Source organism: Nesoenas mayeri (assembly GCF_963082525.1).
Source record: "Nesoenas mayeri genome assembly, chromosome: 3".
Lineage (NCBI taxonomy): Eukaryota > Metazoa > Chordata > Aves > Columbiformes > Columbidae > Nesoenas > Nesoenas mayeri.
Genome location: NC_137544.1, coordinates 17,903,398 through 17,975,486, shown reverse-complemented (window position 1 = coordinate 17,975,486; position 72,089 = coordinate 17,903,398). Strand labels below are relative to the sequence as shown.

Here is a 72,089-nt window from a genome sequence, read left to right as displayed (position 1 = left end):
CCATCGTAACCCAAGTAACACTGCTGCATAATATGTGACTTGAATTCACAGATTAATGGAGACAAGAAATAACCATAAACTCTAGTCATAAATCAATGCATATTGAACTCTCCAATCACTATCTCTAAATCAGCTTGATTCTGTCCCTATTTTATTTTTCATCTTCTTTCTCAAGGAAGGAAAAGGAAATAGTAAAATTCTGGTAATTTATTAACATAAGAACAAAAGTAGAGGTTGGCATAATATACATTAATCAAAAGACTGGTTTCCTTCCATGAATCAGAAAATACATTTCATGGGTTTGCTTTGCTTTGGTTTCAATCATAGACCATGCTATGGGCATTTGCAACAGTACTGCAATACTTTTATTTTAGTATCATATAGAAAACACCCTTATTACCCTTTTAAGAATTTTGGAAGAAAGCATTTTCAAGTGTTACAGAAGTATAAACAGCAATGCTGCATTCTGCAATCTGGAGGAGTTCAGAGCATGCTTTTGAATGCTATTTTTGCATGTAACCATCTTCCTAATTTTCATTTGAACAGCCAGGACTGCTCTTCCACATCAACATGAGCATCACATGAAGGAACACAAGCCCTTTATAGACAGCTATGGAAGGCTATTAGCTTCATTATAAACAAAACAAAACACCAACCAAACAAAAACAAACAAAGAACCAAAGGGTTTGGTGGCTTTAAGATCATTAAATTAAATTTTCTGCTTAACATCAGCTGCGGGATACTGCACTTTAGGACAGAAGTCCCACTGACTCATTTGTATTAACAAGTTTTTTAATGTGCTTAAGTGCTTAACTGTTTTGCTGTGACCCTGTGACTGACCAAAGAGAATCAGAACCTAAAACTCTGAACCTCTGGCCCTGCCGTGCTCAGCTGTGCTGGTCAGACACATCACAGATACCACTGCCATCGAACCGAGTGAGCACTCTAGCACCAGAGTGACTGCCAAGCCAGCACCCTAAGGAGTAACTTGTAATGCAATATTGTTCTTTTTTTCACACTTTCTTTTCTTTCCTTTCCTCTCCCCATCAGTGAACGTGCCCATCAGTCTGCAGCTTCAAGGTGTCAGAAATAAGCTTCTTGGTACTGAAGTAACCAATTAAGTTTTATTGCTTTATTGATGCCACAGATAAAAAATGACTATGTAGAGCATCTGTCATAAAACGCTTGCTTAAGAATCTGTTGTTGGAGACATCAGTACTCCAGTAGAAAGATGAAAGCAAGATTTAAAACGCGTGATGTGGATATGTGTTAGAAGCTAATTACATGCAGTGGGAACAGATACAAGGCTGGCTTGCCATGAGCTGTGGATTGCATCTAAGATGTGGTTATCAGTGCTAAAATGTTTTCATAAAACAATCTTATGTGCTGTCGAGCTAGTCATTTTTCTATCATGAATTGTTCCTCCTAGTGATTTTTTTTTTTAAGAAGGAAACTTGGTATTGGTTTGAGCTCCTATATTGTACAGAGTGGAGTTCTTTTATGGGGAATTCACTAGTACGCACAAAACATTAAATGCTGGTCCTGAAAGGGGAAGTCTATTGTCAAGAGCCATCTCTGATAATGATATTAATTCATAGAAATATAAAGAACAAATTCAGCATGAGGAATCTATGACCATATAAATCCATCATGGATCAGTTCAAATGAAGGCTGTTGAAATGAACTGAGCTGCCAGTATATTCCTGTAACTGCCTGTGTCAGAGAAAGTTTACAAAGGAAAAAAGAAATGCTAGCAATAGAAATGGAAAGGTGTCTTTTTTCGACCATATCCTTTCATCTTGATATATGCCCCGCTTCTGCATTTTTCATATGAAAGCTTAAGAGAGTATTGAAATTCTTTGAAAATAAAGGAAAAGGAGAGGCAGTGTATATTGCATATCAGATATAGTCAAGGAGGCAGTAGGCTCAGATATACAGATTAGTGAATCTTTTATGCCTTGGCAGCATTGGCCCTTGCACTGTTCTATGTAGCCCAAAGCAATATTATCTTCTTAATTTGTTATTTTATAAATACTTCGAGCACTGAAACCTTTAAAAAGCCCCAGAACAAAATAAAAAGCCCAAATATCACCACTATTATCAGTTTTTAAATGACAAACTGGTATTCCTAGCAGGTTTATTTGAAAAGATAAATTGTGTATGACAATCATGTGCATAGGGACACGTTATCAATTCTGAATGATTTTCAAGATGTAGTCTTGCCTGCTGCTAACACATTATACCGTGCTGCAAATCGGATGTACCCTTAAGAAAGGTCAGGAGAAAGATATTTTAAATGCCATGGGATTCTTCTTCTTTTTATACAAAAGGCCATGTTTTATTGAAGATGTTAGGAAAGCTGGTATCAGAAAATCCACAGTGCAGAACAATTTTGTGGCACTGAAATAGGCAGATACGTTATTTACTACATGTGTAAATATTAAATAACTGAAAACCTTTTCTAATGTAACATTAAAACACATTTTTCAGAGGTCCAGGCACATATCTAATAAATTCACCCTCTTATTTAGGAAAACAACAAGGTAGAAGTAAGTATTAAATCCTTGTACCAAACCTGAACAAATAAATATTCACTGATGTTTTTCATTCTTTATTTCTTTTTTTCCCCCCTCTTTTCCTTTCTGCCCCCTCTTCCATTTTCTGACTGTATAAATACTTCTTTTTTCAGGGTCAGGAAAGAAGTTTTGTGGCAAAAAGGAGAAAAGTCTCCTTTTTTTTTCTTTTTTCTTTTTTGAGGGGTGCTTCTTGGTTTGGTTTGGTTTGGTTCATTTTTTTTGGGGGGGGCATGTTTGTTTGTTTGTTTTCACATTTGTTTCACATAAATAGTTTAAAAATACACCTGAAATATTGAAATATTGAAAATTCAGCATTCAATATTTCATTCAATCAAGCTCATGGCTAAAATATTAATGAGAAAATATTTGTTTTGTTTTCTGATTTTACTTTTTTTTCATAATACAAAATGTTATTTTTACCGTTATATTTGACCATGCCCTAAAGCTCATTGTGAGATTAATAAATTCTTTCTGTCCATTTATAGGTCCTGACACAAAACTTCTCTCTTATTGTTGCAATGAGCTTTGTAACCATCACACTTCTTCTAAAGTGAGAAGAACGAAACCAAGGAACTTCATCTTTACAGAATGTATTTTCTGCCTTGACATTTCAAGAGAGTCAAATGCAGATGCTAAATATCTGCAGGTAATGTGGTTTACCCCCATCTTGTCAAATAAGATCAAGTAAGTCCAGATGTACCAGGGCTAGTCTTTGTAGCAATAACAGGAAAAAATAACTTTACTTAGGGAGAGTACTGTTCCCATTTAGCCCTGGGCAGTGGCTAAAACAGTGAACAGCCTCTCTCTCTTTCATTTTTTTTTCTCAGAAGGGAAGAGGAGGAAAGAGTCATGGATTTAAATGAAAACAGATTTAATTAAACAATAATAAAAGAGAAGTGAATAATAATAATAATGCAAATATCATAAAATATACCCAGCCATTCAGATATACAGAGCAATCTTAGCTACTGGAACATGGGCTCCCAGCAATGAATGCCAAAGGGCGGACACTGGGAGCAGAGCAAATCCAGCAAAACGCAGAGATCAGAATGGGCGTCAGGAGTGAGAATCGGAGCAGGAGCAAGAACAGGAGCTGGAGCCCTCCCAGAGCATCATCTTCATGGTATGAAATACTCCTGCTGGCCAGACTGGGTCAGCTGTCCTGGATCTGATCCTCTTCAATGTCATCTTGCACCTGCAGCTGGGCAGCTGAAAATCCTTTCAACCCCTTGGCAACATCCAAGATATCAATGAATTCTTACATTCTTTTCATGCCAAATCCCAAACACTGCAAAGCTACTTGGAGGAAGCATTAACTTTGTCCCAGGGTGAAAAGTTTCTAATTGAATTAAGAAAATTAACTCCACTTCAGTGCACAGGAAGGCTGCAATGGATGTATCTGTGCAACTGTGCCCCATTCCAGCCAATGGTAGGACAAGGGATAATGGGTTCAAACTGGAACACAAGAGAAAAAACTTCTTCTCAGTGAGGGTAATAGAACACAGGAACAGGCTGCCCAGGGGGGTTGTAGAGTTTACTACTCTGGAGACATTCAAAACCTGTCTGGACACCTTCCTGTGTAACCTCATCTAGGTGTTCCTGCTCCAGCAGGGGATTGGACTAGATGATCTTTTGAGGTTCCTTCCAATCCCTAACATTCTGTGATTCTCCCCTGCCCACCGAGACAGCATCAGTCCCCATTATCAGATGTGTCTCTGTGTGTACTCTCCCCGTGGTTACATTTACTCAGAGAGCAAAATATAGTTAAATATGAACCACTGCTTGAAAACTCATGTCTGTTGAAATATCCAATTGTCTTGAATGTTCTTAAACAAATTTTGATTAGGTGTTCTCGTATAGTTGCAGCTATAGTACTATTTTTGTACTTTGGACATTATTTAAACTAAAATATTTTGTACAAACACACAGTCTTCTTTCATTAGCACTTTACACTCTGTCAATCATAAAATTAAAGTCACAACAGATCAATAGAGTGTATATTATAAACATTCCAGCTACGAAATTTCTGATCCTGAGATAACTTCTATCCAGACAGGACAAAACACGGATCTATCTAGACATTAAAGTTCATTACGCAGGTTGCATACATGTATGTTGAATTCCTGGGTCAAAGGAGGCACTGGAAACACCAGTTAATCTACTCTGTGCTGTAGTTCCTTCTCAAAAAAAAACATGAAAATTATTGCCTCTCCCAAAGGAGCATAGGAAATACAGATCTGTTAATGGTTGTGTAAACTTGGATACTACAATGTTGAGGACCATAGTGAGAGCTCTTTGTGTCTTTATATTTTATTGATTTCCTTCCAGCCTTTTTACATTCCTTAGTCCCACCACTCGGGAATTCCTACAAATATTCCTCTGTGTCATTTTGCCTCTTTGTTTGTACAATGCATGCTGATTCACCATGGCTGAATCCAGCAGTGACTGGGATCAGGCTGTAAAATTATGAAACTGGGAGAATAATCACATGGTTTTAATGGGGACCAACACCTCTCAAACCCTTCCTGTAACGGCAGTCTCTCTTAAGATATGCATTAGTGAGGAAAATCAATTAAATTACTATCACTTAATGAACTATTGCTTGTTGGCCGAGTCAAGGTACCTGACTATGCTTACCACAATTAAAAAAATAAGCCATAAGGAAGATAAAATAGATATAATTCATTTCTGAGTGAAGCAGGCTGACATTTCACACATATGCTGAAAGCAGTGAAATGTATTGATTGGGTTTGTTTGTATTCAGTCTTCCCTCCTGGACAAACTACAAGACACAAACTACAGTCTGTAACCAAGCCCCTCCTTTGGCACCCCCTTGCAGTAGACTAGACCTAACCTTCTCCCATTGCTCTTCCTCTCCCTGAACTAGACATCTTGCTTTGGACTACACCTTAGTAGGAAATTCTTGACAGAATGTTTAGCATTCTCACTGCAGCACAGTTATGCATACAGGCACAATCAAACATTAATTCAGTTCAGGTTAAGCTACATAGCATTTTTCTCATATCATTAAGGATGTGCCAGTGTTTGTACTGCTACGAGGATTAGCATTTAGTTTGAAAACTTCCGGGCTTTTAAATGTATAGTTCCTAGTACACCTAAGGCATCAAACACTAAGAAATTTGTGATCATGCAGTTGTTAGTAGTTCACATTGCAATGTCAGCAGTGAGAATCTTGCATGGCTCTAAACAGGAAACGGCCATAAATGATCTGGACTAAATTTCCCCTTTTCCCTCAAGAGGACTTCCAAGTTCAGAGTTGAGGTCATTAACAAGACGGTGTGGAGAAACTCACACTGCAGCTATCTCTCGTGTTTGCAGCTCATGGATAAACAACAGACTTCATTCTAAAATGTTTCAGCTCATTAATCTTCACAAACACAAATATTTATAATGCAGTAAGAATGTATTAGCCTTGTACACAGTGCCTGCCTGGTTTGTTTCCCTTTGTGCAGTTCAGTAACTGTTTTAATACAGGCTTTAATTCCAAGGTGTGTTGTGTTCACTCTTCATCCATCTCTCCATGTATATCATGCACAGAATATCTAAGAATGTAGGGGTCATCTTCCTGCTTGTGGATTTTGTTATGCCGTTTAGGAGAACTAAATTGTTCCAACTCTATCCCATCCCTTCGAAGTTGACAAGGCCATGAGAAAGAAGGCACTTTCTCCAATTGCTTTGGGAGCACCTTCACAGAGTACAAAAAAAAAAAAAAAGCAATCCCATAAAAGTTGCTTTTTTTTTTACTTTGTTCCCAAACTGTGCCAAGCACTCTTCAAAAAAGGGTGTTGGTCCAGAAGAATAGTATTTTCATAACACATTTTCCTCTTTCATTACTTTCATTTGAACAAAAAATTGTGTCATTCTGCTCCATCAATGCAAACATTTGTCTATATAGCAATGTACTTACCACCTTACAACTGAGATCTGTATTTTGTCCACCTTTCAAACACAGGTTCAGCACTAACAGCTGTAAGGAATGATTTTTCATAATACAGAACAGTAATAACGATGCTGTTTCTCTTGTAGAGTTACTATGACTGACATAATACCATATTTAACTGGCCACTGTCAACAATGAAACTTCCATGAAAGACGATATTCAACACTGTCACTTTCTAGGCAATTAGTTTCACCATTTAAATTATTACATTTCCAGTAATATTATGGCAGTGACATATGCACATCAAGAAAACCTGTATGCTGGCAATTCTTCACCCATGTTAATTGCTTGCAGACCTGTGGAAAAGGCAATAGAAGACAAAAAAAAAGGAGAGAGGAGAGAGGGCAAAACAACCCTGTCAAGTTATGAGTCCTTGATGGAAATGACTTAACAACATTAATAGTGCGCTATACGTATATCAATTTATAGAAACATAGGTGTTACTTGCATTGTTTTTACAAATACTTGCTTAGTTAGATCGCTAGTTTCCTAACATTAACTAATGGATCAAAATTATCTAGTACATCATTTTCTTTCTGATTTCAAACCTAGAAAAGTAGCTCTACTTACTCTCTCAGCTTGCTAACAGAAATCAGTCTCTTCTCTATACATAACTAAGATTTTTTATTTTGCTATGCCCAGTCACCAATGTAGGTCAGCAGCACCATGCAGCTTACACTTTAGTTCAGGATTTTCTAATAAATAGCTAGATTTTTGCTCCAGCCAGCTCTTTGAACTGGGCAGAACAGGAGTGTACTCTGGCACCATCTAGCAAAAGCACAAAGTAATTCTCATCATCCTCCTTTCTGAGTACAGACTAAAACAGGGACATAAAACAACTAAACTGTGTGAGAATTCAAAATACTGGCAATGGTCCCCCTTTTTGACACAGGTCAAAGAGTGGTCTAAGGATCTTTTGTGAATATGTACCCGCTGCTCAAATATGGTTTTGTACTGTAGTAGCAGAAACTGTTTTTTTTTTTTCTCTTTAAACACAAATGGAATAGAATATTTAATCTACAGTGATGATTTATGACTCTGCAGAGGGGGATTAAAAAGCAAACTCTCTTTTCTTAAGTGTAGGCTTCTGCTTTAATATTACTTGAAATCACCATCCAAGGTAAACACCAATTGTGTCCTGAGGACTGAAGTGAATTTAACAGTGGTTTGTTTACCGTCCATGGAAAAGCCACCTGACCCTGGTTTTCAGTATCTCCACATGTACAATGGAAAAATAAGATTTATTTTACAGGACTGTAGTGAAAACAATTCTTGCACACTTACTGTTTTTTCTGAAAGCATGACCAAATCTCAAGTAATTATTTCATTTCCTTTTATTAATAATAGTCTCATCAAACAGCTTTCAGAAAGAAGCTTAAACTTCTAAAGGGAAATGAGCATCTAAAACCTGGAGATGAGAAAGGACAACATGTTACTGTGCTAAAGAGAGCAGCTCTGCTGTTCTTGCTTTATCTCGGGTATAGTCGGTGAGCTCCTCAGCTGGTGTGAATTGCACTCCTTCCAGCTGGCTTCAAATGACACACGTTTACATTGACTGAAGGCCTTGCCTGTGTTTTCTAGCAACTCTGACCTTAGAAATCCCTTTGTTTGAAGATGTTTTATTGAAACCTTGCCTTCAAAACATTTATTTTTGAAAGACGGAGACTGTTGGAGAAGGTTTTTTCATCAAATAACAAATAATTGCTAACTTCTTTCAATAGGGCTTTTAAAAAGTTAAACACAATTAGCCAAACTTCATAAACCCTATTGTTGGGGATCATGCTTTAATTTTTTTCTCATTAAACGACTTGTTCCATAAATACTTCCTTTTCTTTCATCTCACCAATGTCATCTTGCTCACAATTTCTGAGAGTTGTTTGGGATCACACAGAATTACAAAATCACAGAATGTTAGGGATTGGAAGGGACCTCAAGAGATCATTTAGTCCACCCCCCTGCTGGAGCAGGAACACCTAGATGAGGCTACACAGGAATGTGTCCAGGCAGGATTTGAATGTCTCCAGAGTAGGAGACTCCACAACCCCCCTGGGCAGCCTGTTCCAGTGTTCTGTCACCCTCACTGAGAAGATGTTTCTTCTCAAATTTAAGTGGAACCTCTTGTGTTCCTGTTTGAACCCATTACCCCCTGTCTTACCACTGGCTTATAAAGAGTAGGGGTTCTTTAGAGCTGGTAATGTATCCAGTCTTTTTAAAGTATCTATAAACTTTAGGAAAATCAAAGGAAATATTGTTTAGCAAGAAGTTTGAATCTAAAAATGGGAAAACTATGTAAGATATTTCAGACATCAATCAGTAACTAAAATGCATAGGTATTTGTATGCACACAGTTTATCTTACAAGCTTACCTATGGACTTTTTCTTGCCTTTCTCCATTTACCTGAAAAAAAAGAATATATTTAAATCTCTATTTAAGCCTCAATCCATCCTTTCTCTTTCCACCTATTCTTGTTTCATTCCATCACATCCTTTATGAAAATGCTAACTTTTGGAAGATCTATTCTGAAGCCTGAGAGCATTCAAGTTGTCTTCAATACTTCATTAATTACTTTATATACCATTATATAATATATGTGAAATAATGACAGGAGAGAGGAAATTTCTGATTTTCTCACCTCTCCAAGGGACACAGGCAGTTTCCAGGTCTGAGGGATTTTCTCTTCGTGGCTTTTCCTAGTCCCTGTAGTGCATATTCAGGCTACGAAGAGATAAATGCTTCTATCTGCAGTGTGTAACCCTAAGATATGTTGTAGATATCTCAGTTGTTTTCTGGACCAACACGTAACTTGACAGAGACATAGGAGAGCACATTGGGTTATTAGTGAGGAATCCACATCCATACCTTGCCTCCCATGGCCTACTCATGCACAGCAGTTGCTGACACACCAGACTTTTAGCAGGGCTCTGTTCAGTACCAGGCTCTTCTCACAGGTGGGATGTCCCCACGATCACCATCTCCCCCAGGGGCCTTGAGTCCAGCCATAGCTACTTGAATCCTAGTTCCAAGTCATGCTGCAGTAGAGAAGGAGTCATGTGGAGACTGCAGCAAATGACTACACTAATAAACTGCCGCAGAAGGGAACCAGTGTAACTTATGTAACTGGTCTGTGTTCCTGACACTGTTTCATGGATGGATGGGAGAACTTGGCCTAAGATCTCATGGAGATCCATAACACCGGTTCATTATAGGTGCATAGGTTTTACTCAAGTGCATTTTTAAGAACAATGTTTAGAAACATTTTTAATTCTGATTGCATGTTATTTAGCCACCTGCATTAGCTATTCCATGCATAAGACAAACTTTTGTTGGCTCTTGACATGAGTTTAAAATATATTTGTTAAAGTAGCTATATGGGAAATGATTTGAAACTGGACGTTCTCTGATTCTGCTGGAACAATCCCTTTGGCTTCAGGGTGAACCAAATGGAAGATATTTTATTTAAGATCTGGCAAGTCACCATGCTCCAATTTTTCACAAAGTCATGAAACACATATGCCAAAAAAGTTGACATATCTGAAGTCTTTATGCAGCACAAACGTCACACTAATAATAAAACAAATGGACTACGGTTTAGGCCTAGGCTTTTAGTACCATGCCAAGTTCCCCTTTAGGATGAACACCAGAGAAATTCTCTCTGGAAAAACAGACTGATTATACTTAGTTTCATTAATAAGCTGTTGGTGGCTCCCTCTAAAGGGAACAAATATGGGCCTTCATATATTTAGATTTTCTCTATCACCCCAAGACTGTCCTAGCTCACGGCAGCTGTGTCCTTTCCAAGCTGTCAGACTCACATATTAACTGATATTTCATCAATTTGGCGTGAGCTGTATTTGTAACTGAGCCCCAAGGGGAAAAGCTAATGCATTAAACACAGAACATTAGCCTCTTGGAAGTCATATTTCCTTCAGAAGGAAAGAAGCTTTCCTCAGTCAAGCTGTACAAACCAGAAGCACCGCGATAGCATGGAGAAACTCATATTGTTCCTCTTGAATTTTTCATGAGTGTTTCTGCCCATGCATCTCTAGCATCCAGCCGTACTTTACTGACCTTTACTTATCCTCATCCCCACAGTAAAGATGGGAAAGGTAAAAATGATCTAGTCCTGTCCATCCTTGGGGATAATTGCTACATAAGGAGAACAAAGATGCTTCTTTTCTGTGTAAAAGGAAATGAGGGTAGCAGGGTGGAGTATTTGGAGCTGGAGGTGGGAATTAGGATGGATGGATGTTAGTTGGATAGTCCATAGCCCAGTCTCTACAGAATCATGCAGTGCCGGAGGTAGTTGGTTTGTAGCTGCACAGATGGTCATGGATGGTAAGATTTGCCTCAGGCAGGAGAGCTGTTCTTGCTTATTCTACTGAAATGCAGCCTTAGATATCTGTAGCTAAATTGCTTTGATTTTTTTTATTTTAAACTCCTCGAGTTAAAAGGGTGAAGCTCAATTTAGGAACAAGATGTCAGAAGGCGAAGTATAAAATGCAAGGATCTCTTACCCTAGCTTAAACACAAATTTCAGAAACAATTTCATTTGAAATACATTTAACTTGCAGGCTTACCAACCACATCATTTCCCATGCAGTTCAAATCAAGACTCGGCAGAACTTTCTCATTAATGCATCAAATAATGCAGATGTCCTTTTTTTGCCCCCTTTGAAGTGACATATGCTTCAATTTATTTTTAATCTTCTAAGTGATGTTGTAAGTAAAGCCGCCCTGTGTGACATATGAAGTTACTATTTTCTTCATTGCTATGGGTCTGGAGAACTCCGGCAGTAGTGGCTAAGCCCAGATTGAATCAGGCTGTTTAACCTAAACTCCAAGGAATGAAAGCCAGTACTTAATTGTGAGGACATACACAAAGGCAAATGCAATGAATTTGCCCCTTGCACTAAGACATAGAATACACTAAACACTTAAAACCTCACATCTGCACTTTTCTTTTACAAGGCACATTTTCACTGCCAGATGAAGCCTTTCAGTTATAGCTGTGTGGAACAACAGTGTCATCCAGTGGTTAGTTGGCTAACCACACACTGTTCTTCCCTCCACGTTTTCCAAAGTGTGCAGCCCAAGGTTGCCAATTTGCTTGAGAGTTGGCAGCTTGAAAATGAGCTGGCATGAATGACTTGCCCTCTGCGTCACATCTTTAAGCAATATTTCAGGTAACAGAGTGTCTTTATGCAGGGTCAATGCCAGGGCAAGGAGAATGGGGTCCATGAAGAACCTGTCAATCTTCTGGGGACAAACTGCAAACAAGCAACCATTTCACTTTGGGCTGATGGAAACAAGGAGAACTTGCAGGTCTTAGAAAGTTGTGGCCAGGGCCATTTCAACAGATGTCTTTAGTTTTTAAGTCTGGAAAAACCTTTAAGAAGACTGCCCAGAAGTCCAGCTAGCCCAAGGAAGGCCAGGCAAAGAGGCCCTCACGCTGCTACATAGAGACCTCCTTCAGCCTCCAGCATTCGCAACCCAGGGCCTTTCTGAACCAGAGGCAACACCTCCACGTTCAGCAGCCTGTCACACATTTTCACCCTGTAGTTTGTCCAGTTGCTCAGTAAAATTTTAACCCTTCCACATGCAAAGAGCTTTGTGGCTTATATGTACTTGTGCATGGAAACAGCTTCTCTCATCTGTTTGACTTCACCACCAGACCTTTCTGTTTCTTATGCTGGAAGAGGAAATTAATAACCTATTCTGATGCACTTTTTCTAGGCCATCACGGTGCCGGATCTCCCCTCATCCACCTCTTTCCAGCCACCAGACCTGTACTTGATCATAGCACCCACTCCACATCTTTGAGCTTCTTTGACCTTCTCTGACCATTACCAGCTCTACAAGATCCCTTTTGACACAGAGATACATGACCGCAGATAATATTCAAGACTCAAAATGGCATTTTTGGCAAAGCTGGAACTTACTTTCACTTTCAACAAAGACATAATTAATAATACAGTTTTGTTTCATTTAAATAACATAAAGATCTTCACTAGTATTAAATAAATTGATTCGACTTTATTGCTTTTCTGCATTTTTGTCTGACCTAAGGATTAAATATTAATGTTACTCTCTATATAACATATCTCCTGTATTTAATATTTTATACTGTGATTTGCCATGATCTAAATGAAATCCTTTAATATTACTGAACTGAAACTTTCTGACATTTTCAAAATAAAATGCAATAAATTCTCTGATGTTTCCAAACTTAGGGACATTAAAAAAAAAAAAAGTCCAGTCTGTCATATAATTCAAAATTTCCATTCTAGTTTGGCATATGGTCATTTAAAAAAATTCCATGGAAAAACATTCTATCCTCTCAAGCCTAGTTGCAAGAGTTTTCCAGATGGGAAATGATGCAGGTCCTCATGGGAATATAATGTCTTCCATATATTTTGTTAAAGGAGTGCATATGATCACTTTGGAAAATATACATTAACTTCAAGATTTATGTTTTGTTTGCAAGAAAAAGATGCTGCCAGGGAAAATAAAACTAAAGGACAGCCTAGGAGAAGCCATCCTTATGACTAATGAATTTTTTTATCCTTTGTTAGAGACACAATCCTTTTTCAAGGTTTAATTTTCCTTTCTCTTGAATGGAACCTTTAAAATAAATTCAAGAGTCTTAATGTCCAAGACCCCTCTCTCTCTTTTTGTCCATGCAACATCTCTATTTTACTGCAGGAGAGCACTGGAGATAAGGAATTTTACAAAATAACATCAGTGATTTAGGCACAATTAGATATATGCTTTTAAATCTGCTAGGTGCATTTAAAAGTCTCCCTAGACAGGTTATGGCCACTTATATCCTCATTTATATGGCCTGCCAGGACTACTTCTTTAAATTAGCTTGAAGCAGGCCAGATAAACCTAGAAGGAAATCAGTTGTCTTTTCTTTTGGCATATAGATAGCCATTGCTTCTGCTTTCAAGGCTAACAACAAACAAGATGAGGGTAGAGATAAAGAGGACAAGGACTAAACCATCTTTTTCCTTAAGAGCTCACCATGCAAGCAGCAAAATGTCAAGATGAATTGGATGAAATAGTAGAGTAAACTCCAATAGGAACAATACATCTTTTGAAAAGAGAGGCTTGCAGATAGCCTGAAAATGTTCCTTGGCTAGATTACCTCTTCCCTAGAAAAGCTCATGAAATCATCATGCTAAGCAATCACAGATAAAATGATGGGATAATTATGAAGGTTTTAGCCGTAATACTTGAACTTGGCAAAAAAGCAAGATAAAGGCTCTCTGTTCATTAGTGATATTAGGTTTCAGTTTCTGCTGAAAACCTATGATATTTTAAGGAGCCTGGAAGCATAACTCAGCTTGAAGCATAAATTCTGCCAGAGAATACAATGAAAGGAGAGGAGAGCATGTGTGATAGCATCTCTGCCAATTGAACTGGAACTAGGTGCTGGGGGGCTGGGAGGAGGCCAGAGGCAGTTTTATAATGCTCCTCAAAATGTAACACTGCTAAGAAAGTCTAAGGGAATGTGTGTTGAGAATCTGGAGGAAGAAGGCAGGTTTTATATGATGGTGACCTTCAGAAACACATAAGCAGAATATTATTGCTGACCTCTGCCTACAGCAGGAAGAGAAAGCTGTGTGTTCCTTGGGGGAGTGGGGTCACAGCTACAGATCCAGGTGCTGCCCATATGTCTTTGTATTCTGATTTTAAAGAAACTAAATAACACTGATGCCTTATTTTTAACACACTGCTTTTTCTGGTGCTTTTTGTTGTTTTGTTGTTGTTGTTGTTACTGGGTTTAAGTTTTTTTGTTCTTTGATGTTTTTGGCTGGGTTTGCACAGGTGTGTATAGCTGCAGCTGTCACACTGCAGAATATGCACACACACATATGCTTTGATTTCATATGAATAAGTTTTCCAGCCTCCAAGGAGAAAGAAGCAGGGGAAGGGTGTTCATGACTTCATGCAGTAAAGTCTTTAGCCATCCAAAGAGTAGCACACAGAAAGTTCATGTTATGAGATGGGGAGAGAAATACTGAGTTCATTCACAGAGAGCGAGAGGCTGAAACAGGCAAAAAGTGACCTCAGCTGCAAGTAGTCTTAAAAAAGATGATGGACAATATAAAAGTGGGCACACAAAGGGTTAAACTCAACATCCAAGGCAATACAATGAATTTAGCATCCCATTCCTAAAGCAAAGTTCCTCTAAAGGTGACTCTCTCTGCAGTTGTTGAAAGCCAGCACTTAACAACCAAACCACCCCTCGCCCAGGCTGCAGGCTAGTGGGGTGGAAATCCCCTAATTCACTTGGGTTTACAAAACCTGGGAGACACTTCCACTAACATAGAGGTCCAACAGACATCCTCTCCCTAATCTCTCCACACTGCTCAGGACAGTTCAATAAGAACTTGTCTCTGAAGCATAACAGCAGAGAGACAGCAGAGTGCTAGTATTGCCCCATCCTGCAGCAAGTGAAATACTCCAGACCTTCACAATTGCAGCTGTAATTCCATTGAAGGTTTCTGGTGACATTAGCCAATCCCTCAAGTCTTTCTCTTGATGGAATTAGAGACCTGCTATGGTCTGTGGTATAGATATCGATGCTGATGTCATTAGCATTAGCTCTGGCTCTGCCTGAAAAGGCTAAAGCACTAAAAAGCAGCTTCTAAAAGTACGGGCTATTTGAAATAATGTTTTAATGGAAAGACAAAGAGCTCACACAGCATAGCTCAGATATAGCTGTCAAGACAATAGTAGCTGAAAGATATCATAATATACAGAGAAATCAAATATGTTGTTTACATTATTTGTTGTAACACGGTATCTCCTTGCTTTTCTCCTTTTCTCCTTGGTTTGCACCAATATCAACTAAAATAGCATCACTGAAGGCAATGGGATCACGTTGCATAAACCCATCGGATGTGAAGGCAGGATCAAGCTTTAAATATAAATATATTATTAATTCTAGGACAGCTACCAGAAAATGGTGGAAATTCTCATTACCTAAGGGGCAGTTTTGTGCCTGGACCTCTGTTGGCGCAGGGCTTTGTCTTCCATAGAAGGCTGCCTAACTGGTTTCTGCACTTTGTCATCTTAAGTGGCCTAAAAATATGCTGACAATAAAAGCTTTTTTTGACAGTTGTGTAGAGGCCTCTAGTGGAGAGATAAACAGAGGATGGAGGTTATTCATCCTTTTCCCTCCCCCACCCAGGCTAATACTCCACCCAAGTCAGCAGAGCCAAAAATGTGTCCACTGCAGAAGCTTTCTCTTATTTTTGAAAGTTAATCTTCTCCAGAACTGGATTACCACTGGCTAATCCCTTTAACCGCAGGCACATAATGTTGGAAATGGATAACTTGCTTAGAAACCTGCTCAGAGCACATGCGTTTCAGGCACACACGCGGCCTTTCGGCTGCTCAGCATCACGCCTGTTAGAGCAAACACTGCCCGCTGCTATTTTCTGGCTCCTGCCTTGCTTGAGAGGCCTGTCGTACCCTTCCTATACACATTACGGGGGGGAGTTACTGAGCTGTTGTGTGCTACCCTGCACATTATGCTGGAGCTCTGCTATTCCACCTCCTGCCTTCTCAGAATGTGTTTTATATTTTAGTTGGAGAGCTGTAGTGAAGATTTTAAATGAGCGGCTTCTGCTCATTACACAAGCCTGCCGTCCTATTGAACAGATAGATGTTGCGCTTCTCATTGTGCCAGAGCCTTCTGCAGCAGTTTGAGTACTGTGTGGCACACTACACTGCTTCTTATTTACATTTCAAAACACCTGTCTTGCACTGTGAGTGCTGCACAAAAATTAAAATTACAACATAGTGTGAGAAATATGCTAAATATTTCTACCTCATTTATACTGCACTGGAATGGGGGGGGGGGGGGGGAGAGAGAAGGAAGAAAAAGCGTTATTATTTCACTCAGAAAGAATATAAAGAACCAGAGCTTTTTGATTAGTAGCGTGAAACACAAAGGTGAGTTATGATACAGGAGTAATAACACATCTTGGTTGATGAGTCAGCACTGAGCAGGGAGGCAGTGACATTGTTTTTTACTCTGAGCATCACTGGTATTTGTTCCGCAATCAGACAGCACCTGAGATATTGATTAAGTATAGATAACAATATTTGTTATAGTCTAATCATGTAACTGGAAGCAGCTTCTGAACATATAATTACTTACACGGAAAATCACCCATGCTTTGTGCTGAATTATCATATAAAGAGGAATATTACTAATATTCTGTAACAGAGTAGAAGGTCATGATGAGACAGTGTGTTCTGAGTTTCACATTAAAGACTAATCCAACCCTACATTGTGATACAGAGTGTGAAGTTAGAGCCAGCCAAATGCAGTCCTACCCATCTCATAGCCTTGGATGTGGATACCTGCTTAATATAAGATGGAGGTGGCATTTTACATTTTTCAGCATAGACAAACCTCAAACTTACAGATTCCTCTTATACAATGGTCACTGTATTTGCCTGCAGGCTCCCTACAGTTTAAGTTTCTAATCAGAAGTGTATTTTCGATATATAAAGCCTAAAATGTCATTCTGAGTTTCCTATGACTAGAAAATTTTAAGCCAGCACAAAGAGACATTGTCATGAAATCAGACTCTGTTTAAAAATCACTGATAATGGAGAGGGAAGGCTTTTTTTTTTTTTTTTTTTTGATAATTTTAATAGTTACCAGAATGGCATAATCAATTAAGAGGAGTTGTTAAATTCAGATTTCTACTACATTGGAAATACAGGAGTGACAGTATGCCAGTATGCCATATGTGCACCACTTCTGTCTCCTAGGCATAGCAGGAAAACAATTTATCACTATAGTGCACCCAACATGTCCCCATCTATCAGCCAGTCCCTTTATCATATGCTTGTGCCTCCATTTCAACAGCAGGTACCAAATGTCACACTTGTATTTACTACTGCATGCTTCTGCTGAGGCAGCTCATCAAAAACCTTTTTACTATAAAATCCAATTTTCACCAGAAAAGACTTTAAAAAAAAATGCACAAAGGCTGTGCCAAGGTAGGTGTCTGCATCGGATTGGCTGTTGTGGGCAGAAACCCAAGGTCTAGGTAAACTGTTTTGGAAATGGTTCAGATACTTGGGCAATGTCTAGTCTACAACCAGCATGTGAGCTTCACATGCCGCCACAAGATATCCAAGGAGACAGCTGGCAAGTGAGGAAGTCCATCAGCCCACCCAGGCTGAGAGATGTTGATGCTGTCCTTATGCATGCAACAGCCAAAGCAGCCTGAGGATGCTCTTTGTGTCCAGGGAGCAACTACCTGCAACCATGAAGCTGTTTCACTCGTGTCAAACTGAAAAGTTTCTGAGAACTGAGAACTGTTTTCCCTACACTGAACATTTTTTGGTTTATTTATGATGCTGTGATGGATTACTGTAAGGAAATGGTACAATATGGGCTGTAGTCTCATTGGAGGAGAAAGCGGAAATTATCTTCATTTATTAAGATGAAGACTTTAAGTATTCTAATTCCTTAAAATAATTCTTGAATGAGGTAACTGAATTTACAAAAGACATCTGCTTCCAGTCTGTGAAATGGGGCTGGCTTTCAACGCTGCAGTGACTAGGAAGTAGCCAGATATCTCTGATGACAGAGACTTCATGGATGTTTCAATTGAATCATGTACAGAATAATCTTACAGGTTTTAGTTCAAGTGCCCCTTCATTTCCCATGAAATTCAAGGGTGTTTTCATTAACTGAAAGACCTGACAGTGATGTAAGAGTTATAAACCTGGATTTTGAATTAGGTAATTTAGATTATGTGGGATAATCCAACGCACCTTCTTATTTTGACTGCCAGAGGCTTTGTGTCCCAAAATGCTGAATTCAGATGTTTTTCGTTGGCCTCTTAGGAAGACACCTTAGGCAGAGATTGCTACCCCAGAATAGGCTACAGGTCTCAGCTACATGTGCATGTTCAGCTGCGCACTGGTGCTGGCTCACCTGTACTGTTAAATTGCTAGCACTTTCCTGAGAACGTTTAATGAACTAATGCAGATGTCTCTGTTTCCACAACGAGAGGCAGATGACTCAAGGAGCTGTAGAGACCATACCTTCTGGCTGTCATCAGTCACCATTTACCACCCAGAAAACAGCTTTTGATATTTTCAACTTGTAACTCAGGGGATTTGTAAAGGTTCCTAGACTGTGATTGTTTGAAATGGTACAAGTTATAGCCAGATTTTTCAACCACTACAATACCCAAATGCAATCTCTGCCTCAGTTCCTCCAATAGTTGTGCATGTTCTCTGCAAGCGGGCCTCAATCAGCTGGGACATCATGTATCTTCTTGTGCAAAGTTTCACCCAGAGAAACGCTCCTGAAACTCCTGCTTAACAAGGCACAAACAATTTTCCCAGTTTGACTACAAATCTTAGCACTAGTAAGAGCTGTTCAAACATTGGTGGTCCATGCATTGAAGCCAGGTATAATGGCATCTTGCACTTACCTTCATAAGACCAGAAAAAATGAAGCAAGAGCTTAATTACAGGTGTTAAGTACGAGGACTTCATAATTTTAAATTCAGGAATTGCAAATAAAGAGACCTATAATAGGTGAGGAACCCGAACGTAAGTGCCAAGGAGTTTTTTTCTCCATTATATTCTCACATTAATAAATCAAAATAATTTAAAGCTACTTTGGTGTCACAATAAGAACTGGTTGACTGTAGAAGTGAAGATACCACTGCTTTAGAAACAGTAGTTGCCTCACAGTAGTAGGTGAAATCTGTCTCATTCACTGATTTTGGCCATTTTTGGGGGGGTTGATGGAAGAGAAAAGGATGTACAGTTGGGAAAAGACCTTTTTTTTCTTATTGTTGTTATTTAAATCTTGTACTTTGAATGGTGATTGTGCCACCAGCATAGAGGGGAGCATCTGGATGAAGTTCAATCTGGCCAACATTTTCTTTTAAATGAAAGAAGTAAGAGGCTATAAAAGTAAATGCAAGAGCAGAAGGATTACAAGGTGCACTTTTTCTGTTTCACTGCTTCCAAAATACACGTGCACCAGAGACTACCAGGCACTGCATGATTAGTTGTGTGCTGACACATCACCTGTTTCAGGAGATTTGTAACAAAAGGACTGTCCAGTTCTCAGGCCACTTCAGCGACATTTCTCAAAATACGTGAACTTCCTTGAGGCCAAATTGTGGTGCAACTTCTAGAGACAGACAAGGAAAGAACAGGACTCCAGCACCCCATAAACAATTATACTTTGAGTGGCTGCTAGAGCAGGGTGCTCGGTAACTCAGCATGCCTTGGAATCTGCTGCTAGGGCAATGTAACATTATCCAACCCTTTGCATGGGTCTCACAGCAAACCCACAGTTTGGCCTTTAAGGGATAAATTTCCATTGCTATATTATGCCTGAATTGTCAGCATTAACAGGCCAATGGTTAGTTTTGGAAGTTACATGGTGTTGCTGGTTAACGTAATGGCTAAGAACATGTAAAGTAGAAATTCTGGATATTGCAGCAGGATATTTATAACTTAACATATGGGTTTCTTCTGGCAAAATTCAGCATTGCTGTTGGTGGCAAAGTGGTCACAGAGTCTGTGTTGGAGCTGGACAGGGAAGAATTGGAAAAGGGAACAGGAAGTTTGAAGGGGTCAAAAGTTCCAAAGAAGGGATCTTAGGTAAGAAGATGTTGAAGGAAAAAGTGTGGCAGAAAGGAAAAGCAGCAGAGAGCTACAGATAGAAATGTTTTCCGTTCCTGATACTGCTGGGGTGGGAATAGGGGCAGCAGTTTTATCTGAGTGGGAGCAGTGCATACCTTGAAGTAGTAACAATCCCCTATACTCCTGAGTGGAGGCTGGAACTGGGGAGTATTTAAGGTGGAATAGACTGCTTCAGGGCAGCTGCCTTCTCTGACTCTGCCTTGAGCAATTTTGAGATGTCCTGCTTCAGATTTCAAAGGGCACAAACAGCTGGAACTCCACTGACTTTGGAGTGCCATCTCTCTCCTTTCCTCTATCAACCCCAGCAGCAAGAGGGACAAAGGCACGTTGGACATGTAGCATGGTGCCAAGGGGAACAGCCGCTGGTGAGTTTTGAAAACACAAGCTCATTGCAAAATTCACATCTTGTGTAATGGCTGTGCTCACCGTGCTCACAGCATTTGCTGTGCAGCATTCACATGGGAGCAGGAAAGGGTTAAGAGCCCAGCCAGGGAGGATGCGCAGCTGCAGATTCAGATGAGCCCTTGCAGACATTGTGCCTCACTGTTTGTACAGGGCTCATTTTCTACCGCACTCCAGCACACTCGCAACCCCCACACCGCACAGGCACAAGCACACATATACACACACAAGTACCCCTCTAAGAAGATTACTGTAACCAGCAGTTATAATTTTACTTAAGCCTTTATGACGTTTTTAATTAAAAAGGCTTTAGTGCTTTTCTAGCATGACATTTGATTGCACTCTAGATAATGCATCCTTGCTGATTCTGGCAGCAGTAAAACGTTCAGAAAATAAATGAAATATTTTTATAAGGAATTTTGCCTGATCTGTCTCCAATGAAAGACACTATGATTTCAAACCATGTGTATTCTTTTGAATTAAAACAACAACATATGCTAGAGCAAGATAGCTGAAGAAAATTGCCCTGTCCAAACCACTGTCCATTCTAAACTGTGTTTTCATTCTTGCTGCCTAGCAAGATGTATGTTTCATATAAGAATTTATTCAAATTTGTTGTACGATTTTGAAGTACTGACTGAAATGAAACCTACTACAAGCTACTTCTTGCCTGTCTGCAAAATACCTTTGTCATCTGTACCATTTTAATTTATTTGATTTAATCCTGGTTTTCATCTCATGTGGAATCATAGATCCTCATTCCTCAGAAGCTCTCAGAAATATGCTTTATTGTTATTACTATTAATATTTATATTCCTTTGATTTATTTGCATGTATTCCTTTCTTTTGGTCAGCAGTAATCACACTTTGCTTAAACATGATACCTTGTTAATTTCTGACACTGAGCTGTAATACTATGATCTTTCCTGGATTTATGCAAATCTGAAAGCAGAAATGCTGTTACTAAGGAGTCACACATTTCAATGCCATGGATGCATTTCCAAGATCAAAGAACAAAATCCTAGCACCACTGAAGTCATCTGGAGGTAGCCATTGAAAAAAACAGCTCCCAGATCTTTCTCAAAATAATATATCTCTTAGAGAATTATTTGGTTGATGATTGTTAGGTTTGATTTTTTTCCTAATTAGGCTAAACTTCTGACATTTCAAACTGTTTCCACCTGAATTGAAGCAAAAAAACATATTTTTTAATAAATTGACTCCAAGGAAAAAAAATCCTGGCTATAGCAAATTTGCCCCTTTTGAACAAATTAAAATATATTTTTTTTTTGTTTGTAGCAAAAACTGTGTATATTTCATGCTGAAAAAAATATTGAGAAAGTTTAATTTTTGTCTTCTTTCAAAATAAAACTTCACTGGAATATCCCTGCAGAAAGCTTCAGTCATGGGAAACAAATTAATCATTTAATGATGGGTTTGTCTATGACCCTATCAGGATAGTGTGCAAATGCTTCCCAAATGGATTTGTCCTGATAGCACCCTGATGACATGAATAGTTCTCACCCTTTTCTTTCTAAGGATGAGAGAAAAGGCACAAATATTCACATCAAAACCTTCTCCTAGTGTTAAATCCCAGTTTGAAATGCCAGGCCCCAGATTTTTCAGACAATGTTGGTTTATGGTGCTTTATTCATCATAGGGTGTTTTATTTACTGTCAGCATGGTTCCCACTGAGTCCGGTTGTCATCCTGAAAGCTCAGTGTTGCTGCAGAGCAGACACCAGATGTCCCCTAGTAGGCACTACAATGAGGAACACACACATTTAGTTACCACCTGTGAAAAGCAAACAAAAAAAAAGTGATTTATGCCTCTTGCTCAGGGATATGGGGTGACCTGACCCTGCAAGAGCCCTGAGGCTCAGCTGGACCTGCAACAGCCATGGCCCATCTACCTGTGCAAAGGGAAGGATGGAGCCAAGGATGGACAAGCCACATGTTGCAGGAAGGAGGTGGCTCCTCAGGGGACAGCTCTGGGAACCAGCATTCTCCAGGTAGATTGTTCTGATTTTGGTATTGACTTGAAAAAAATCACCCCTTCATTGGATCTGCTGTTGGACTGTTTCTTTGGAGAGACTGGGGAGAAAATTGTTATCCCCCACCTGGGACTGCATATGGCTCCGCAGACAGAGAGGAGGATTATTGCTTCCTGCTTTCACAACCCATCCAGCCTCCCCATGGCTGCAAACCCTTCATTGCTTTCCATTTTTATAGTGAGAGGAGAGTCCTTTTCAATGAGGTTTTGCTAAATCCCCATCTTGATCCATTTCTTGAATCCCATCTATCTCATGTACTGCATGACACAGGTGTATAGAAGAAAACATTTTGTTGGACTGAACCCTGTGAGTCCCATCTCACTCACCAGCAGCCTGGGCCTCCAATGAGCTCTGCTCATTGGGTCCATATGGAGAGTGGTCATCCATTGGGCACATTACTTAGCTCCTTGTCTTTTGCTCATCTCAATTTTTTTAATCCTCAGGTAAGGAGGGGGTTTTGGTAAATAAAGACTTTGTTGATGAATTAGTCTGGCTCAAAGGAATCTCAAGGCCACTTTGAGAAGAAAGTCTGCTGTGAGAAAGAGGGGCGTTCCTCAATCACCGGGGTGCTGGTGTGGCATGAATCATCGGACGTATCATCAGTGAGACTCCAGCGCACGGACAGCCCACGATACTCATTTAACGAATCCATGCTTGGAGCGTGGACGCGTGATTAGAATATAGTTACGTATATAAGGAGACTTGTTTCTGTAATAAATGGCTTAGCGTGATTCACATTGAATCGACTTGTTTTGCTTAGTCCTTATCTCGCTCTTACACTCAGGCTGATATTACAGAGCTCTTCTTCTAACTGCCCAGCAGCCCCAGGGTGGGAAAGCCCGTGTGGGCAGCCCTGTGCCATCAGACATGTGCTTAGGGATATGGTTTAGTGGTGGACTTGGCAGTTATAGGTTAATGGTTAAAACTGATGATCTTAAAGGCCTTTTCCAATCTAAACAATTCTATGATTCTGTTGTGCCCAGTGCCTGATGCTGGGTGTGGGTAATGAGGCTGCGTCAAGAGCTCTGCTCAGCCCCATCAGACTGTGCTCAATGACAAGCCTCCTCTGAGCTGCAGTGAATTGAAAGGCTGCAGAAGCTTACAACTTGGCCAGAAGTTGATAGCTTTTTTCTGATGAATGAAACAAGCATGTTTGTGACACCCAGTCAGGAGTGGACCACAACTCAGGTTTCAGATGCATTGTAAACCATGAAGATGTTAAGGTGCTTCAGCAAAATGGTAGCTGCAACTTCCTAAAATGAGTGAAGCAGCTCATCTTTTCCTGCATGTCATAGGGAATTAGTGCACCATTTTTGCAATGTTTTTCCCGGATGTTTCGCTAACACTTTTCCAAAAGCATTCAGCCTGGGGCATGCTCTCTGCAGGGGCTGTTTCAACTCAGAAACATTGTCAAAGTAATGAGAAACTAAAAATAGAGTCTCAAAAGGACATATTTCAGGGAGCTTTCACTAGAAATACTACTACTTATACTGTTTAGGAGAGGCATGGACTTCTACAGTATATGTATTCTTTTAGGCACTGCAACCAATTTTTCAACAGTTAATTTTTCCACTGCTTTAAAATCAAAACCCAATACAACCTTAACTGTGGAACTAACATGCTACCTTCACAATTAAATTTTGTAATATCTTTAACACCAGTAACTCGTATGACTCCTGCCATTATTTGTGGCCTGAAAGTTATCATGAGAATGAGGGGGAGGAATTCCTACTGACTTGAAAGAGGTTTTTAGAGCCAGCGTATTATGGAGTGCAGCCCCCTTTTTCTTAATGGCCCAATTTGGTTCAAAGAATGCTTCAAGGCATTCAAAAATGCTTTAAAAGCAGCAGGTTCTCAACTACATACATCAACTTGCAGCCAAGAGTGAAATTTTATAGCTCATTGAAAAATAAGATCATATTATGAAAGTATCTGACACACCCTTAATTATTGCAGCCTGAACGAACCCATTACAATAAAGCAAACTGATAAAACTCAGGAGACACAAAAGACAGGTCTGTAATAGGAAGCCAGATCAATGTCATGCATGCCTTGCTGCAGAGCCCTGGAGATGTTGACTTTTTAATCAGAATAGCTGGCTTGTAGTTTCAGTGGCACCTCTTCTGCATGGCTGCATGGAAAACCAGTCCAGGATGCACTTCAACAAAAAATAGCATTCGTTAAAAAAAATCCAGTTATTTTATGGTAGTTGTAACAATCAAAGCCCCTGAGCCTCAGGTACCTGCGACATACAATCTTTGTACACTCTTTAGTGTATTGAGCATATTCAGTTTCTCTTTGAGCAGAAGAAGTTACAACACATTCAGCTCAGACATACAGAACCAATAGTGCATAGGAGAAACAGGACTACAGTATTACTTAAGTACTTCAGTTCTGCAGTTTTTCTGGGTATTAGTTACCTAATTAGCCCTGAGGATCTGGCTTTGGGTGATTTGCTCAGAGCCACACAGGAAAGCAGTGACAGAAAAGGCAAATCTTGCTTCAGCAGTGCGGTTATAAAGCTAAAGTATTATGTTTAAATTCTGTGCAACTGAGGGTCATATTCATCACCTTATTTAATATTCCCTTTTTCCCTGTCTCTTAAAGGGATGGTATAAAGGTACTTCTAAAAGCTACATCTTTATGCCAGTTGGCATTAAAAAAAAAACCCTACCACATATATCAAAATGGTTTTAAACTATCTTTTGGTTTTCCACCTTCTAATACAACCACTTACCTACTGAGCCAACCCTCTCTGTTCTTCCAGCTGTTTCTGTTTTATGTGTTTCTATCACTTTAAAGCTAATCTTACTTCTCCAGAGGTATAACCCTTTCTTAAAGCCCGAACTGCCTTATTTAGTACTCTCGCTCCCTCTCGTGGCTCTATATTATCTGTACACCGACTCTAAAGGATGGCTTGCAGAACTGCAAACAGCTTCAGAAGAGACAGCGTTAATCTAATGTGCTGCAGGTTTCCCTTCATGCACATGTATGTTTGATACACTGGCTAATAGAAGGAGTAAAAGAAAAGAAAACAGAAAAGGAACTGAAATCAAACAGATTTAGGCAAGCAAATGAAGCAATGTGTGTGGTTCGGAGCCTGCTGTCTGATCCACAGTGTTTCCACCTTTGATGGAATTTATGACACAGTGCATTTTGAAATCAGACTGCTCACATCGCCTGTGCCAGATCCGCTACCCATGTGGGGAAATCTGGGCAAGCAACAGGAAAGTCTGCGAAGTTCCCTCAATGAGGCTTCCAACAGATTGTTTTGTCAGATGTTGGCCACTCTGCAGATAAAGCTCCAGGGTCTGTAGATCTCTGAGGGAGCCTGCCAAAACCCAGAGTCACCTCCCTTGGGTCACTGGGGCTCTGCCCTCCCTTCACACCTCCTCCCAGTCTTAATGGAGGGGAGCTCAAACCCTTGCATCTCCCTTCGGGCCCCTGTGGTCCTGCAAGAGGAGGATTTCACGGTACAGGGGCCTGCCTTGGGACAAATCCACTCCTCAAATTCACACTAAAGATCCTTTTCCAGAGGTCAAAAAAGAGGATCTCAATGTCAAGCAGCAGTGCTCCCTTCTGTATGAGTCTCTGCAAAGATCACCAGGGACATCGATAGGTCATGTGTGCAGACAGACAGACAGTGATGCAAAAGGCATGCAATCCAAGATCCCTGCTTCTACTAGGATGGGCAGACAGCCCTTAAAAAAGAAGATGTTTGACATAAGAAATAAGAGAGGTTTGTCTAAAAGAAATTCTGTTCCTTCCATGTCTTTTTATGCTATAGAACAGATTATGGCTACAGGGAGGTCTTTTGAAATTCCTTTAAATATTTACCACACAATTCTGTTGCCTCAAATATTTGATTCTTCTTATTGAAGCACTTGAAAACAAGCATATTTTGAGGCTGTAAACCTCTTCCACTGCCTGAAACAGGGTGAGACATTTTCTCACCACTGACCAACATGCAGGACCTGTGAGCCTGAGCCTCAGCATGTGCACAGCTCCTGTTAAAGAGCAGGGGCTTAGTAATCAGGGCTTTCCACATCTGAATATTAGATTCCAAATCCACCATGTGGATCCTGTTAATTCCACACCGAGAAAGAATATCAGAGCTCAGAGTGATAATCCATAATGGACCTAACCCAAAATCCCCAGTCGAAGCAGCGATGACCTCTGAAGGAGTTCAGACCCAGATCCAGATTTTTGTGACTTACCCCAGCTCCACAGGCTGTGCATGCAACATTAACACTACCCCAGTCTCAGGAGACAAAAGCAAACCACAAGATTTGTTGATGCCCCAGCTGTGCTTGATTTACTGAAACCGGATTTGGGGCTTTCTCTATCACAACCAGCCATACCACTGGCATAACTGGAAGCAAAGGACAGGTTTTGCTTTTCTCCTGCAGTGTGCTAGTATGTTCCTGACTATTTTCTCCCTGATGCTGTAAAGTAAGGTTTGATGTTTACTACAAAGTTGTTTCTCTGTAGGATGGGAACTAGAACAAAAAGCTTGATTACAGAAATATTTCAGCTTTTCCTTCCCACTGATCATCTCTTCACCCCCTCTTATGTCAATACCTCCAATTCTGATGCTATTTTCTGCTCCTTAACCTGGCAATGGGAAATGCTAAAATCACTCACCTCTACAATTTTTCCTGTGGGATATGAACTAACGCCATCTGCAATATATTCATTTCTTTCTCAGTAAGTACAGATGCTGAGGAAGAGAACAAAACAAAAACAAACCTTCAAACAGAGGTGAAACAATGGTGAGAACAAGCCTCCTACAAAGCTTTCAAGCCTGCTGTGGTTTTATTGATATAGACCCCTCTGAGAGCAGAATTTCTCATTGCTTCAGCATTTATAGCCCTGGGTGAAAGCAGGAAGATGTATATGTATTGAGAAGCTGAGCTTCAGAAGCTTCTCAATGAGTTTCTTGGGCTGCTAGATTTGGTTTTCATCATGTCCAAAACACTCTTCCCATCCCTATTGGTGACATTTTCTAAAAATTGATCAACACATCATTTTCTTTGCTATCTGTCTTCCAAAGATGAAGTCAGAAGTCTGAATGAGGTACCTGCATTTTACGTGCAGAGTGTAGACTTTGACCAAGGAACTAGTTACAGCAATTATGCACAGCTTAAAGGTCTCCAAAAGCATCAAAGTGGAAAGACTGAGCAGAAGGTCGGTATTAAATCCTCCTCCCTATCAGATCCATTACTCACATCTACCAGGACTGAAACCTCACCTTGGTGGCACTCTTCCAGTGAAAAGACCGGCCAGGGTTCACCCACCGATCTTGAGAGAGCAGGGTCAGAAATGCTCTTCCTTTGTACAACAGGTTGACAAAATACATTCCAGGAAGACATAAACATGGGTCAGATCCTTCAGTGGTTCAATCATTTGACTCTTTTCTCTGGCAAGAGTCAAGCAAAAATTTTTGGGAGAATAAGAGTGTTCTTGCTCTTGTAGTCCTGTGGAGAAAAGATTAGGCAATCACAACCCTTGTCTTTCCTATGTGAGAGAAGTCACGCTCTACTGTGCAGACTGAGGAACATATGCAGTGGCTTTACAAGTTGCATGCAGATCTAGGGAGGCAAAACAACATATGTGGAGCATCACACCCACTGGAGTGTCCCTTTCATGGATTAGATTACGCATGGGTCATTTCTCCACACTGGTGAGCTATACAGGCAGCCTGGGTGAACTTCTGGGATCCACTGACCCATGATTACCATTCCCTAGGGATGCACATGACACTTCCAGGAAGGAAGCATTTGAAAAAAAATTCCAGTCATATAGCTAAGCTATGTATTCAGAGACAGAGTTAATTCCCTATACCTTCTTCCAGCACAGGTGAGCACAAATACACACACACATGCACACATATACATATGCACAGTTCAGGATAGTGTGCATCCAGTTCAGCATCCCTGCATCCTTGCAACCCTGCAATCTTGCATCAGTGTTATTCTATCATAGATTATGAGTTTTCAAAACAGAAATGCCTCTACCCTTTGCATTTTCTTCATTTTTTTTTCCACTGCTGAATTTCTATGGGAATATTTACTGTGCTTTTTCAGCATGACCTTTCAGGAGGGAAATGTGTGTCCCTCTGAGCCTACCTTTTGTTTGAATATCCCCCATTTTCCTGTCTCATTCTTTATTATGGCGTGGGCTGAGCACAGCTCTCACTGGTTCCCCTTTGATTTGGATCTCCCCTCTGCCTGATGGGCTGCAAACTCAGAGCAGCTCCCAGGTTGTTTTGTTCGTGTTGGAAGACTTTTCGTGTTTTCTTTTGCCCTCCTCGAGGTGCTTTCTGCAGCCTTCTGCAATTTTGTTCAACCAAATTTCTGAGGCATGGGCAGTGTCCCAGGACTCTGTGGTCAGGGTGGGCATCAGGTACTGCTCTGGCTGATGAATTTGCATGTACAAGTGGCTGCAGACCATTCTGCTCCCCATCTCCAGGACAGTTCTGCAGTTCTCTTTTGTTTTGCCCTGAAAGGACTACCCAAAGAGCTTCTTTGGAAAATAAGATAAAGGTAGCAACCAACCCCTGTCCCTTCTGAATATAGTTATATAGTTAAATCATTCTGAAAAAAACACCGTGTAGATTCAGTGTCTCTGCAGACTTATGTGAGCAACAGGTTTTGTCCCAATGTATTCAGATTTATAGGAAAACCTTTGCAAAATGCCAAGAAATTTCTTCCTAAGATGAAACACTTCGAGAAAGTGAATCTATTTTTGGTGATCACTGGCAATGCTACATATAGGTGCTTCCTTTGAATTGCAGCTGCAGATAAGTAAGTTTTAAATTCCTATGCAAAGCCCACATTTAGATCATTTCCTAACTGTCTGCTCAGTGAAACTCACACATAGAAAAAGGAGAGGCTTTTTACAGTACCTTTAGAACAGTTTGTTGCACAGTTGATGCATCCTCCAAGGGAGGCAGCTGTAAATGTAAAGTAGATGAACTCTACATCTGAATTCTTTGTTGTGTTACAGGAGTCATATGGGAATGCTGCTGGGAGCTGAGGAAACGGAGTCAAACACAGTCAAAGGCTTCTGATCCCAAATGCCCCAGTTAAACCAAACAGCAGTTCAGAAACTGGGAATTGCTAAATAAAACCTAACTATGCTTTCCCTTCACTAAAATAGCCTGTATTCCATTTATCAAACACATCTCCTGTGGAAAATGGAAAAGCAGAGCAAATCCCATATAGTTTGGGCAATAGAGATACATAATACACAAAAAAATGCACAAACTACATTATTAAAGAATGTCTATATAGCTCATTTGATAACAGACACTCAGGTATCAGCTGCAGTAAAATATTGTAGAGTGAGAAAGGTCAAATTAAAACATTAGCACAGAGATATTTTTGGCAACCTGACTCGGAAGCACTGCATCCTATTTTGGAGGGAAAAGATGGGTATCAGGGCTGTGTGAAGCTTGTGTTGCCAGCACTTTGGAATGCAGGAAGGAAAGGGAAGTTCTTGGGAGCTGCAGTCGTGGACTGGAGCATTCACTCTGAAAGCTTACAGGCTGGGAACAAGGAGTACATGCAGCTGGATACAGACTATATCTCAGAGACAGCAGCAGCACAGTATCTTCTGTGTGTCAGTACACTGAGACTCATTAGCATGTTGCATCTTCACCACTCCAGCCTCATGCAAGTCTGACTGAAACCACTAGAGTCAAGGAAAACTTATTTGCAAATGATCCTCTACAGGAGTTTTTGTATCACTAACAAAAGCCTCAGAGTCACCAGCCTAGAAGACTTACAGCTGTGGGAGGTGGCCTGGATCCTCTTCAGATGTTCTGTCTTCTGTCCTCTCAAGAAAAGGTGTGCCTGCTTGATTACAGCATCTTTCACTAAAGAAATCCAAAAGCCCAAGCAAATAGGCAGACAGCACTAACCTTGCACTGTACAGCTGGCTCAGAGAGGGGGAGAGCAGCAGAAAAGGTAAATTACCCCACTGGAGCTCATTCTGTTCCTGCCTCATGCTTAAAATGGAGCTTTATCTGGCTGGCTCTTTTCATAAGCAATGAGTATGTGGACAGAGGATTTTTTGGCATATTTCCTCCACTTTGGAGTACATGATATGCACTGTCTCTGTGGCTGAATAAAAGGTCATGACTGACCAGCTGGTAACACAGAATGCATTTTTACACTAATGGCAGTGTATTCTAGCTTTCGTTTCACATTACACTGACTGCATATTTACATAAACCCTACATCTGTTTAGTTAAATTAACCCAGAGGCTGATGATCTTTGTCTTTACAAAAGAGATGATTTAATTTTATTGAACATAGCTTTCCATTTAAAAGATCAAAGTCAATGCAGCCCCCTGCAGCAACAATTTGGTCTTATGTGTTTCTTCAAATATTCAAATTAAGAAAATAGGGGAACTGGGACTGAAAAAAAGTAATGAATTTTAACAGACAACTAGCAACTATTCATTCCTTAAACAACAACAACAACAACAAAAAAAAAAAAGAAAAACATAAACATAAACATAAATAAAAACTCTTTGGGAACTGTGTTTATCCTGGGCTTGAAGAGACACATTTGTCTTTCCATCAAAGTCCCATGGAGTATCCTGATTCTCCTGCCTCTGAAACTGTCAGGAATTGATAGTGGATGCAGCATGATGCACATTTTTAGGCAAATTTCTAGAAGCTGGTAATGCTAAGGGGAAAAGACACAAAATACAGAACAGTGAAGAAAACCTAGTGAATAACTGGCCTCCCTACCTATCATGTATTAGTTCCAAGCACTCAGCACAGTGAATTCCTATTTGATAAAACAACAGTTTGTATATAATGTCACTTGTTATCTCTATGGAAAATAATGGTAAAAATCATTACTATGAAACTGAGTCTGTAATGGAGATAGATATTTTGTGTCTTCTGAAAAAGCCTTCATGTCACCTCCTAGCATCTGACTTTGCAGAATTAGTCTTTGTCTTGCAAACTTTTATTTCTGGGAGGGGAATAGCTGAACACCAGCCATTTCAGGAACGGGATGGAAATGGCTGAACATCATTACATTTCATTGCTGAAGTTTGGTATTTGTTTACAAGTTGTTTCCCCACCTCTCAGGCTGACAGCAGCATTTATTACTCCCAACAGTGGGTGACCACCACGGTTACACCCCCCGCAATGTCAGGATGGGGCCAGTATGCACTAAAATCTGCTCCTCCCTGCTCCCATCCTATGGTTACCCCCTGCAAGAAACCTGGGATCATGGACCAAAAGGAGCTGCAACATTTTCCAGGTTAGTCCTCAACCAGGACACTGAGGAAACCAGACCTAAAGTCTGTTTTGCCTCCACACAGTATCACAGTATCACAGTATGTTTGGGATTGGAAGGGACCTCAGAAGATCATCTAGTCCAATCCCCCTGCCAGAGCAGGAACGCGTAGATGAAGTCACACAGGAACATGTCCAGGTGGGTTTTGAATGATTCCAGGGAAGGAGACTCCACAACCCCCATGGGCAGCCTGTTCCAGTGCTCCATCACCCTCACTGAGAAGTTTCTTCTCAAATTTAAGTGGAAGCTCTTGTGTTCCAGCTTGATCTCATTACCCCTTGTCCTATCATTGTTTGCCACTGAGAAGAGCCTGGCTCCATCCTCATGGCACTCATCTTTTATATACTTATAGACATTAATAAGGTCCCCCCTTAGCCTCCTCTTCTCCAAACTAGAGAGACCCAGCTCCCTCAGCCTTTCTTCATAAGGGAGATGCTCCACTCCCTTAATCATCTTTGTTGCCCTGCGCTGGACTCTCTCCAGCAGTTCCCTGTCCTTCTTGAACTGAGGGGCCCAGAACTGGACACAATACTCCAGATGTGTTCTCACCAGGGTGGAGTAGAGGGGAAGGACAACCTCTCTCCACCTACTAACTACCTCCCTTCTAATACACCCCAGGATGCCATTGACCTTCCTGGCCAAAAGGGCACAGTACTGGCTCATGGTCATCCTGTTGTCCACCAGGACCCCCAGGTCCCTTTCCCCTACACTGCTTTCTAATAGGTCATTCCCCAGCTTATACTGGAACCTGGGGTTGTTCCTGTCCAGATGCAGGACTCTATACTTTCCCTTGTTAAATTTCATCAGGTTATTCCCCACCCAACTCTTCAGCCTGTCCAGATCTGGCTGGATGGCAGCACAGCCTTCTGGCCTATCAGCCACTCCTCCCAGCTTGGTGTCATCAGCAAACCTGCTGATAGTACACTCTATTCCCTCGTCTAAATCGTTAATGAATATGTTGAATAATATTGGCCCCAGTACTGACCCCTCAGGCACTCCACTAGATACTGGCCTCCAACTAGACTCCGCACCACTGACTACCACTCTCTGGCTTCTCTCCTTAAGCCAGTTTGTAACCCACCTCACTACTCTATTGTCCAGGCCACACCTCCTCAACTTAGCAACTAGGATGCTATCAAGACTGTGTCAAACGCTTTGCTGAAGTCAAGGTAGACCACATCCACCGCTCTGCCATCATCCATCCACCTTGTTACACTCTCACAAAAGGCTATGAGGTTGGTCAAGCATGACTTACACTTAGTAAAGCCATGCTGACTGCCCCTAATAACCCTCTCATCCTTAATATGCCTTGAGATGGCACCAAGGACAAGCCGTTCCATTACTTTCCCAGGGATGGAGGTGAGGTTGACCGGTCTATAATTACCTGGGTCCTCCTTCTTGCCCTTTTTGAAGACTGGAGTGACATTTGCTTTCCTCCAGTCCTCGGGCACCTCTCCCGTTTCCCAAGACTTGGCAAAGATGATGGAGAGTGGTCCACCAATGACTTCAGCCAGCTCCCTCAGCAGCCACAGGTGCATCTCATCTGGACCCATGGATTTATGGATGTCCAGACTACTTAATTGCTCCCTAACCCAGTCCTCATCGACTAAAGCAAACTCCTCCATTGACCTGGCTTCATCCGGGGTCTCAGGGGTACAGGGCTCCCAGGACAGCCTCCGGCAGAGTAGACAGAGACAAAGAAGGCATTCAGTAATTCTGCCTTCTCTGTATCTTCTGCCACCAGGGCACCCACCCCATTCATCAGTGGGCCTACATTGCCTCTGGTGTTAGTTTTATCTGCTATGTATTTGAAAAAGCTCTTTTTGCTGCCCTTGACCCCTTTCGCCAGGTTTAATTCTAAGGAGGCCTTGGTTATCCTAGCTGCCTTCCTACATCCTCTAACAGCAGCCTTATATTCCTCCCAGGTGGCCAGCCCCTGTTTCCATTACCTGTTGTTTCTTCTATATTATATCTAAATAATACATCCAAATTAACATTTCAGCTGGTATCAGATATGGGTTTTCGAATCATTCCTCCTGAGCACCCCTCCTCACCAGCCTTTGCTTTTCATCACTGAACAGTCCTGGCATCTGTGAACTGGACTCCATCCAGACAAAGCTAAATAAAAAAATCTAGTGTGCACACTTACTGCACTACGGAGAGACCAGTCCATGCAACCAGATTAGACATGGTTTGAAATAAAATGTCTGAAATACATGTAGGGCACACACAGAGTCTTCTGCACCAGCTCCTCTGTGCTACAGATCTGCCTCACTTATTCAGGCCCCCTGCTAATATAGGCAGAGCCCAAAGAGGCTGCACTGCTGCTTTCTAACCCTCTCACTGTTTAAATGGGGGAATAGTGCCATTTTAGGCACCATATGGTACCCCTGCAGGCCTCCAGCTGCCACTCTGCAGATCAACAGCTCAACCAAATGTCTCGTGTCATATCTGGCAGCCCCATGCAGACATCTCAGATACCTTAGGGAGACTAACTGGCTGTGGATGTCTATGTTTAAGCAACTGAATACCATTTTATGTGAGTATCTATTCCCTCTAGAACAAAAAAAAAATGGCAGCAAATGTGATTTTTAAAAAAAGAAAAAAGAAAAAAGAAAAAAATGTGCTAAAAATACTATGGTAAGAATAAAATACAATAATTAAAATAAAATAAAATAAAATAAAATAAAATATCTTGTAACATTCTCATTTAAACTCTTGAAGAATTTTCAAAAATAACTAAAAAGTACAAACAGTTTAATTCAGGCAGATTAAAGTATTGTTTTGTACTTCAGGAAACACCCAAACTTCACAAACAATGTTTATTGTTCAGTAAGGACTGGATTAACTGACTTTAACAGAATTATTAAGAAGCTTGATATTAAATTTCTGTGTCTGTGATTTACTAATCCAACCTCCCAGATGCTCTGAGGACTGTAGTACCAGTATCTTTGCAGGATCACGTCCCAAAGCTAGGTCTGTACCAGTAAATCAGTAAATGGTCAAATTACTAAATTTACTTGGGTAGTAACAAAAGAAACATGGTTTGGCATGTCCTCTGCCCTGAGGATTACTGAGAGGGAGCAGCCTTTGTCTGTGCTAAGCAAACATCTGGCCTCCAAGGTGGATGACCACAGGTAAGGAAGGATGCTCCAGGGGCTGACCGTGCTCAGGACTGGGTGGCAGAGGCTGGTGCCCACAGGCCAGCACTGTGTCACGGCCACACTCCAAAGATGTAGGAAAACAGTTTTATCCACCAAGGCATAGCCTAAGTTTGTGCATCTGTGCGGAATTGTTTGGAGTTTAAGGTCTTTCAAGCACTGAAACAGAAATCCTGACCTCTCGTGGCCATCAGCGTGCCCAGCAAAGCAGTTCATCACACAAAGTGGGTGATGCTCTTGCTGGGTGTGTGATGGTCAGTGCTCCTGTACTTCTGCTGCTCCTCGCCCAGACCTGCCTGCATTTCAGCAGTCAGTGAGAAACTCCTGCATTTGCTATAAATGTAAATTAAAGTAATAATGCAGCCTTTTCAGACACCTTTTCAGACAAAAATGTGGCAGAAATGCCACAGAAATGGGAAGTATCTGAATGATTATGCACATTAACATCTTCCATGTGAAGCACAACTTCTTGCAGATCTCTAATTCTAACAAATACATGAGAAAGGGACATGAGGGTTTGTTCATCCTTGCTTTGCTGTTCTGTCTAAGCAGCTTTGGGTTAAAAACAAAACCAAACCAAACAAAAAACAAAACCAAAACCAAACAAACAAAAAACCAAGGATTATAAGTATATACTTCATGTGTGTAATACATATACAGATTAGCTATAGGAACTGCAGTAGTGAATACATTTTTATTTACAGATTCATTCATAATTTCATTTGTTTAACAAAGGAAAGCAAGCAAAAGTAGTATTTGAAATCAAATTTACATTTTAGTTACATTCTTTCTGTATCTACAGATCATGTCTGACCCCACAAAGGCTTATCCATATGTTTAGTTTTAAACTTAGGAGTAACAATAGAGAAAGTACATAAAAATCAGCTTTTGCAGAGCTGAAGTCTTGATGGTAGCCTGCTTTCACATTCAATATGTGCAAAAACCCAGATGAGAAAGAAAAGGTGAAGTGAAAAGGTACAATAATTCCCATTGCTCAGATTGTCTGCATTTTTTCCATTTCACATCTCTCAAAAGAACACAAATTCACATTAACAATGCTATTAATAGCATATAGAAAATGTTTCACAGAAAAATATTTTGGCAATTACTTATCAAATGTTTTTATTTTCAGGTTCTTCTCAGGTCTCTGTTTCTAAGATGTCAGCATTCTCCTATTTCCCTCTGAAATGAATTGGTATACATTTGCATATGTTGATAGGCTTGGACTTTATTCCATAGAGGCCTAGATGCTCACTGGCTCTCATTTACAACACGTGTTTTGCAGGATGCCCATCACAGCAGTAGCTGCTCATCCTCTACTCCAGTAAACAACACTGGGCCACTGGATTCTCTGTTCCTTAATGTTATGACCATTTTATTGTTTTACTGCTGGATGACATTTCAGCCTCTCCTTGGGCACTAATGCTCCAGCTGCAGTCCAGTGTGGCAATGAGGAACGATTCATACAGATGCAGACAGAGACACACACACACACAAAGTCCTTGTTAGCAGCAAGAGCAGAGCGAGGCGGAGCTGAGCAGAACAGTTCTCAACAGTTCTGGGTCTACCGACCCAGACCTAGACTAAGAGGTTAGACAGGATGTTTTTTCAATAATTTTTATTCCAAACACACCACACTCATCTTGTGACTGTTTTCAGTCACATTTCCATACATATCTTGTGGGCAGCGTTCTGACCCACTCATTCACACGCCCAGGCCCAACATTCACACATTATACATATGGGGGCAGTTTTCTGGCCTGAGATATCATTCTCACTGGCCTGGGCTATCACTCCTTACACTCATAAGAAACATATTTCTGTATAACCTGTCCAAGGCTACTTAGCTGGAATGGCACATCCTGCTGTTCCCACAGTCCAGTGAATTCTGAACAACAGATGCGGGAGCAGGTTCTCCTGGTGATTAAGGTGCAACATGACAGTTTCTTGAAATGTCACCATGGCAGAGAGCACTCCGGGGTACCTCGCACATGACCATAGTATGCTTGTGGCTTTGCTAAGAATGTTGAATAACATGAGTATTATTTTGCCTTATACAGAGAAGTATGGTAGGCAATGGTGAAACAGATGACCTGCACAGATTACTATCGACAGAAGAAAGATAAGATCCTTCTGTGAGGTAAAACACATCACAGTGCATTTTCAGGTACCAAAACCAGAAGGGCAACAAAAAGTATCTTGTAAGTGCACTAAAAAATCTTTCAAGTGCTATTACACAGAAGCTGCTTTCACAAAGCACAGTGTTTTTTAATTAGTTGTAGCACTGTCTTGAGAACCTCTTCCTTGGAGGGGCTGGCATCAACCTCTTGGCACGCAGGATTCACCATCCTTCTGTACGACTCTTCAACTCTATTTAAATATAAAACAAATGAAACTAGAAATTGCAGGGATATGAAATGGCATTATCCATCAGTCTCGGGAGAAAGTGTTCACAGAGACAAAGGAAAAAAAATCTGATATGAAGCTAAGAATGAAATCTACTGCAATAAGCTATTGGTAGCTATTATAATATGAACCTCAAAGCACATAGTTTCCTTGACACTGATTCCCAGAGCTCTATCCATATTCACATGGCATGACATTGAGGTGTTTCTCTATGTACAGCTTAGCATGCGATAGTCTGGTATAGCAGTACAGTGGGCAGCCGCCTTGTAACACCTGAGTTAATTTATTCAGAGCCCACTAAGGTGTCTCTGAACTGCATGGCAAGGCGTTGTGTAAGTGTGCCCACCGACTGATCTCAGCTTTCAGTCACAGGATTGCAGAGTTGACACATCATTCAGCACTTTGTTCTGGTCAGCTTTGATATCTGGATGAGCACCAGGATGAAAACTCCCTTGCTTAAGACTATAAGCCTTCTCATAATGCAGAACTCTCCCACATTTAATCTACGAGGATGTGGATGAGAATGCAAATATAATTTTCTCTGTTCCCATATGAGTTAATAATGCCAATCATTGAGGCCACAAATTGTGAGATTAATAAAGCAAGGTTCAGAATGTTCTTGCATCCAGGTGGGCATAATTAACAAGTAAAAATAACCAAAGGCTTTCTGATGGGAATAAGAAGTAACAGAATTAAAGCATGAAAGATTCTAAAATGACAGCGTGTTCCCTTCGCTCACCCATCCCTCTGCAGGTTCGACTATATGAACCATGTCTCCTCACAGACTTTCTGTCAGAATTAAGCATTTTTAAGGTATTTTTAAGGTATGTCATGACCAGAAACATTTAAACCCTAGAGGGAGATTTTAGCTTTGCAATTTACAGATAAGGACACCAACATTCAGGTATCTATACCGAGGTATCTACACAAGCACTAGGTATTTAAGTTTCCACTGTAGACAATTATGATCTAATCAATACATTTGGTGGAGTCTAGACAGCAATTGAAGTAGGATACCTAAGGTGCAATTCAGTTGTCTAAACAAATGTGCCTAGTACTGCTTGAGATGCTCTGGACTATCTCATTTTGTTTCCAGTTGCTGGTCCAGAAAAGGTCCACAGGTTCTGCACCACCTCGGCTGACCTCATGCAGATATCTCAGATCTTATCAAATGGCCCTAGATACTTCCACTGGGATCAAGGCAGGTGGTGAGCTGAATTGCTTTGAAGGTTCCATTAAATGTATTGACTATATTGAGGCCTAAGACATTTAGCATAACTAAAGATACCTACAAGAGGAGATCTAAATTTTATTCTCTTAATCTGGAGTTCAGTTCCAGACTTTTCTGGGGAAACTATGTGTATTAACTTCTTGTTTCACATTTCTGTAACTTATAGGTCTCTCTCCTTCATGACCTCAATAAGAAAGGTGCTACAATAACAGCAGCAAGTAGCAAAATACAAGTCCTTTACTTTGCAGAAGAAGGAAGTTCGTCACCTGCAGCTTTCAAACAATTTCAGTCAGAAGTGACAGAATTTACTCTCCTTGTCAGCCATGAATCCTGTCCAGAAAAAACCCAACCCAAAAGCTCAAACATAGGAAATTCTTGTTCCAGTAATGCGAGTGGGACATTTTGCTACTGATCCCACAGGCGCCAAGATTGCCTCCATGTTCTTATTTCTGATTAAAGTGTACCTTTGGCGAAACAAGCTGTTAGCTTCCAGCTCAGCTTCTTCCTTTGTTTTCTCCAGCCCTCGACACTGAAGTCTACGGACTCGCTCCTCAGGATCAACAGTCAGGAGAAGAACAAGATCGGGTTTAAGCAGATCCTCAGGCCACTGGTACACCTCATCATGAGCTGGTGGAAGATCCTGCACTTTCCCATTTACTTCAGTGGCAATTGTGTAAGCAGCTGTACTGTGCCAGTATCTTTCAGGAAAGTACAGAATGGAGAAGGAAAATTTAAAGAGGAGACTAATTTTTCAGTAATATAGGAGATGGGTGTCAATATAATGATAAGTGCAACAATGATGATGTAGGTGACACTGACTTTGAATGGAAATGTAAAGAACAATTCTGTGCCACTCATTATTTCTTAACGGAGCAATAACATTCAATGCAAAATTCAGAATTACTGTGAACTATAAATTAAAACATATGGCAGAGGCAAAGAGTTTTCCAGATACTCCTATCAAAAGAAAGTCTTCTTGTACAATGAGAAGTCAGAAGAAGAATTACATTACAAGTCAAAATCCACTACTCTCTTTTTTGTGGTTGCCATCCTACTTCATGCAGCAGATTTGGTAGAGAACATGAGGCCTCCAACCACGTGTGAACAAAGACAGACTTTATTAACAGTTATGCATTTCACTTGCATTTAACATTCCCAACACTATCAGCCACTGTGTTTTATATGTTTCAGTGGTTTTGAGGATGGTTAAAAATGTCAGTCAAACATATCCAAACTTTTGTATATGTGTGTTGTGAGGAGATGGTTACCATACCTCTACTGAAACAGGCCAGGAGTTTCAAAGTGCATCTAGACTTTCTTAATTAAGAGTAATACTGAAAGCTGCCTATGCAGTTAATGGAAACAAGAAATAATATAGAAAAATAAATAAATAAATATTTTTTTTTAAAGTGGGAAGTATATTCCTGGCTTTACTTCCTCAAAGGGTAAATCTACCTCAAATTCGATCACTCTAATTCACCTGCATCTCAGACCCTATGCTGATCAGCAGCCCTCATTCTCCTCAGGTTTGTAACAGAGCCCCACTTTGGCTCAGGCTGCAAAGTCCATGCCTCCACTATTCCTAACTGCATATATAACGTATTGTAAGGGCAGTTACAAGTGTTATACTGACAGAAATCCCCGACCTGATTGTTATCACAAGTATTATTCTTTAGATTTAATATTGATCTGACTACCAGTGAAGTATCATCAATAAATAAATAAATAAATAACAGAACAAAACAAACACCAAAACAAACAGAAAAACAAACATAGAAACCAGATACTATAATTGACAACTTCTGCTTGTAACACTGAACAACTGTATGATGGCACTGATAAAAGAGGACTTCTTAAATATACAAACCTGTCTATGATCACAGGTGCCCGAGTGGATGCTTCTGCTATTTCTGAAGCAAGAATGTAGTTGCCTGCAGCATAAAATGCTCTTTTTATGGGTGCTGGCTGATCATCAAATATTGTCCTCCACTGGCTGATGCAAGGTGGTGGAGACCTTAGCAGAACGGCATTCAGGGTGTCCTTAACAGCCTGGGTTATAGTGGTTTTGCCTGCATTTCATTTACAGAAGGAAACATGTTATATCACATACCAGATTCAACTGGGTTTTAAAAACTGAGAAATGCTTTTACCTGTTCACTTGGAGCACATGTTCTGACACCTGACTATCTAACTTGAATATATTAAGATAAGGTTTTCAGTGGAAAAGGATTACGAGTTTGGTTTGAGGAATTATTACTTTGTACTCTCAGGGCCTTCCACCCCTCCCTCTTGCCAGCTTTGTCTCCACTCTTTCAAATGCATTAAATGCATGTTTGTTTCTCTATATATCCATTTTGAATACTTTTCTAGGTCACAATTCATGTGGATGTTGCTATGTTGTCACCCAATATTTTCTTTTTAGAGGACATTTTAAGTTCTCTTTAACAGAAAATACAGAAAACAAAGTTATTCAGAAGCAACTAATATTTCTTTCTGAGACAAACTGCTGTCAGTTCCCTGGACTACCATTATTTTAGTTCATTTATTTGAAAATTCTCCAGTAAAACTATGTTTCATCATCTGCACAAGAAATGTAATTTGCAGTACTCCACTCTTTTTATTCTTTAATCTATATGGATAAGGAATTCATCCACTGAAAGAAAATTAGCATAGATCGTTTGATCTTTTACAAGCAAGAGAAGACAAGCTGCTATTTATAATTACTAATTCTTTCAAATCTGTCACAGGTTTCCAGGATTTTTTGTACTTTTAAGCCTTACACCTGGCTGAAAGCCATAGCAGTCGCTCTTTCCAACAATTTCTCATCTGCGGTTCTTCAACCACACATTGCTCTTACCTGTGGCATCCAGCCCTTCAAAAACTACGACGGGAAAACCTCCCTTCTTCTGGTGCTCAGGACAGTCCTCCAGAAGGTCGAGTACTGCCCTGGCCTCCGGGATCCGCGCCGCGCACTGCAAGGATAGATGTCAGTCACCCTTCACACCCGCCCGCCGCACCGGCTGCCTCCGCACCGCCCTGCGCAGCTGGAGGAGTCAGTGCCCGCCGCCCCCCCCAGCCCCCCGGCCGCTCACCTCCCGCAGGCGGTCGCGGACGGCAGGGGCGGCGGACGGTAGGGCGCGGCGGAGGAGCGGGGGGCCCCGCGGCCCCGGGGGGCAGCGGAGGGTCTGGGGGCCCGGCGGCCCCCGGGGGCAGCGGCTCAGCATCGCTGCCGAGAGCCGGGCCGGCTGCAGCGCGGAGCGGCGGGCAACGGCGGGGCCAGCGGGAAACAAAACCTGCCCGGCTGGCCGAGAAAGCGCCTGGCTATGGGGAGAAGTCCGGCAGGGGAGGGCTGCTGCTCGGGGGAGGGTTTTCTGCCTCCTCCCTCCCGCTTTAGTGGCACTGAAGTGAACGGGCTTGGTCCCTGCGGGAAATGGTCCTGCGCATGGACGGTCTGGAAAGTGAAAGTGAAAAATAAGGTCTTGGACTCGGGATCGGCTCTGCCTGCTCCCTTTCTGTTTCCCTGTTCCCCTCCGCAAAAAAAAGGTCACGTTCCCACAGACTCCTGTGGTTGAATCCTGGCAGGTCTCCAAAAAAAGACGTGCAAATGCACTCTGCTGCTGCAGACTGGCCCGAAGAGACAAGCAAGTCATAAACGAAACTGAACTGGTTTGCTGTGTTGCGGTGCCCAAGTACCACTGAGCTGCGAGGGCATATTGGTAACTTAACCCCACTAGTCTGTTACTCAGTGCCTTGATAACAAGATGAGTGGAGTCAAATAATTTGGGAAGTAAAACAGACTTTTACAAGCCTGCAGTGTTTTCGTAACTTTGTGACGGCCAATTTCAGGTTTCGTCAGCTCGGCGGCAGGAACCAGAAACACTGCAAATAGCTGTAACAGTTAGGTTCATGTCAGCTCCTCTGAGTAATGTTGCCCAAAATGTTTGAGTTTTCAAAATATGTAACTTGAAATGTAGAAGAACCTGCACCTCTGCAGAATCCTATTTGTCCCTTTCTATGATCAGATGACTGCTACTCAGAGATATCTAAAGTTAAGCTTCTGATGCATCTTCTGAAAATATATATTCGACAAGCAAGTACACTGAGAAACCCTATGTCTTCCTCTGGTCAGCTCAAGCATGCTGCATAAATATATTTCATTTAGCATATCTGCAGGGAGAGGGGGCAGGGAGAAGGAGCAGCTGGTAGGCAGCATTGGTTAGCTAGAGAGCAGCTATATTAGTTGGAATCTGCCCATGCTGAGGAAGCTGGTGGAAGACTGGGCCACAGCGGGAGCTGGGAACACAGCTTTGGAGGCTCTTTAGGACAGTCTCAGGAGCAGATACCAAAACTAGCTTTTTCAGGTGCAACGTGCACCTTTTCATACCTAAGAACTCCTGCATCATTCCACATCACTCAAACACATGGCTATGGCTGCTGGGTATGGATACCAAAAGCACCAGGGTAAAACATGGCTCATTATACAAGAAGCCAATAGAGGGTGATTTTAAGAACCTAATAATACGCACTACTGAGTCAAAGTAGTGGCTCTTCTCACCCAATATTTTGTCTGGCAGAATGACATGCTGTGCATAAGCCTGGCTTATCCATGATCCAGTTTCCTAGTCCTCATGCTCCTCCACCATGCAGTCACCAAATTAGGAATGTTACATCCTCATCTCTTCATTTTAGTACCTGTTTATGGATGCTTGCTCATACATCTGTCTAAATCCCTTTTTGACTCCGTGATACGGTCTACCTCCACAAACCCCCATGGTCTTAAATTCCACAGCAATGCACCTGTTGCATAAAACCAATGTTCTTTTATAAGTCTTAAACTCATATCCTGCTTGTTTCAACAAGTGCCTCTTCTAATAATATTACTGACTTTGGTGAGTAACAGTTCGACATTCAGTTTATTTATCACCTCCATGGTTTTGTAAAGCTCAATCAGCTTTATCATGCCAGAAATGAGAGCACCTGTCTCTTTTAAAGCAGATGCTTCATCCCCATGATAATTTAGATGCAGAGATAACTTCTTTAATGCTGTGAGGTCCTGCCTAGACGTCGAGACCTGAACTGTACCACTAGTCAAGCTATGGCTACATGTACAGAGGTTTCACAGAGCAGCGAAATAATGCCATCTGTCATGTTCTCAATAACTTTCTGGGTGATACTAAGCTTTTTGTTGACTTTTTCTTTGCTGCTGTCTCTCACAGAGCCATTGATTTCAGAGGGGTAGCAACAGTGACTCCAAGATCTCTTTCCTGTGATGTAAGTGCCATTACTGTGCTCAGCATTAGGTATACAAGGTTTCGATTATTCTTCTCTGTGTGCATTTCCCTACTTTTATCTATGCTGAAGCTTATCTGCCACGTTTCTGTTAACTCATTTTGTTTTAGGTCCAACTGACTTGCAGCCAAGTTTGTCTTCAAACTGCTTAAAAAGCTAGCCGTGTTCCTCACTGACCTGTCTGGCTCCTTCTCTTCTGTTTTTTTCTGTTTTTCTGATGAAAATGTTGCCTTTGCCCTCCCTTCTGACTAAATGGAAAGTGCTTACTTTCATTTTTCCTTTTCCCCTCCCACTGCCTCGATATAACCTTGTTTACAAGCTTTTCTGAGTCACATTAGTGGTGCTTCATTTCTCATTTCCTACTTTCCCTGGCAAGATAGCATTTCACTGCAACTGCTAACCAGCCACACTGGAGAAAGCAATCTCTTTATTTAAATAAATAAAAATGCATTATTTAGATGAATAATGTATCACTGTTTTAAAGTTTTGCTTTCCTAGCAACTAGGGAGCACAACAGCATTATCCATGTTTATCCAGTTGGATTCTTCCATGCTAGTTGTGTAACTCTGTACCATCCAGTGCACCAGTAATCCCATTATTCAATAATTTCTGAAAAATTATCTTTAAAAGGTTTTTTTTTGGTGCAGATTTGCAGAACTGAAACATTTTGAGTATTGGGACTCCACCATGCCTTTGTAAGATGACTTGTGTAGGAAAGAAAGGGAAGGAATCAGACCTCCTACTGCTTTAAAGAACATCATATTTTCCAAATTTCTTCTAGAAGGCTCCAGGACAGAAAATTTCATTTCAGTTCTTGCTTGCAACATTTCTTGTAGATTCAAAGCTAGCATATTAAAAGGAACATTTGTGGCTATTTGTAGGTCTCAGCATAAAGCATGTGAGCTAGAACAGTTTGGGAAATAAAATACAAACGTCTTGTTGCTGCTAGGACTTGTACATCTGTAGGGGCATATCCCAGTCTAAGTTTACTTTGTGGGTCTTTAAAGTAATGCAGAGAGTAACATCTGAAAAAATACGTAGTTGAGGCAAGAAGTAGGGCTTTTATAACTGCTATTTTGTAAGAAAGCATAGATAAAACTCCAGAGAACAGGAAGTCTTGAGTAAGCTTGAGTGTTAGGTTCTCTGGATGTTTTGTTCCTTGAAACAAAGATCTTCCCTTTAAAAAAAATAAGTTCAAAAATGGTAATGTTTTTGTTTACTGAGTCATTTAGCAACAGTCTTCTGACATACCCTTGGAGTGTTTGTGTATCAGATATAAGTCTTGTGTTGAGAGAATTTGGTAATCTTCAATTATTTTTTACTGATTTTGGAAATTAAATATTTTTAACTTCATTTTCCTATCCAGTTGAGGCACTAGGCAATGAGCTCAGGGCTGAGGCTGCAATTGTTCTGGATCACTGTGCCAGCCTCAGTGGGTCTTCTGCAATGCTGGAGAAGTTTCTGAGACAAGGTGAGCTAAATGATAATTTGTCACCTGTACTCAGATGTCTGTGCAAACCTATACGCAGAGATTGTGAGCTTGGTGGCATACGTATCTGTAGATATATGTACACACATGTACATAATCAGGTACAACACAGAATATTTATTGAGATGCACAATTTGAAGTGTTGTGATTGTCTTTAAGATCTTGTGCTTACCACAAGTATTCTTAGTAAAAGTTTTTCATCTCAAAGGAAGGAGAAAGGCTGTGGTCCCTATATCTGCATTGACTCAACTTGACATGAACAAAATACAGGAATGAGGTGAGAAAGGAATTTGAACTGGGGCCAGAGAAGATATGAAATGGGATAGAGTTCCTAACATGAAGCAGAAGGGATGTACAGAGCAAAGGGGGAAACAGAGCATACCAGACTTCTCCAAATTAATTGCAACACTGCAACAACCAAGGAGCAACTTCAATGTCAGTTTTCAGTCTAAACTTGAATTTTCTTGCCTTCCTCCTTTCGCAATTCCATTTTCAAGTTTGTAATCAACAAGCGCTTTACTTTATTAAAAAGTCCTACTTTCATCCTTAAACTTATGTAAACCTCAAGGAACTGGAAGGACACATGGATAATTCTCTGCTGACAAGCTCTGACGCAATTTTGGAAAGGCTTGGGAATGGGGATGTTTCCCATCATGCTGCAGCGAGAAGCCTCCCATCCTGACAGACTGGCATGATTCTGTTCCAGCAAGAAACACCTGATAGAGTTAACAATAAATACTGGCTGAAGGGGAAAACCTGAAGCTCTGTTATCCACTGATCCAGACATTACTGTGCCAGTAGATTATCTCCAGGGAAGTGAAGGAAAGGTGATGGGATTTAAGGCTAGCAAATGACAGTACTAATTAACATAAAAGAAAGACCTTTTATTCACAAGTAAGTTTTATTTTCCATTAAAATTTGCAAACAGGATGAAGCTAGTTCTCCTATCCCCTTTTCAAGGAAAACAAAACAAAACAAAACAAAACAAAACAAAAAATAAAACCACAAAGAAGTCAATGTGAAAGCAAGATTGTCCTGCTACATTAGCAGTTCTGGCAGGTCAATGGAAGTGAGTGAAACTCCAATTGAAGCCTGCGACAGCCAACATGCTATTGGTAGGTGTTGAGGTCTGAGTACGGCTCTGTACCTTGGCAGAAGTGATGACACTAAACTGTCCATTCCATAATGAGGACAGACTGACTGAAGGCAGTGTGAGGTTGAAAAGCTGTGGAGGACCTACGTGGTGTGTCTAGATGACTGGAGGACTTCAGGTGGCAACCGGTGCTGTGATGGAGCTGCTCTTCTTCAGCAATAGCTGTTGTGGCACCAAGGAATTGAGGAATATGGGAACTGGCAGTTTGGTCCCAGTCTCTCCTGGTATTACCATGAAGGGACAGCCATCTGCCCCGCCAATGTGTCACCTCAGGCAGCTGCCAATTTTTCCTGCTGTTAAAGCTAACCCTATATTAAACTTGGTGAATATCGGATGAATAGCCAGCTTTGCTTGAGGTGCTTTAGGCAGTATTTTAGGCCAATAATTAAATAATTGTGAAGTAGTTTCTTTTCATGAATCTGAAGTCATCAGGCTCCCTAACTTGGAGTGCTCTGCAATGCAAACCTGTTTAAACTTACAAGAGCTCATGGTTGTCTCTGAGAAGTTTGCAATGGAGTTACAAAAGCTCAGCTTTTCCCCAGCTTCACGAGTCCTCAGGTGCTAGAGGTGCTCGAACCTGCAGATCACCAAACCAGTAACTTGCTCCGGTCAGCCGGCGGCTTCGGGACGTCCCTGCAGGGCCGAGAGGCAGGTCGGGGGTGGGGGGAGTGGGGCGGGCCGGAAGAACCGAAACAGTGAACCAGCGCCCGTGGCTCGGTGCCAAGTTTCTATTCTGCGAGAGAGGAAAACGAAACCGTGCGCTTCCCCGAGACCCGGCGGGGCGGAATGGGACGGTGCGGCGGTTGGGGAGGGTGGACTGCCGCACTCTTAAGAGCGGAGTGCTGGGCGCTTCGGTGCAGCTTGAGAGCCGAATCCAGCCGAGCAGAGCCGAGGTGAATCCAGCCTAGTCGAACCGAGCCCAGCCAGGTTGAGCCTAGTCGAACCGAGTCTAGTCCAGTCGAAGCGAGCCGAACCAGACCGAGCCGAGCCATGTCCCTGGGCGCGCTGTGCCGCCTGCCGCTGGCGGTGGCCCGGGCGTTGCTGGCCGCGCTGTGCGGGCAGCTGGGTGCGCTGTGCTGGAACCTGGCGCCCCTCTCCCTGTCCCTGTCCCTGCCCCTGCCTGGCTGGCGGCGGGTCTCGGCCCCCCGGCCCACCACTCCGGCGGACAGGCGGCGGGAGTTGGACGACTGGTTCCCGACGCCCACCAGCGTCAATTACCACTTCACCCGGCAGTGCAACTACAAGTGCGGCTTCTGCTTTCACACGGCCAAAACCTCCTTCGTGCTGCCCCTGGAGGAGGCCAAGAGGGGGCTGGCGATGCTCAAGGAGGCGGGTGAGCCCGGGGGGTCTGCTGGTGGGAGCTGGGGCGGGGGGATGCGCCGCGGCCACGTCCCAGCAGGACCAAGTGACGCCGGAGCAGTTCTCCCTGTAGCTGCATGGCCGGGCTCCCTCTTCATATCGCTTCAGTCGGGCACGGACAGGGAGCGAGCAACAGGGAGGCAGAGGGTCCCAGCATTTTTCTTTGGTCCTTTTCTAGGAATGGAGAAAATAAATTTCTCAGGAGGAGAACCCTTTCTTCAGGACAGAGGCGAATTTGTAGGCAAACTGGTCCAGTTTTGCAAGCAAGAGTTGAAGCTACCAAGTGTCAGCATTGTTAGTAACGGCAGCCTGATTAGAGAACGATGGTTCAAGAAATATGGTAAGGAAAAACTCAAGCACTTGAGGGGGGGTTGGGAGCCTCTTCAGGGCAGCCTCACCAAAGATGGTTTTCAGTGCAAGTGGGAGATGGTTTGTTAGTAGTCCATTTTCCATAAGGTTAAATCAAACATAAATACCAAGGAGACACTGTTAATTATGTTGTGAACACATGCAGTTTGTACTTTTGCCTCTTTGGTATAACAGTATAATAAAGTTATAGCTCAGACTGTCTCCCTAGTGATGGAGACACACACACAAAATGCATGTTTAACTTTAAAAACTTGTTTTCAGGTGAATATTTAGACATTCTGGCAATTTCGTGTGATAGTTTTGATGAGGATGTCAACGCTTTAATTGGCCGTGGTCAAGGAAAGAAGAGCCATGTGGAAAATCTGCATAAACTGAGACAGTGGTGTCGAGAGTATGCTGTTGCTTTCAAAATAAATTCAGTGATCAACAGATTTAATGTTGAGGAAGATATGAATGAGCAGATCAAGGCACTTAACCCCATGCGCTGGAAGGTAAGAAAATAGCATATATTACAGATTTCCTGTTCAAGGAAAAGTAATGATGAAGTGAAGTCCTGCAGTCGTCTGAACCTCTAATGACCTCAGTCAGACCTCCAGCTCCAGCTTGGGCTGGTGTTAGTGGGCTTCTTGCCAGTGTTACATGGTGTTGAGACAGTTTCTGTCTCTTTCTGCACTTAAGTAGAGCTCAATATGTCAAGAATCTTTTTTTGTTGTTGTGATATTTATAGGAAATTACTATTTCAGCATATGTAAATCCAGATTTTTATATTAAAAATAAGACAGAAGGTCTTTAACTTTTGAAAACATGTCATGGTGTTGAGAAAAGGAGGAAAAGTTAGTGTACAATGATACATTAGAGTTAATATATCTTTAGCAATATGTAAGTGTACATTAGACATTAATGTTCTGTTAGATTATTAGTAGTAAGTGTGTATATATTATGATATTTTCTACTAGAAGTGTATTAAATACATTATGTTATCAGTTTGAAAATAGATAAAGATAATATAACTTATAAATATGGAAGAACTAGTTGAATAATTTATCATTATTTGCTTCATGGAAATTGGTATACACACATGATTTTCCAGAAAAAAAACCCAAACCACTGTAAGTGGTCCTACTAAAGGAGTGTAAGGAAAATATGACATACATGTTAACATTTTATCAAGCTTCCTGGCTTACTTTCTTACACACCATGTTGATGGCAAAGGCACCTTTTTTCCTTCAAAGTCTATTCTGAATGTAGTTGAGGACTTTGCCTTTAGAAGGCGGCTGTTAAGTAGATAAACTATCACATTTTGGTTTTGAGGAGTCTTCCATAGCTTTTCTGTGATCATCCGAAGCTAGTTCAACTTACAGTCACCAATCAGGTTAAAATCTTTAAGAATAAAGATTGACTTGATAGTCTGCATTGTACATAGTACTTACTGGCTTTTATAATACAGTCATACTATTTGAGGCTCAATCAAAAGTTTATTTAATTTTTGATTATTTGTCCCCTTATTAAGACCAGAACAGTTAAGATTTCTACGGAAACCAGGCCAGGAACCATGACTGTGTAATTACATTTAGAACTATGTAATGCTAATTTGCTAAAAATAAATCTGTACTCTGCCCTTCATATAGTACTCGCTTATCACAATTTGTGTCAGTGCAGCTCCACTGACTTAAAAATTAAAGACATTTCTACTGAGGCAACTGAAGGTTTTTGTCATGGTGACCATCTCTTATCCTCAAGGCAAGTGAAAACATAAAATCTTAACAAGGTGCCTTCTGTTTTCAGGTGTTCCAATGCCTGCTCATCGAAGGGGAGAACAGTGGTGAGGATGCCCTGAGAGAAGCAGAGAAATTTGTTATCAGTGATGAAGACTTTGAACGATTCCTGGATCGCCACAAAGATGTCTCCTGTTTGGTACCAGAATCTAATCAGAAGGTAAAATCAAAACTGACCTTTTGTAACTTTATTTTGAAATAAAGTTGGAAAGATGGAAAAGAATTAGAAGCTTTCATGGCAATTAACACTTTTACTATTAGTATTGGCTTAGAGGAGGTACAGTACAACTTGCTCAGTTATGGTGGAAGCCAAGGTTTTAAATTTTATTTAAGGCTTTTTATTGAGCAAAAAATTATTAATAGAAGAGCAAAAACTCTTTGATCCCAATCCTGTGGAAATCAGGAGTCCTCCTCTCTCAGCATTGTGGGGCCTCTGCTCAGAGAGATGGATCTATAAAGTATCAGCAAAGAAATAGGAGAAACTGAGTTTTCCACAGCTGAGTGGTGAGCTCTAAAAAATAATTAAGCCCTTTATAACTGAATAGCTCTTCCCCACTCGGGCACAATATCCTGAAAAGGTTGTATGTTAATGTAAACACTTTATAGTCCAAGTGCAGTTTTCCAATAGAGATTCACCACGATGTTACACTATGGAAGTGTCATTGATGAATATATAGTAAAGATATCATCCTAGTCACCATTATATTGGGTATTGAGGAACAAAATTAGTATTTTTGCCTGACACATGTTACTAGGTACTCCCTTACACAATAAATTCACATTTTTAACATTGTCTGTCCAAACTCCTTTGGACTGCACATTCAGGCTCTTTATTCACAAGAAGACTCCTTGCACTACTGCAAAGCCCAGCAGTTAATTTGATGAGCTTCCATCGAGCTTATGTTAACTGCAGTAAAATGCCTAAGAGTGGAGTTCAGGATCTTTTGTAAGATGCCTACAGACCCTATACATGGTATGAGGAGAGTTAGGAGACTCACTGTTGAGTGAGGAGATATTAAGTTGAACCAAATTCAAGAATGCCTTAAATTTCCCATCTCACCTTCCTTTTTCTCTCCACAGATCAATACTCTCAATTTACAGTTTATTTTTCAATGTATAGAGAGCTCAAGTGAGCAGGCTGGACTGCCTCTAGTATGAAGACATAGAAATGCAGTCTAATATTTAAGTCATTTGGTGGGAGAGAGCACTCATCAGTGAAGGTGTTAAGATGAGAATCCAGAACAGTTTCTACATTTTTTCCATGTAACAAGTCCTAGAAAAAAAGAGTATACTTCCCTTAGTAGGTTTGGTTCTAGAAGACTCTTTCTGATTTCTGTTAAATCTGTGTGAAAGATGAGCATCAAATTTATCAGATTTCCCATTGTACACAGCAGAAGGCTCCAGGTACTCAGAGAATTTTAGGGGTGGTCATGCAGGAGGTACCCAGTTAGCTGAGCAAACACGACTTATTTCAGCTGTTGGCCTATTTCCTGGTGCAGACCTGAGAGCTTTTTGAACTGGCAGATTATCTTTGACCTATGAGAACACCTTTGTCTACTGTGATAGTTAAACATCTGAGCTTAAATAGTGAAGTAATTTGTTTGGAAAATAACGCAATCATTCTAGTATGCAAAACAGTGTAAGTTTTGCTGATGTAGAAGTTAATAGAAAATTAGGATATTATTTAAGACACCTTTATCCATTTGGGTACCCACCTTTCATTTAGGCATTTGAGAGATCATATTCAAAGAATTATTGGCTTATTCATGCATTAAGTCATGCTAGTAATCTTGTCTAATCGTTCATTTCTATAAATTTGATCCAAGCTCACTGAAATAGTGGGAGGATACTACCTGTTTCAATGATTTGGATCAGGCTTTGAATGAATAGTTGTTTCATTTTTCATTACAATGGAATTTTGGTTTGTATATTAATTTAGTTTTTTTCTTTTGATCTATTACAGATGAGGGATTCATACCTCATCCTGGATGAATACGTAAGTCTTTGTCTGATACTTGGTATTTCTCTGCTAATATATGTATGTCTGCAACAGTTACAACCAAATCAATTTACTGCGCATTCTATAAATTAATTTTAAAATTTAGTACAAGGAAGGTATGTATTTTTTTCCCATTAAACATATTGAGAACTTTAAGTATGACCTAAGGAGGTGTTGCCATCAGGTTACATGCATGATCATCGCATCTTGAATCTTCAAGTGTAGATGTATATCTGTGCAGCACATCTTTGCTGCTTTTCTTTAACTCAGAGAACTTGTCCTGAAAGCTAAGTTGCAAAGAGCCTACTTAGTTTACATCTAACTGAAGAGAAAACACTAATCTTCGGGAATTACGGTACGGCGTTGTTCCTGCTAACATTTATCAGCATGTCTGTGAACTTCCTTCTAAGGACTACAGTGAAACATTCACACAGTTACAGAGGCTTTTGTGGGATTGCAGCACAACTTGTTTAATTCTGGAGAAAAATTAAGCTTTTAGAAACTGACTTTCTAACATCTTATCTATTGATTTTCCAGATGCGTTTTCTAAACTGTAGAAATGGACGGAAAGAGCCTTCCAAGTCTATCCTAGATGTTGGTATAGAAGCAGCAATTAAATTCAGTGGATTTGATGAGAAGATGTTCCTAAAAAGAGGAGGAAAGTATGTGTGGAGTAAAGCAGACATGAAACTGGACTGGTAACTCAATATACTGAGTTAGGGCAGGCGCATTATGTAAAGAAAATGGGTGTGTACATATGCATGTGTATATATGTATGTATATATGTAATGCTTTTAACTACACTTGGTATATTATACAGATCAATGTTCAGTGTAACTCTATATGTGAATGTATTAAATGTTTTTAGAATGTAGATTATGTTCTTATCTATGGTTTCATTGAACATTACCAAGTACATTCAGAACTTTCATATAAATAGCTCTCTGAAATTGACTTTCTAGTCTGTTGTATGATGGGCTTGAGGGCAAACCATTAAGCTAATGTCACATATGAAATGGTTTTAAGATAAGTGTGCATGCCAGAAAACAAACCGAAAACCACCACAATCTCTTAATTCATTGTAAACAGCTGTTATGATTGGTAAGTAGAAACTCTTAAGAGAGAATGTGTTGTGCCTCCTTCATGTAGAAAGGTGGGTTGCAGTTCCTCACTAGATCACAAGAGGGCCAGCTGGCAGGGCTCTGGAAGCAGCCCTCACTTTTTTCAGGGTAAGAAAGGGTCAGAATCTAGGAATCATTATCTGTAATAATGTATTTAAAAGGAAATCATGATGAAAAGATTGGCATTTTCACTCTTTGAGACTTAACCATAAAAGCAGCTGTTGTTCTTCTCCCTTCCTTTCATATACACACATGATATTTGCAAAGATGTTTGAGGATGTAATTTTCTGTGAAAATGGATTTTTACTGAAGAAAGAATATTGTATTTTTCCTAAAACATACATGTATATTTTACCCAATGACAAGCAACTGCTTATTTCACATTGGCAATGACCTTAGTTCTAACAAATATTTACACTGAAAACACTGTTTGCATCTTATTCTTAACTTCCTCTTTTTTTTTTTTCCTTTTATTTGCAAACATTGATTTATTATGTTTAACACTCTTTTCTCTCCCCATACATACAGTTCTGATGAAGGTTCCTAATGAAATTAATTAATACTATGTAGCACACCTAATATGTATCTTCTGTTGCTTACTGGCTGTATTATTTGTATGCTTTTTATTTTGCTAGGCCATGGAATTACAAATTTCATATATCTTGTAACGTTGTTTTAAAGGTTGCTTGATTCAGTATTCATTCGTACTTGCTCATTACAAACATGGAGGTATTAAGTGAAGCTAGTTGGGTTTTGTGATAACTGTCTGATTAAGAGCTGGCAGAATCAACATAGAGAAAAGTCAAAAACCCCTGCAAAACCAAAAATCCAGTATGTTGCCCTTGTTATTGGTTTTCTGGCAATTTTTATGGGTTTATAATTGCACTTTTCCAAATTTAACTAGTCCTACCCGAAAGCTCTGTATGAAGGGCATGGGGATAAGCACTGCACAGAGCATAAGTGAACTGGCACTACTCATTCTTACTGTCCATTGAACTCTATGCCTGGACTGTGCCACATGTGTAAATATTTACAGCAATTGGGAGCCAGCATGCATTAAATGTACCAAGCAGAGAAATTCACACCTTTTTTCTTTTTTCTTATAATACTAATTGAGTCTTTTAAAGCGTTTTTCAAGAGAAATGTTTTGCATTCTCCCAATGCATCTTCAAAGTTGAGGGGGAAAGTGCATAAGTAGGAGCTGCTCCCTCTGAATAAAGGAAGGTACACCTCTGAATACACTGTGAAAATGTTTCCATTTATAATTCTTTCCATTTCTACTTTTACTATCCTAACTGTAAATACTGTAAATATACTGTCTCAGTGGTGCTCTTTTGTCTCTTTGTATCTTTCTTTTTGCAATCATAACACTTCCTAGCCACTTAAATTTCAGTATTTTTTTTCTTGCATTAATACTGAGTGACATTTAAAATGTGGCCCACAGATATTAACCCTGCAGTCTTTTGGCAGCTGTTGCACTGACCTCCGTTGGAGTTCTGCCTGAGTAGCAACTATGGGCAGTGCAAATTTATGTAACTGCAGGGTTTGACTTCCTCTGCGTTCCCATTGTTCAAATGTTAAATCTAGCCTCTTCCTCAGCATCTATGCTGCGTGACAGAAAAGAAGCATTTTCCTTTGTGGCTGGCTCAAATCCCAGTATGGGGAAAGATTTAGTGCATCAATGTACCGCTAAATCTACCAGCTTGCTGCTTCTGCAGAAAATGCCAGCTGTGTTGCAGCACGCAGATGTGAGGTGCACAAACTCACATTCAGATCCAGAAATCCTGACATTCTTTGCTTTGCATTTTTCTCTGTAAATGGCTATTCTTGGGCAGCCAGACATCCTCTGTGCCTGTGGAAGAAGCTGCAGGATAAACGAACTGGGTCTGAAAATGTGAAACTTCAGTAAATGATGTAAAGACAGTGAAGATGGCTTTGATCAGAAGGTGCTAAATTCTGATCTTCTCAAAATCTTAAGGATTTTACGTCACCTCTTGCTACCATACGTAATTAAGAAAGTTTCTGCTCTGATACTCTTTCCCAAAGGAAATGCCAGTTGTGTACATTAGACATGAATAATTTGTCTTAACACAGTTTGACAGACAATTGTTGAAGTTATAGAGTACTATTGGTCATTTTATATGCACAACTCATTTTTGTGTAAAATCTCAATTTTTGAGGGCTATAGCTTTATTAACCTATTTTATTTTCTTTAATCTATAAACACAGTTCACGTTTGATCAAAAATGGACTTCAGGCTTTCATTCTGTAGTTGGGCCTAACTTTCAGCATGGAACTATAAAAATAATACTGAATTCAATAGAACTACTCCCAGGCTTAGAAATTACATGCACATTGGGACCCTGAAGAGCAAGGATTTAAATTTAAGTCCTGTAAACACAGATATGCTTAATTGTATTTTCATGTGTAATCTCATAATATTACAGTTAAGCACTTGTTAAAGATGCTGAACTGGGAAGGAACTTACACTGTATTTTAGTAGCATTATGCAACTGTTCATATATGTAAAATTTGTAGAGAACGAGCATTTGGGAGAACAAGTTACTTTAGTTAAAATCATCATGAATATACCGTGGGTAATGAATAAAACTGTAATTTAAGATGCATTTTAAGATGCTCTCTTTTTCACTATGAAGGATTCTTGGTATATTTGAATGTTATAAATGACAAATTTTTATACGATGCCGTCACATAATTAGTGCTAAATATTCCACATAAGTGTGTTGCACATTTCAATAAATGTTTCTATTTTCTTAAGTTTGCCTGTAATTATCATTATTTTTTAATATAACCCAGAACCATAATAGCAGAATGCGTGACCTCATTCACAAAAGATCTGTAGTTCTGAATGCAGTCTGTATTTAGCACAAGGGGCTGCTTGCATGGTGCCAAGGGCAGCATCAAGGCAAAAATGGAGAACAATAGTGGTGATTCTCCTCGTGATGAAAAGCATTTGTTACATGCTTGTGTGGACTGGGCTGTGCTGGGAGAAGACAGTTAAAACACCTTGTGCTGTTCAGATGACAGCCATGACAAAAGACACAACTGTCCATCAATATCTGAGCTGAAAAAAATAAAAATATTATATTCTGTTACAATAAATAAGAGACAAGTGCTAGTCAATTTAGAGGAGTAAAGACAAGTGGCTTCTCAAGCTTATTTCCCGTCTTCAGGCTTCAGTATAAATTGTTGTATTAGGCAACCTGAAATGGAGTTTTTCGCAGTAATTGGCTGTGTATGTGGGGAAGCTTAGCTTTTCCCCCGCCCTTGCCTTTGCCAGATTTTTTCTTGCATATTCCTGAAGAGCGCAGGTGCCACGGAGCTGAATTGCACGGAGATGCTTTCTGGCTCCTGCCTCCCTGACCCCACGACCCCCGCGAGGTGCCCCCGGGGACTGCTGTGTTGTGTCACCCCTGCTGCGGCTCCGACAAGGGGCGTAAACTGCGTTTTGCTAAATCAACCAGACAGCTCCTATTCATCTCTCCAGCTCGGTGTTTTTCCTTTTATGCCTCCGTGCATTACAGAAGAAAGCCGGTTGTTGCTCCATACATAAACCAACAACAGGAAAGCAGCTGTTTTTGCTAAACAGTGCTTGCGAAACAGCCATGACCACCATGGTTTCCTTTACATTTCCCTTCTTCCCTTCCTTGCAAGCAAGGCAAAGCCTTCTGCCCTCCTTCGTAAAATTCCCCGTTGTTTCTCTTCTGCCGCTGAATGACCTGCTGGGCTGGGGGGCGTCACACCAATGGCAACCTCAGACGTGATTCCCTAAAAAAAAATTTTTTTAAAAAAATAATAATAATTAAAAAAATAAAGTATTTGGAGGACCGACAGCACACCGGGACCGGGGCGGCCGCCGCGGGGATGCGCACAGGGAACACGCCCGGCGCTGCCAAGCGGGAAACCCCGGGATCCCCGCGCCCGCCTCCCCCCGCCGCCGCCAGGGGGCGCCGCGGTGCCCGGCGCGGCGGAGCAGGGCGGCCGCTTCAAAGCGGGTGGTGGTGGCGGCAGCGCGGCGGTTAATGGCGGCAAACTGCGGTTAAAGGCGCCCGGCTCGCCCCCGCCCGGCTCGCCCCACCTTCCTCCTCCGCCCCCGCCAGAGAAAAGCCCGGGAGCGGTGTCGCCGCGCACACTCCGGCTCCGCGGCTGACGGCGCCGCCGCGGGGGGTGGGGACCATGCCTGTGGCGGCGGCGCCCTGCTGCGGCTCCGCGGGATAGCGCGGCGCGCCGCGCACCTTTCGCGGGCCGCCCCTTGCCGGCAGAGGCTGGAGCGGCAGGGTAAGGTGTCCTGGGCGGGAGCCGGGGGCAGCGGGAGGGTGCGGCCGGGAGGTGCGGGTACCTCCGCTGAGCCGCGAGGGGGTAGGGAGCGTCCCCGCTCCCCGGCGAGGCGGCGCCGAGCTGCGCGGGTCCGCCCGAGGCACTCGCATCCGCTAATGTAAAGCGCTGCGCCCGTCAGTGCGCTGCCGGTCTCCTCCAGGGGCTGCTGTGACGGCAAAACCAACCTTATTTCTGCTGCCTATGGCAGGCGGGCTCCCCTGGCACCCAGAGCCAGCCGCCCGGGTGGGTGGGTGTCCCTTTGCAGGCAGGGTGGTGGTTCTGTAGGGACGGGGGGTGCTTGGTTTCGGAGCGGTACCCAGCGTGAGGGGGTTCGGCAGATCGCCGGCTGCCCGTAGAGCAAAGGGGCTGCCGGCGGCGTCCGGCGTTTGGTGTTGGGCATGTAATGAAAACGACTCCCGAGACTTGCGTGTTTTCTTTTCTGTGATTTCCATAAATGAGCTAAAGCTTCTTGAAACGGTTCAAGTGCCTTGGAGTGCAATAGCTACTCTGCGAGGGGGTAAAAATGATAAGTAAACGTGTGTGGATTGACATCCGCCACCAGTGTTCTCCAATACAAATGAAGTATGCAGTTTGAGGAAAAATCAGCTCGTTAGAGTTGCAGGGATGGAAAAAGTAGTAGGACTCGTTTCTTCATGGTTGTTTCGTGGTGTGTGTTGGGTTTTTGGTTTTGGTTGTGGTTGTGGTTTTGCCCTTTTTTTTGTTTGTTTGTCTCCCTCTCCTCAGTGCACTTAAGAGATGGTACCATTGACTTTCTGGAGTTTTTGGAGGAAGCCATCTGTATGATAACGAGGTTACTCCCTGAACCGTGGATCCCCAATGTCATTTTAAATCAGGGGTATCTTATGCCTGAAAAATCAGGCCCTGTATCACTCTGTTTTTATTCCTTCTAAAGAACTGGAACAGGGAGTGTCAGTGGGGCAGACTGGTGGAAGAAGATCCAAGCTGTCTGAATTTCTACTGTGTTCTTGGAAATACTGTCGTTTCTGCCCTGGAACATGTTATTCTTTGTTCTACAAGAAGCAGGAATGATGATTTATAAATAGAAACATTTGTTTATATTGTTTCCCGGTAGCCAAACAACCATTTACATTGTGAAATGGATTGCTTCATTTCACATCAGTTTATCAGTGCTGATCCAGGAGCGGCGACAGCTGAAGTTACAGTGTTCTTGGGCAGAGTGCTACTGGAGAGATTGCATCAGTAGTTCAGTGTTCAGCTCCTGATTGTTGGGTTGTCTGTGCTCCTGTTAGAGACATGAGATGTAGTGAAGGGATGTGGGGTGGGGGGAAGGGAGGAAGGGCAGAAAGGCATGTGGGCATGCGGTGTGCCGAGGGGCACATTTGTGCCTTTAAAGAAACTACTCTCTTTATACTTAGGTGGGTCTTTACAGTGCCGGAGAATTTAAGTGCCTGTCTCCTGGCACTGTTAGGGCATCGAAGTGACCTGACTTGAAGTTTGTTAAATACCCAACAGGCGCAAGATCAAGTGAGAAAAGAGTCGTGGTTTGCTTAGGAGCTACTTGAAAAAGAGGATTTTTTTCCCCCTAATATGAAGTTGTTGTCTTTTACCCCTCCTTTCCCTAGCCATCATGTCTCATTATCCTTTTGTGCAATCTTTATATGGTTCATGAGAGAGAGAAGCCATCTGTGATTGAAATATGAGTACAATGATGGATGTTTCAGTCTGATATAACTACTTTGAATGCGACATCCTTTAGGTAAATCAAAGAATTTATTCCCCCCCCCCCCATTGCCCTGATTCCTGTTTTAGAAGCTGCTACATCAAATCACGTGTTTATCATCTACAAACGGTTACTTTAGATTTTTGCCCTTAAGCACAGTCTAGTATTATGTGTTATCTTCACTTACAATTTGGATTTTGCATATTTCAGTATTTTAAGGCAATAAATTTGGGTAAAAAATACTGTATTTACTTAACTGCTATTTTTTTTTTCCCCTAAAGTTTTTTTCCAGTACTACGTTCCAAGTCTTTGTCACATTTTCTGTGTGTTTTGTTGTTTTTTTTTTTTTTTCATAACTTCTGACAACTTTCAGTTAAGCTGAAGGACAAAGATGCCGTCTAAACCATGAGTTTTGGCAGAAGTGCCATACTAGGGCTATGAATGGCCTCAGTGTATCTTCTGTATTTACAAGAATGCTCTCATAGGCTGGCAGAAAACTGTTGTTTGCCCTCCCAGTGCTGATTCAGGGAAAAGTAACAGCTCTGATCATCCCGCAGCTTCCTCTGTGCATGTAGACCCTTTCTCTCCTAGAGACCTAATGGATCAGGGTGATCAGGACGTGTTATTTCTCACCATGTTTCCTGCAGAATAGTACTAAAAGTTCAGCAGTTGAGTTAGTAGTCTATGGTTTGATTAGGAGATTTGCTTTTAATTGTTTTCCTTTTTGTATCTTGAGTTACTAAAAAGAAATGCGAAACAATTACAAACCAACCCACCACTTGGTTTGAATGGTTTAGCAATTCTGCTGTGTCTAACTTAGGCTGTGGTCAGCTGTTCTTTTTATAAGATGGGGTCCTTTGCAGAAAGGAGCTCATAATGTTCATCTTTCCGTGACCTTTTGAAGGAGATCAGACAAAAATATTACAATGACAATTTTTATTTTTGACTCCTGATGGCCGGGAGGAGCTGTTGGAAATACACTCGCTCCTCTGGCTGCAGACTGCAGAGTAATGGGAATTATTTTTGTAATCAAATCAGATCAGAAATGCTTACAGCTTTTCTGCATATGCAGTCAGTAAATACTGGAGCTGGCAGTGCCAGTACAAAATGGATTTTCAAATAGCTTGATTGTTTGCTGATGGTGCCATTTATGGTGGTGACACCGTAAGTGTCCTTTCTCAAAAAAATGAAGAAAATGAGGAACAGAGAAAGTGAAGCAGTATGTCTGGCAGTTTTATTTACTGTGAGGAAAAAAATTCTCATCAGATGGTTCTAGTCTTCGCAAGCCAATGTTTTTTCCTTCTACAGCATAATTTCCGTCTTTTCATTCAAAGAATAGCAAGTATCTTGTTGCATTCAAATACTTTGCTGTTATCCTCCAGATACCATTATGATAATTTAATACAACTAAATTCTGATTGTTGAATAGAAATGATTGAAGAAATGGACTAAAGCTTACTTAATATAACCTTTTTCTACCATATGATATCCAAAGTATCATCTGAAATACTTGGAAGTGAAGATGGGTCTTGCAGGTTGTCTGGAAAATAACAGATTCTGACTTTGCAGATTCAGGCGTAATTTTTTTTTACTATATATAAGTGGTCAACTTCGTATGCTTTGATCACAGCTTTGCTTGTGAACAGCAAGGTTCCAAATTTCTGGCGTCTTTATATTTACACTTGAGTTTCACTTGGAAGTTTTACTGACTGTTCTGTTTCTGGATTAGTTGGGTTATTTCCTGTTATCATAAAACTCCACAGCGAACTACAGTCTGTGGAAGCCATCACTGTGGTTCTTGGAGAAAGTTTCAGCTGACCTGCCTTCGTCCCAGCTCCAGCCTCTGGTAAATAGGTCATCCACAGCATAAGACTTGGATAATACCTGACACCTGTTGTACACATCCAGACCTTGTGGAGGACTCTTATATTTAGCTAGTGAGGAATATAAAGATGCATTTAGGAAAATATATTACAGCAACAATCTATCATTTGCCCACCATAATGTTATTATTTCTGCTACTGCTCTTTACTAGACAATCTGCTTCGTGTTTTATTGCTGCTGGGGATCCATAGAGAGGGTACTGTGTGTGGATTTATTTTCTCACAGATATTAATCTCCTTTAATGTGTGTATGTGTGTGTATAAAATATGTTATATATAGTATTTTATAATTTATATAATGTTATATAAATCTAAAAGATTTTTTTTACCCTTGAATTGCTCTAAAAAATGTCTGGTGGGGGGGTGGATCTGGCAGAATTGTCAAAAGTGATTGCATACTGTCCCACCCACACTGGCTTTCCTGAAGCACTCATTGTTAACGCCTTCTGATGCCTTTTTCTCAGCACATTGCCCTTGAGGTATATCCTCTCCAGATGTAGGTATGTTGATAACGAAGCTTTCATTTTTGTCAAGCAATACAGACTCGGAGTGGCCTCCTCTTGTTGCAGGTAGTCCATATGCACAGGCTGTGGCAGACCCGTGCAAACTATTCCTGTTGGGGCAGCAGAAGTAGCGGGAAAGCCACGTTATCGTTGATCATTCAATCATGGAATGGTTTGGGTTGGAAGGGACCTTCAAAGGTCATCTTGTCCAGCCCCCTGCCACAGGCAAGGACATCTTCAGCTAGATCAGATTGCTTAAAGACCCTTCCATCCTGATCTTGAATGCTTCCAGTGATGAGGAAGCCGAGGCTATTTCTTTTTTTTTCTGATATTTAAAAGGGCCTTTCTGGCAGATCTTACCATAAATGAGCCTGTTAGATGATTGTTGAAGCTACACATGCAGTGGTGTAATTTGGGTTGGTGGATTTGCGGTGGCCTTGAGCCTCCAGTCTGGTCAGATGCTCTTGCGTGAAGGACTTCTAGGATATGCCCAGATGCTGCCAGGTACTCAGGGGTGTTACATGACATCAGGCACCCCTGGGAGGAAGTCACACTCTGTTTTCAGGCAGGTCTACCCCCCACAGTGACCATGCAGGGTGGCTGTGGTGGTGTTATTCAGTTAGCCCTCTCCCTGCCCAAGTGCCTCCTCTCTGGGGCTAGGGGAGGGGTCATGCCATATTGCTTAAGGCAATTGTATTTTTCTAGGCCTGATGCTTTAGACAATGTTTTTGTCTTAGGAGGAAACGATGTTATTTAACTCTGCTTTTCCTTCTATTGCTACTGAAGTAAACAGTTTTCCCTTCATCTCTCTATACCCGTATTAAGAAATAACATCCATCCAGGCGGAATGAGAATGCTGCTCTGGGGCTTCTGTGGTCAGGCTTATGTGTCTAATGCACTCTTGTAGAAGTGACTGCAAATTCAAGACCAAGCTATTTGCAGTCAGTGTATATATATTTTTAGTCTGTTTTTTTCTGAGAAAATAGATTAAGTGCAGCTCTCTGTGAATGTCTGTCTTTTAACTTTTAAACCTTGTGACTAGTTCCAGTTACATTTGTGAGAGGGGCAGAAGCTTATATCCAGTAAAATCTACATGTTTTCTGGCAGTAGGCAGCCTTGGCAGGTGGAAAGATGCCTGCTGAAGGAGAGATTGCAGTCTGAATTCTTCCTGCCCCTTTAACACACATTCTTAGAAACTGGATTTTACTGGCTTAGTTGCTTACGAATCAACTTGTATTGTGCTCCTATTTTTTGTCTGTATCTCAAATTAGAAGGTTACTTCATCTTTGGATAGTTTTGTAACAATTTTGAATATAGAAGAACAACAAATGTTTAGTCTTCAGCCCCTGATAGCTTTACAATACTGCAGAAACTGCATCATGAGAAACAAAAGTTTTTTTGTTTAAAACATTAAATTATAATACTGTTATTCATATATTATAATAACATGCTGTTTATGTTAATTCCCTTCTGTTAACATAATTATTTTAACTCTCTTGTTTATTTTTAAATTTTGCCTTGTAACAGCAATTATTTAGAGACCCAGAAACTTTTAAGATTCCTGTAGCTGTCTTGTCTAAAGATTGTTCCCTGAATAGAGCATGTTACTTGATAGGACACAAACTGAAGCAGTTCAGTCTCATTTTCATATTTTTACTCTGTATTTGTTTTGCATAACGATACTCTGTGTAACTCTTTCAATTAGCTGATCGCATTTGCGCATCTGTTGAATACATCTTACGGTCTTTGGTTTGGTTCTTCATGCCAATTTGATTAATGTTGTACCATCATCTTCCTTCATGTATAATTTATTTCTCGTCATGCATTTGGAATCTAGAGGAGGAAACACCTACACCTCCTTTAATTATGTATTACTTTTACCTTTGATGTGTACTGTCCTTTCTTACCTCCGTAGAAAAAGTGCTGACCAAAAGTACATGTTGAGGATATATGTAAGATGTGTTCAGTTTGTGAAGAGGCAGTCCATATTTGAAGTTGTGGGGTTTAAAAAAACTTTAAAGCTTTCCATTTTTTTTTCCTGATGCTATTTGTACTTGTGGTATTTGTTGACATCTTGAGTTGTTGAAAGGCTTGCAGATGACATTTCTCTCTGCTTTAAATTACTAAGTTATGCTTGTGTAATCATTATTTCTTAGTTGTGTTTGTAGCTTTCTAGCAAAGATGTAGTGATGACATCCACTAGGCTTCACCAGCTGCAGCTGGAAAGCTGGGAGAGGTAGGATAACCACAGTCACTGCTGTGTGGGATGCTTGTGCCATCTCACAGTGGTGCTTGCTCCATCTTAAGGTCTGGTCTCTGGTGATCCTCAGGACCAGATATACCAGCTGTGCAGGCAGGACCACTACAGGTGTGCTGCAGGGGCTGCCTGAGGAGATGCAGGAAGGCTCCTGACAGATAAGGTGACAGTGGCAACTTTGCCGCGTGTGCATGGGGCAGACCAGTCAGGAGCCTGCTGAGCTCTGCCTTGCTCCTTAGACCAAGCTGGGGTCATAGCCTTTGTGCCTCAGGTAAATGCAGCTAAAACACTCCAGGCAGCTCTTCCTATTAATCACTGAGAGGTGAAATCTGTAAAGGCTGGTAGGCACAATGTGATGGTGAAATCTGTAGTTAATACGCAGTGCACCCTTAAGAAGTGGTCGGCGTCAGCATGTGTAGCATCTCATCTGCAGCTCTGATGGTAAACGCTTAAAAGCCTGTAAGTTCATCTATTCACACCCACCTGCAGGGTATAAGTTTATCTTGAGGCTCCAGTCTAGGTTGTTTATCTTGTGAGGTGACAGTCCCCAGCATTGGGAAGCATTATGCTGGGAGCATTTGTGCTGTGTGGGGCTTGCACTACACAGTGCTGCTGACCTGGCACGTGTCCGTGCTGTTGTTGGCTCTGGTGTGTCTGTCTGGTTGTGCCCTGTACTTTGGATCTTTACAACTATGAGGGAATCATTCTCCACCGTGTGAGTTTATCCTCTCTGCTGCAGTTTCTAACCGCTGCTGCTTGGCTGAGCAAATGCTGCCAGAGCTTGGCTTGCATCAGATTGCTGCCACCACTGGGCATTAGCTGTGGTTGTGTTCAGAATATGCAGTGTCACATATTTATCTTCTTTCTTCCATGATGTGATGTCCCACTGGAGCAGCAGTGTCTGCCATGTACTTTGCATGGATTTTTGCCTGAAAATCCATTCTCAAATATTTTACAAGTGACTGTTATTGAGGGTGAAACATGCTGTTTTTGCTTGTTTTACTGCCCCCTTTGCATCTGTGACAAGACTTTACTAGGGTGATAACCCACTTCCCTCTCATCTTTTGTTTCACATTGACATTGCCTTTGAAAAAAAAAAATCTCACTTCAGAGAGAGCAGCAATGTAGTTCTAGCTTCAGTTCACGTTAGATATTTAGCTTAAAATCAAGTTATGACAAATCCTTAGACAACTCATAAATCCAAAGAGTGTGATAGTCTTTTTAGCAAACTGTCAGTTAGTGCTAAATATTTTCACCAGTCACTTCACATTTCCATTAGCTCCTTAAAAAGCTGAAGTTCACAGATTTGAATGGAATCTAATGTTTATGGCTGTGTTCCCTGCCTTTCAATTTAGACTGCTACTATGAAGATTTATTATAGTTGCAGGTAAATGTGTTTTCAGGGGCTGCTCTTTCTTGGAAAGACCACTGTTTTGTTTTCCCTGGTCTGAAAGGTCTGCATGGATTTTGGGGGCTTTCTTTGGTTTGGGTTTGTTTTCCTCTCCTCCATGATTCTACTGCACTCGTCTCCAGACAAACACAGGCCTGTCCTTGTTACTTTTGTAATGGGAATTGTTGCTTTTGGATGGGATGATCCAACACCGGTGCCAATATAAGGTAGAGTCAAACCATCATGTCCCCTCATTGTGCTAATAATAGCGATGTACCATTTTTCTGGCAGGCAGTGCAGCTGCTAGCAGCAGTTTCAGGAGGGATTTCTGGAAGAGCAGCAGGGTCATTCAAGATCTCTGTTTTTTCCTCTCATGTTAGTATCTTTTCTCATACAGCTGCATTTCTCATACCTTGAGACTGAACCATTCTTTTAATGGAAATAACTGGTTACTTCTCACTGTGGTACCAGCTAATTCTGATCTTGAACTGTGGAAGAAAGGTGAAGATGGTGCTATTTTAGGGGAGAGAAAAACAAAACAAAAAACCACCAACAAAACCACAAAACAAACAAACAAAAATGACCAAAAAACCCACCCGAAACCAAACAAAAGTACACAACTAAACCAACAAAACAGGTTTTGTGCTAGCCTTGACAGAGTGTTACTAAAATTACAACTTTGAGAGTGCCAGTGTGAAACAATAGGTGGATGTGCACATCAGGATGTCCTAAGTCACCTCAACCAACATGAAAATTCACTTGTCAATACCAAGGGACCTTTCATAGGGTTCCCGTAACATGGGTGACATTGGAATTGTCCAGCCCTACTCGTTATGGAGGTTTTGAAGAATTCACAGTATCTGAAGTTTGATAGGAAAGAGAGAAAATTCTCGTTCTCAAGAAAACTAATAATCTTTACAGTCAAAGACACTTAAGGGAAGTAGGCTTAAAGAAAAGACAGTAGAAATATATCAAGTTACAGCAAGGTCTAGATCTTTTCTAGTATAAAGATTTCTGATAAATGTTTATGGACTTTGGTTGTTGTTTCTTTAATGTTTGCCAGTTATGCTAAAAAGTTGTTAATCTTGTGAGGGGAGGGTCTGGAGCAAACCAAGAAAATAAACTTTGAATAAAGTACAACTTAATTGCTTGAGAAACAGGAGCCTTCTCTTTCCCTCTGTAACTGCCTACATTACCGCAAGGCCTGTGTAAAACTTCTAGCAAGTCAAAATGGCCCATTCCTTCACATGCTGGCTGCTCGCCCACCCTCTGGCAGGGAAGGGGGAAGACCAGGACATATGGAGCAAGTCTGTGGGGTCATTGTTTATCTGATGGAAGAGAGCAGCTTGAAGGACATACTGAGAACTACCTAAAGCTGAAAGTGAAGGGCCCACCTCTAAACAGGTATTCGGAGTAGTAATAATAATTTAATAATTTAAGACCTTGATTCCTATCTGGCATGGACTTCTTACCTTGAATACAGACATCAGCTATAGGCACATCATTTTTTGATGCATTTAAAGAAGCTAAAGAAAACCTCATGATAACTGAATCTTCTGCGATGGCATCATTATATGCTATGGGAATCTAAGTACTTAATTGATGTTCTCTTTAACTGAGGTGGCTCCTGCCATTTGAAACTAACATATACCTACAGTGGTGGGAAGTCTGCAGGGATCAGAAAAGATTCCCAGATTTGCCTGAGAACTTTTTTCTAAATATACTGGTTTTATATTTCTATGAAACAACAGTTACTTTTTGTAATAATAATAGGGGAAAAAAAACCCTCCTCCAGTTTCTTTTTTTTTTTATTCCTACTCAGCAGCCATTCAGTACAAGGAAATGAGGATATTTCGAAACAGGGATACTTTGCATAAATTATTTCCAAAAATAGTTGCTGGATTTGAATGTTGACATTTCCTGTGGATGTTAACGGTTAAGTAATATAATGGAACTGTCAAAGAAAACAAGATAGGAGTTCCTCAGAAAAGAATTATGTAAATATAGTGGTTTTCCTCTCAATGCAGTATACTTTGGCAGATGCCATCTATTCTGGGGAGGTACCACATATGCAAAACATGCAAACACAGAGAGACTTTGAGTCAATCTGTCTCAAAATGATCAACAGCATTGGTCATCTGATGGTACGTCTTAAGTTTATGAACTCGTAATGTGTGAAGACTTGGTTACCAAAACTGTAAATGACAGGGAAGATGTAGGTTATTTCAGAACCTTCTTGGAGGGTTCTCTGGTGTGATCCATGGAGGCAGCCAGGCTGAATGGGCCCTTTGACTGCTCTGGTGTTATGAATTACAGCATTGCATGCCATTCTATAAATGAGTAACAGTGGACACAGAGAAAAGTCTGTGTACCCTGTATACAGAGATGTATTTTCCTTTTTGACAATTCTTGTTCAGATCATTTCCATCATCTTTTACACTTCTCCCTGTGTTCTCCCATGTTGTGTGTGGCGGTGGTGTTAGTTGGTTGGCTTTGTTTTGAGGCTACATGAGAAACTCAAGCCAGAAAATGGAAGATAAATTGAATATCCAACTCCCTTTTCCATCAAAGGACCACAGCCCTCTTAAGTAAATGTTCTGATGCAACACAAGATACAGGGGAAGAACACTGGCAGTCCCTGTACAACTCCAATCCAACAGGTGCAGGGAGAGTACCCCACCAAAGTTCTGGGGATATGTGAAGTGTATGCCTATACTAATTATTACAGTGACAACATTGTTCCATCAACAACTTCTTGCCTCCTTTTTTGGCTGTCTACCTCACTGGTAGTCAGTAGTGATCAAACCACTGCCCAGTCTGTCCATTTGGCTGTTGACTACATAAAATGTGGTTGTACCTCTGTTAACCTCTGTGCTTCTGTTGCATGTTGTGTGAACAATTTGTAATCTGAAAGGAGTTGTCCTGTGTGTTTCTCTTCACCCAGTCAATCTCTTGCATGGTCAGGCTTCAAGGGAGAATGTAGGTGCTTCAGGACTAAAGGAATGTGAATCTGGGGCAGTTAAAGGGAAAATTTCCTTCATAACAAAAAACCCCAATAAAACGTCAAAACACCAAAACAACAACAGCAAAAACCCCTCCCTTTTTTCAGTCAAACTCTTTGTGTGTTTCAAAGTACCTAAGATAAACAGCTATTTCTCTGGTCCCTTTGTGACTGACTTTCAAAATGAGGTCAGGTTAAATCTGTGTGAAAATCTGGGTAAAGCTGAGCCTGTACTTAGACTCCTGTTAATTTCTCTTTACTATTTTAAGTGAACAATAGCTTTAAAAAATATTTGCAAATGGAGGAACTAAAAAATTGATTTACTTTCTCATACATATCTGAGTAATGGATGGAAATTTCCCAAAATTCAGCTATTTTTACACCATTGGCTCTTGCTTCCAAATCACAGTTGCATTATTTTCGTATTTCTCCTTAAGAAACCGCACTAATAAATCAGGTGGAAAAAGTGTGTGTTTGTTTTTTGTTTGTTTGGTTCGTTGGTTTTTATTATTTGTTTGTTTGTTCGTTTTTTTCCTCCATGATATTAAGACTGTTCGAAGTGGTATGATATACCTACTTCTCCCTTATTATAGGAATCCATACAGTATTTTGTCAACTTTATTGCATTTGAAGATCATCTGGAAGGATTACAAAATCTTTTCCAGTAAGATAACTATGAAATGCTGATTTAATTATGTTAACAGTAGGTTTTGATTGTTTGTTCTTCACTGGAGGGAAAAATAAATATAGGGAAGACCTTTTCCATTCCAACTTTTTAATGAGCAGGTGTGTGTGTTTGGGAGGAGCTGTCTTCTCATGAAGATTTGATTGTGTGTGCTTTTCTATTGCACTTATTATAGTAAACCTGGTAGTTAAATCCAAGTTAAGACCACCTTTTCTTACAAATCTAAAATGACAAGGCTTCTTTTGCGAGTGCACCTAGGACTTGGTAGAGTAGTAATAGCTGTCAGGTTCAAAGCAAAGCTAATAATTAAATCTTCTGGCCTATCATGTTAGAATTTAATATATTTCCCTGTTTTCAGCACACAGTATCTCATGTATTAGTATGAATGAATTTATTAAAATACCTTTTATCACTATGCTTTGAGCTTCTCTGCCTTCATGAAGTCATATAGCTGCTTCTTGTAAAAAGCCTTTAAAGAGCTTCCCACATATGATCTGATAAAAAGCATCTTATTGTCGTGAACCAGCCAGACTAATAACTGTTCTGCTGTGCTAACCTGAATAACACTTGCCAAGAAAAAAATGCTGTGGGATATGCAAACCCAGGGGAAGGATCATAGTGGGTGGGTGCATTCAGATTCCACTCCAGGGAGTCCAAGGGAATTTCACCTCCTGACTTGAATGCCAGTAGAATCAGCCTGACACTGGCAGCCAGGAACTTTACCCAAAGACCAAATGGGCTTATCTTTTTGCTAAATGGTACCCTGAAGTTCTACTTGAGTCCTTCAAGATGTAACTCTGTGTAACTTCCTGGCACAGAGCTTACAGGACTCGATTTGGTTGCAGCATGTAAATACCTTGCACAGCACAACTTGCCTTTGACAGGTGTGTTGTGTCCCTGACTCCGGTGGGAGCTGTCACTGCCGAGGAATCTCATCTTTCACACCGAGGTTCTTCCCTCTTTCTGTAGGGGTGACAGTGTAGGACTGTATGAAATACTGTCTCCTGACATGGCTAAGCAGCCTGACAAGGACATCATGTTTTGCATAATCAGGCATTGTCACCACTGTAAGTAAAGGTGAGAATCCAAAGCTGAAATTCCATCTCGTGCATACAACCTGACAAACTTCATCATTTTCCCTACGTGTCCTTAAGTTTTTGTCCTTGGATCCTGTGTCTGCTGGGCTGTGAGCTGCATCAGCAGGTCTGACAGGATGAAGTGGAGGGAGATGAGTTTCACGGCCATTCATGCCTCCTAGCTACTCTTGGCTGACACAAAAACCAGATGAAGCATGGGCTGTCACGCAAATATAGAGCAGATCCCACAGCCTTTCTTTCTGCATCTGTCATGGGTCCTGTACTGACCCTGACACAGGTTTCCTAATTCTGCCTGCCAGCTTGTGGATCTGTACAATAGAGCTTTATTTTTGGGAAAACCATTACAGCCCAGCAGCAGAAGTATGCTGGCTGTATGCGGGAGCAGCTGACTGCGAAATATAAACAAGTAGATGGCTGTGGGAAATAAACTGGGAATCAGGATGCTCCAAAACTGAGCCCAGACCAGACACCATTTAACGGCTTCATCTGTAAGACAAAAGCTTTTAAAAAAAACAACCAATGAACCGAAGTAACCCAACACCACCAACCCACGATTATACTTTTTACCAGTTTGGCATTCCCATATAAATAAGCAGTTATCAAGAATTATTATTTCTTTTTGATGAGTAAAACCAAAGGTAGGTATGCAGGCTGTGGCTGAACACAACCAGATCTCTCCATGACAAGTTTTCTGAACATCCATAGAACGGGAGACTGCATGCTGGAAAGCAGCAGCTCTGCAAAGGCATTAAGGATCAGGCTGGATACAGAAGCAGAAGTTAGCAGTGCACTGTTGATGGGAGAGGAGAGTAGGCTAATTAATTTAATCCTGAGCTGACAGGATTTATAAAAGAAACATTTTTCTCTCTGCATGACATTAATGACACTAATACTCAAATTCTGTATCTGGTCCTAGTTTTCACATGTTTAAAAAGTCTTTTGAAACCTGCAGGAGGTATAGTAAAAGAGCCACAAGATTATTAGTGCTGAAAAAATTCCTGGTAGTGATTTAATGTGGAAAGGGTGGAGTGTGAGCAGCTTTGTGTTGGGTTTTGTTGGTTTTTTTTTTTTCTTTCCTTTCCTGCATTTGTATAATTTGTAATTATTGGATCCCTGTCCAGATAATTTTAGGACAGACTTCATCTTGTCCAAAAACAAATGTCTAAAATAGGTCGGATGGATTGATGTGTCAGGTCCATCTCTGTGAGAGAGATTGCTCTGTTGGTGAGGGAGGACAATGTCACTTGCTGATTAGTAAGTAGGCAGCTGGCTCTTAAACACTGGTTAAAACAAAAAGGAGAAAACAGGCTGAGAAAGTTATTAAAATTATGGAGAAGGAGTTGGGGTTTTTTACATGAATTAAATGACAAAAAAGGAGTTAAAATGGCAAGGTGGCATGCAGGGCAGATGACCATTACTTATGTCCCTTCAGAAATACTTCTCAAGTCAAATTTTATTGGTTGAAACCCAAGAAAAGGAGGAAGATCTTGAGTGCCCGGATGAGCATTTTAGTTGTCTGACAGATCAGAAAGAAAATACTACACTTTATATATATTATGCATGTACTTTCTACAGGATTTAGATGTACATGTTCCTGTTGAACATAATGATCAGCCTGCAGGCTGGGGGACTGGGATGCTGGTTAATCAAGGAAGAGCCTCTTGGGAAAGCCGTGTGTGGGAGGGGAGATTAGGGATTTGTCTGGCTCTGTGTAGAGCTTAACTCAGTAGCTGGGTATCTCCAAGGAAATGTCAGAGAGGAGAACTGAAATTTCCAGTTGGTTTAAGAAGAGAGAGAGAGAGAGAGGCCTGGAATAGGAGGTAAATCTGTGATGTACCTCTGTAGACAGGATAACTG

At 41.0% G+C, this 72,089-nt stretch overlaps 2 protein-coding genes across 2 annotated transcripts; one reads left to right on the top strand and one right to left on the bottom strand.

The window, feature by feature from the left end:
- Positions 1-37,434: 37,434 nt before the first annotated feature.
- CMPK2 (cytidine/uridine monophosphate kinase 2) lies at positions 37,435-42,472 on the bottom strand (the record flags this gene model as incomplete). The annotated part of the gene is made up of 5 exons (XM_080342964.1): positions 37,435-37,555; positions 39,287-39,520; positions 40,690-40,891; positions 41,680-41,794; positions 41,915-42,472. 5 exons carry the CDS (start codon positions 42,470-42,472, stop codon positions 37,435-37,437), a joined length of 1,230 nt encoding a protein of 409 aa, XP_080199090.1.
- Positions 42,473-47,743: 5,271 nt separating this feature from the next.
- RSAD2 (radical S-adenosyl methionine domain containing 2) lies at positions 47,744-52,957 on the top strand (the record flags this gene model as incomplete). The annotated part of the gene is made up of 6 exons (XM_080342476.1): positions 47,744-48,086; positions 48,291-48,452; positions 48,743-48,972; positions 50,267-50,416; positions 52,220-52,252; positions 52,793-52,957. 6 exons carry the CDS (start codon positions 47,744-47,746, stop codon positions 52,955-52,957), a joined length of 1,083 nt encoding a protein of 360 aa, XP_080198602.1.
- Positions 52,958-72,089: the final 19,132 nt, after the last annotated feature.